We start from the raw sequence: 60948 nt of genomic DNA on the forward strand, positions 1-60948 counted from the left end.
TGAGTAATTTATCAAACACCTTGAGAGCATTCAACCACTCAATATGTAAAAATCAAATATAAGCCTTCCAAATACTATTTACAAACATGAATCACCAAATAGAGATACGCACATTTTTGAGCCTCCGGCCGAGAATTTGGACTGGCGAAGGTTTCACTCAATCGGCTTCTCTAGGTCACTTCGCTTGAGAACTGTCATGAACGAAAGAGGAAGGGAAGAAACACGGTAAGGGCATCGAGTTAAATTAGTTTAATGGGCCAGACGCAAATTATTGGGCTGAAACATTTTTTGGGCTGTCTCATGGGCAGATTCTTATCAAATGCAAAAGGTTTGATTGAATTCTTTCTGCACCAGTACCAGCAAGCCTATATTGCCATCTATACTTCGACCGTCTGTCTGTCTTAACTCAAACCGCCTGTTGTACTCTCTAGGCTCATATTGAGCCTCGTAACGGGCTTCAGCGCAAGCAATTTAATCCGGGCTGAATATATATCAGTTTAATATCCCTTTTCTATAGTAAAATTTTCAATTTTTCTATTATATGCTGGCAGCTGGCTTAAACATAAATTTTACAAATCTATAGGAATACTATTTCTGTAATATACTATAAATTTTCTTCTGCTCTTGTTATATATATATATATATATTAATTTAAGATATGAAATATTTACTTTTGAATTAGGAATCATTCTTGGAATTCAGATGGGTTATATACATCCCAAGTTGCAACGCTGTTCTTCAAAAATTGAATGCCTGATTGAAACATCACTTCTTTGGAAAATGCAAGAAATTTATCAATAGAGATTATTCCCTGATTCAAATAAGTTTTAAGTTATGCCATTTTCTTTTTAAAATCGCTCAATATATAGGTGCAAATATTTTCCAACAATCTTCTAAAACAATCCAATTTTGAAGTTGAAAATTATTAACTGATAAAGTTCATTTGTACCATTCTTTTTCTTCTAGTTTCTAGAAAGAAAAAAAAGTGTGCTGATAATGCATGGTTTCTTAAAAACTGCGATCGTTTCCTTTCGGGGTGCGTTTCTTTTATTTCCAATGGGCGTTTGGTTCCAATGTGCTTCGAAATCCAGTGTGCGATAAGTTCCAATGTGCCTTCTTCGTCGCTATAAATAGAGAAACTCAGTTGAAATGGAAAATTCATTAGTGAGAGAAGCTTTGAAGCCCTACTTTACATAAAAGATGATTTTCATTTTCTAGTGATTTAATTTCCAAGATGATCATATTCTGTGAAGAATGTTTGAGAGCTATTTGGCATGGGCGGTCTAGGAAATATTGGACGTGTTTCGCTGCTAAGGTAATAACTAATAACTTGATCACTGCACATTTAATTTTTTTTTTCTTTTGTATCTAATTAAGGTTTTTTCTATTGATTATTAGTATTGCATTACTTCTTCAGTCACATAAACAATGTGACCACCATCAGTGACTGCAATGCTGACAATTCAATGAAGGCGAGGTGCCAACAGAGGTTGGTGGGGTCGGAGAAATAGCTCATTTTCTGCCATCCTGGAATCACCACCGTCGCTTTGTCGCCCACTTCCTTCCAAAAAGGCTCAAACATGGTTGGATCTCCACTGCATATTTGATAATTTCGCGTAAATTATGCATACTAGAAGTTTGTATAATGTATAGATAGAAAGCATAGCTAATATTTGTTCAAACACCTGTTTAATTAAATATTTAAAATAAGGGGCTAGACGCCTAGACCCCTTGTTTTTGCTAAAAATAATATATTTCCGAATTGATTGCTAATGCTTATAATTGGAAGGATAGAAGTGAAAAGTGGGGAAAAACATGGGAACAAAAGTTATTAGCGATCTGCACAAAAGCTCCTTCCATCACTTTTTTACTCGATCAGAGTTTGTGGTGGCCAGATGATACCACAAAAAAAAAAAAAAAAAAAAAAAAAAGAGGTACGAAAGGAACTTTCAAATATAAGACTAATTAATTAATAAATTTATAATTTGTCAAGTGAAAAAGTTGAAGCTCTACTGCTGCAAGAAATCTCGACGCAAAGCAAGTGCACGCACATCTCCATTAATTTAATAGATAGAATCATGGCCCAGCCCAAGCCCGGTAGTCACAGTCGAAGCTCCATTACCCTGAAATTTTTTAGTTACCACCTCAATATTTCGAAATTCTGACTTTATCATTGATTTCTGAAAAATTAAAATGTTATCACGTACGCAACTTGGTTTCCCTCTGTTTCAATTCAATTTGAGCTGGAAATTTGTGTGCAGCTTGCTACTGCGCGCGCACATGGCAATTTTCTAATTTTACATAAAAGAATGATAACATCGTAATTTCGAAGTATTGAAGTGGTAACTAAAAAAAATATGGACTCCACACTTCTAGAACGATACTTCTGTTGGATTGGAAGTTACAAATTTGAGATGTTTAAGAAAGTCCAATTGAAATCAGGCTATTCTATTACAAGAGCAACTGAGTTTATAGTAAGATTTTTATGGGCCGAGGCTTAATCAGGCAGGAGTGGAGATATATAGTATTATGACCCAATTAAGTTGCTCTAATAGACTGAGCCCGTCATTAAATTCCCAATTTATTTTTTTAGGAATACATGGCTTAGTGTGTATTTGTAGTTTTGTACTACTAATTTTATATTTTTGGAAAAGAAATCAGTGAAAGGTGAAAATTTATATAATTAACAGGGAGCATCCGGGGATTATATTTTTATATGTAACATATTATTGTTCAAAATCAATGCCTACATATAAAATACATAAAATAGAAAATAATATCTTAACGAAATCTGATAAAAAAAAAAATTATAGAGAAGAGACAGAGTCTCAATAACCAGTTGGCTTTTCCAAAGAAAAAAGAATGATATATCAAAATATCAATTATTCATAATATTTTCAAGTGCATACAATTTAATGCGGAAGTAAAACGGCAATAACATAATCAAACGAATAAAAATAAATATTTCTAACTTATAGCTGCTAGTTATATAATCTGCTCTAAGTACACAAAAAAAAAAAGGGCTAAAATGAAGATCCATAAACAACACATGCTAAGAGCAGAATAGCAGAGGACGCCACATCGTCTTCTTCGCTGCAATAAACCCTCTTGAACTTGCATGCTTTCCCTTTATTACACTGCAGTTTCACCAATTGTTGCTTGGTGGAATCTTTTTCTTTTTCTTCATGATTTTTGCCACTCTTCTGCATAGACTCTTGCCTCCTCATATGCACCATTCTGGTAGTGTCTCCTTGAGTATACAAGAATTTCTCTGTTTTGAATCTAGCTTGTATTGTTATCCAAATAACTTGATTGCTTTTAGGGAAACAAGTGCATGTGATGCTCCTTTTATACATGAAGAGATGAATAGCTACTGATTATCATTCTCCAATTATGTTTGTAGAGGAAGTATAATCCTCTCCATTTGGTACCAGCACAGAGCCACCTCTTAATTACATTGCATATTGTAATAATTGTGGCATATACATATGGTTCGTTACCTAAATAAAAAAATAAGAGAATATTGATTTATATATTAAAAGCTTCTAAGAAAGTTGGATGATTTTCATGTAGCGGCCATTTTTATTAATACCCCCCAAAAAAGTTAATTTTAAAAATAACCCCGCATTGGTTTTTTTTTCATAAATGCCCCGACCGCTGGGCCCACGGGCGGCCCAAAAAAGCCACCAGACCGCCCCCTGCAGAGGCGGGCCACACCCGTACCAGACCGCCCCCTGCAGGGGAGGGCCACACCTCTAGCAGGCCGCCCGGGCCAGGGGCTATCCACTAGGGACCAGATCGCCTGTGGTCCGAGCGGTCCTCTTTTTTTTTTTTTTTTTTTAGAGATCTTAATATTTTGAAGTGATTTCGTAACTATTTATAACTTTGATTTGGTTTGTCAGTTGGATATCACAAGTTTAAAGATAACACTAATTAAGGACTTGACATTGATTCAAAAATTTCCAACCTTTGACAGCTTGTTGATCTTCTTTTCTTTATTTATGGTACTAAAACAATAGTTTAGAGCTACTAAAATATATTAAAATATCAAATTAGATATCTGTCCATGCACAATGCACCCTAGACTGACATCTGGTATGGTACCAAGTCCAAACTTAGCAGCCAAGCACTAAAAACATCAAATTTGACCTCTTCTGATAAATCAACAAGTCTGGATTGATACATGAACCAAACTGCAAAAGTGATTACACTAGCATGTAGAGAATTAAAAAATACACAGAATTGATATAAATTTCACTTTATTTGGATTTTTTTACAATTAGTTATGAATTTTGAAAGTTCGACTTTTAAAAAAACTTTAAACAGCCATAACTTTGGCTAGGAAAGTCGGATTTGTGCGTATAACCACTTTTCAGAAAGGGGGGGACGAGATGGATTCGAATATCACTCCGGGGACCACCCCCGGGTATCAGAAGCATCAGAATTTCAAAAAAACGTCGTTTAGTGCCTCAAAAATTCAGTTTAAGTTTTCGGTAGGTATACAACGATCGGTATTTTGTTTATAAATGTCATTTGGATTTTTTTTTTATAAACTCATTTTTTAATAATATATGTATATATAATGTAATATATGTATATGTATATATAATATAATACATGTATATATATGTATATATAATGAAGTTTAAGTTTAAGTTGTAATAATGGTATATATAATACATGTGTGTGTGTGTGTGTATACATGTATGTATATGTATATATAAACTCATTTTTGTTATTTGAAGTTTAAGTTGTAATAATGGTATGCGCTTGTTGGACGGACTGGTACTGCTAAGCGATTAATTGAGAATAATTGGCCATAATCATAAATAATCGGGCGATTAGTCAGGAAAATCCGTGATAATTGCCGCCATTGACTAATTATCAACCGGTTAATCAGTCTAAACAGTCGCTTTTAACAACACTGATTTAAAGTATCATTTTTTGTTCTTCTAAAAAAAGTATCTTTATTCTCAAAAGTTTTTGGAAGTACATTACTATTTATTAAAAATTATTTTTTTCATTACTTGATCAAAATTAAAGTGTAAGGTACCTTACAATATATTTGGGAGTCATTTAATCAAATGTTAGAATACAAGAAGCAATAAGCCCTTTTTTCTATTGTAGAATGATAGCTTTCTTGATATGTTTTATGTCTGGTTCAAATTAACAAATAACACAAGATTATGCATATGTTCGTCAAACAGATCGCATGTTATACTCATGCTATTTGTAAAGATGAGATCAGCTTAATTTGAAAATAAGGTTGGCCAAACCCGATAATTACAACGAGAGAGATCTACCATTGAAAATTTAAATAATCCATTTCTAAGAATTTTTTTTAATTAATACTGGCAGGTCCTGTTTAATTTTTACTCTGATCCATCTAACCCAGTTGCATTCAAGGGCAATATTCATTTTCTTCATAAAATTATTAAGATTCTCTAAAAAAAAAAAAAGGACCACCCGGACCACAGGCGGTCTGGTCCCTAGTGGACCGCCCCTGGCCCGGGCGGTCTGCTAGAGGTGTGGCCCGCCCCTGCAGGGGGCGGTCTGGTAGGGGTGTGGCCCGCCTCTGCAGGAGGCGGTCTGGTGGCTTTTTTGGGCTGCCCGTGGGCCCAGCGTTCGGGACATTTATGAAAAAAATCCAATGCGGGTTATTTTTAAAATTAACTATTTTTTGGTATTAATAAAAATGGCCACGCATGTAGTTGCAATTTTTGGGCATAAAAGGAAAACTACTCATATCAAACTGTTTACTATTATTAAAATCTTTATATTCTATTTTTTTTTTCTGATTTTTACTGGGGAATCCTGTCGTTACTCAATTGAACAGATATTCAATTTGCATATAATACATAATAAAAATCTCATTAGCTCAGTCGCTGGTGGTAAAATTGTTCAATTTGCATATAAACACAATATTATTAAAATTGTAACATGATAAGTAATTTAATATCAGAATTTTTTTTACAATTCTTTTTGTCATGTATTTCTTCCATTCTATTAAAGTCAACATGACCGAAGGCATTTCCTGATGTTATGAAATGGAGACGAAGTGCATGTTGTTAATGGAGAAAACAAACCCAAAGGATAAGAGCTTTAGCAGACAAGCCGCGACAATCATTTTGATTGAAAATTTTGGATTTGGGTAAAGTCTTAGTATGGAGCATTTAATCATTTATATAAGTTCAAAAGCCAGGTTGTTGTGTTCAAGCTAGGAACTACTTAGCTAGCTAGTAGCTTAACTTGTCAACTTTAGTCAATATGATTTTGTAAATCTAAGAGCAGAAATTTCTCATCGTTGACAAATATTTCTAAGTCGAAAAATAATGGAAAATGAATATAATTAAATTAACTTATATCTTTTTATTACTAGACTTTATATTAAATTAAGTAAAAAATTTATAAGCTTGACATGCAAACACATTAATTGCGAAGTAAATTAGTTTCAATGGTTTGAATTTGTTATTTAAAGTCATTTCGGTAGATTTTTAGTTAAATTCATCAAGTTCCTGGTGTTGTCTGAAAAGCGATACATTGATTGAAGAGTCAAGGTAGCTAATATGGTAAATTAGTGAGAGTTTTAGAGACCGTTATATTTAACAAGGAGGGTTCAAAATATCTTCAATTTTTGTACTCTATCGTATCTTTATTTTTTTAATTTTTTAATAATATATATTTTTTAATTTATTATTAAAATAAATATGTTAAATGTGATCTATATTATTTTCTCTACATGCATATCAGATTTATCATTTTTATATGAATCCATAAGTTGAAAAATCAATGTTCAAAATTTATCTATATTGGTATATTTTTGTAAGCAATTGATAATAGAGGAGGGATCCAATTACACATTTTTTTTGTGACACCGAATTACACTCTCGATTTTCAAAGTTCAATTAGTTGATCCAAACGTTCAACATAATGGATATATTAAAATATGCTTGCAGATCAAATTTTACATTATTTAATTTTTTTTGCTATTTATTAAGTATTTAACAAAATCGCTATATTCAGACCATTGAATTTTTGTACCCATCTTAATAAATAGTAAAAAAAATTTCAAAAAATGTAAAATTTGATCTGCAAGCACATTTTAACATATTCATCATGTTGAACGATTTGAATCGACTATTTGAACTTTAAAAATATAGAATGTAATCCGGTGTCACCAAAAAAATAATATAATTAGATCCTCCTCTTGAATAATCAAAACAAAATTCTGCGGTCACCGTCGGTGTATAAAAAGTCCTCCCTTTTATTTTAATAGTTTCATACATATAAATCCGTGCACAAGCTTTAATAGTGGATATTTGTACAGCAGCTATAGTTGTAAAATGCTGGGCCTAAAACATATTTGGAAAATAGACAACAATGTGTGGTTATCACTAATTTCATCTGCTGAAATGAACCCTCTTTCTTTTACAAGTAGATCTCTCTTCTAAAGAAGAAGCAATAAAAGTCATCCCACTTGGTGGATTTCTTCCATTCCAAATCGACCGTATAGTGAATTTATAAGGATTTTGTACACATAAAACAATGTTTTATTACCTTGGCTCTTTGTTTCCTGTCTCTTCCCATACATAGTATTAAAAAATTTCACGAACGGGCTTTTCTTTTTCTCAAATAACCTTTTGATGAGTGGTATGATTGTGTAGCCAAGACTTTTTGCCAATTTAAGAAATTTTATGATCTTTTATGTATGCATAGATAAAATGATATAGATCACATACAACGGTTTTATTGTGATATTTAAGTTTTAAATTTAAGATATTGTAATTCTAAAAATTAATATATAATGGAGACACTAAAAATAAAAAGCACGTGAACTCTTCTCATATTTAGTTAGAGAGAAAATTTAGAATTGAAATTTGATTTCAACTGTTGCTTCCATTTATTGAGATTACCTGGACGGCTGGACCACTAGATTTTAGAGTCTCTCTATAGCGGTATAAATCAAGAGAAAAGGTTTTTGTCCACAGCCTTCTGTCCATCATTTGTCCACAGCGCTATCCACCCCGTGTTTAACTAATTTTAACGGACACCGGTCCCCACTTCTAACCACTTACTCCGCCTATTTAACCTTCCTTCCGTGCCTCTATTCCCTTTTGAATCTCATTTTCAAAATATTTCTTCTCCGATCAACTGAGGCGATTTCTTTCCGATATTACTTTTTTACTTTACAGAGATAAAAATTTCTGAATCTAAAAATCGATATCTGAAAAAGGATTTCTTCTCCGATATCTTAAATTTCTGAGGCGATTTCTTCTCCGTAAAGCTGAGGTGATTTCCTTTCTGAGGCGATTTCAATTATGAGGCGATTTCCTTTCTGAGGCGATTTCAATCGGTAATTTTTTTCTCCGATCTCTTATTCTTTACTCAAAAAAGGATTGGAACTAATATTTGCTCCGATTTTTCAATTTGTCCGCTTTCTTCAATTTGTAACTTTTTTCTTTTTCCTATAATAATCTGTAACTTTTTTATTTATTTTTTCTTATATAATCTGCTTATGACATTTTTCATCTTTGATCGGATCGAATCGGAAAAAAAATCTGGATCGGCCGCGACGGCAACGAAATCGTAATTGTTGTTTTTTTGTATTTACCTTCTCTGATTCATTTTTCCTTTGCAATGTCGATTTTAATTGAGATTACTGACTCGATCTCGTTTTTTATACATGATCGCAATGGAACCTTCAATCGTGGAGCGCGATCGAATAGAAGTTGTTTTTGTTGAAGAGCACGGCAAAATTCAAATCTAGTAAGTTATTTCTGTTGAATTTGTTGTTTTCGTTGTATGCAGTAACAGATCTAGCATTTCAAATGAAATCTGGAGGAAAGAGATGATAGAGAGGCGATATGGAGTATTGATCTGTTAATTTTACTGTATTGCCCCGTTAATTTTACAGTATTCATCTTGTGAAAATCTGGAAGAAATAGATGATAGAGAGGCGATATGGAGTATTAATCTGTTAATTTTACAGTATTTCCTTGTTAATTTTACAGTATTCATCTTGTCATTTTACAGTATTCATCTTGTGGAAATCTGGAAGAAATAGATGATAGAGAGGCGATATGGAGTATTAATCTGTTAATTTTATAGTATTGCCCCGTTAATTTTACAGTATTCATCTTGTCATTTTATAGTATTCATCTTGTGGAAATCTGAAGGAAAGAGATGATAGAAAGGCGATATGGAGTATTGATTTGTTAATTTTACAGTATTTATCTTGTAATTTTACAGTATTCATATTGTAATTTTACAGTATTCATCTTGTGAAAATCTAAAAGAAAAAGATGATAGAAATGCTTCTTACTCATCCGAACAATATTCAATTGAAAATTCTACTGTATACAAGATTCAATTTTACAGTTCTGCTGATTCAATTTTACAGTATACAAGATTCAATTGTAAATTTTACTGTGTAGAAGATTCAATTTTACAGTATACAAGATTCAATTGAAAATTTTACCGTATACAAGATTTAATTTTACAGTATACAAGATTCAATTTTACAGTATACAATATTCAATTTTACAGTATACAATATTCAATTTTACAGTATACAAGATTCAACCCAGTGCTAATAACCGCTAATAACTAACTCTAACTGCCAATAACTTCCTATAACTGTAATTTCCGAAAGTATAGTTTGAAAGTACATTTATTTTGTCCTGTTGTGCAAGTTGCAATCTTTTTCTAACTATCATGGGACCACTTCAAATAGTTGCTGGATGTTTTGTGATTAAGTGATATATTTTATGTGATATATTGTATAATTATACAGCATGTAGAAGTAATTTTACAGTATTCGCGCAAGTCAAAGCTGTGGACAAATGGTGGACAAAAGGCTGTGGACAATTAGACGCCTCCATAAATCAACACAGCGTGCAATTAATGTTTTAACAGGCGGGGTCTACATTTTCTTTCCTATACAAACAAAGTATATTAAATTTTCATTGTATCAGTGGCAGTGCGGCCACACAACAGTTATGTTAGTGGTAGATGCACAGAATCTGGATTCTTAGATTGTTATCAATTATTCCTACTAGCCTGTAGTCCTGTACTAGCGCTCACAAGCAAAATTTGTAGACATATTGACAACGATGGACATGGTTGAGTACACATGATTGAGATATTTGTAGACTTTTGGCAAGCCATGTGTCTTTGTTGCTTAGGGGCTTATTTAATCTCACCTATCTGTTTCCAATTTTTCTGTTTTGATTCTCTTTTGTTAAAGGCAGCTTGTACATGTAATATTTAATATTCACAATAGTTTTCATTTAGATTTTAAATTTACAATTTCTCACGCATAGAATATTGTTTTTTTACTAAATTAAAGACTAATTTTTACATGTATATCTTTTTACATATATTTTGCATTTAGATTTGGAAATGAAAAATATATATATAGAGAGAGAGTTGGGTTACGGTGAGTTGTGAAGTAAAGCGACTATTTTACTTCATGCTTATATTTTGCGATTTTAAAGTTCAAAATGTCGATCCGAACCGCTCAACATGATCTCCATATTGAAATGTGCTTGGAGACCAAATTTTACATTTTTTAAAATTTTTTTACTATTTATTAAGCCACTTTGAAAATCGCTGATCCAGTGGGCCAGAATTTTTTACTGTTTTACTGTTCACCCGAATTTTCAGATTTTTCCTAAAAAATGTAAAATTTAGTTTCCAAGCATATTTTAATATAGACTAAACATCTAACGGTTTGGATCAGCTATTTGAACTTTAAAAATGAAGATATTGCGTGAAGTAAAAACGTGTTTTACTTCGCAACTCACCGTAGCCTTACTATCTATATCTGTCATCCTTATTAAGGAGCTTAATGTCTAGATCCTGCAAGGGTCCTGATTTTTTTTTTTTTTTCGGAATGATGCTCAGCCGTTGAATTTCCAGATCGCACATAGATGAATTTTCCAAATTATGAGCTTCAACACTTAAGTATGCATTGGTCGCGCCGCATATGATTCAAGTGCTGCGCTGCATATAATCCCAGTGCCCGTAGACCGCGCGTCACACCCGTGAACTGCGCCTCTGAACCACGCACGGCACCTGCGGACCGAGCCTGTGCACCGCGCACCATTTTTTTTTTTCTGCTGAAGGTGGGAGTTGGTGCCAAAATTCTTACCACTACACTAGAGTTCACATGTGTTATCTTGTAGATAGATATAGTATTTAACTATTTTTCTCTACAAATTTAATTTAAATTATCTCTCCTTCTTATTAAGGAACTTAATGTTTTCTACTACATAATTTGCTCCCGTTGCTGTGCACGGGCACGATTACTAGTATATATATATATATATATATATATATATATATATATATATATATATATATATATTGGCATATACAAGTGCATGTTAAGACGATATAGACCTTTGACATTATCATCATCCTCTCATTAATCATTTATATAATTATTTTTTAGAGATCTAGCACTTTAAATTTCAATATCCATAAAGATCCCATATCTGATTTTTAAACGCACAATCTCTCACGCAAAGAGCGTAACCTTTTGTCTCTATATATATCAAAGACTGGTTCTTATCATTATATAATTATTGTTCTTGTTATTGTCATCGTTATAATATTACTCATATTTGTAAAACTTATTTTGTTCAAGATATATGGTTAATTTATTGAAAGTTTTTCCATAAACAATTTTTCAGGCATGATAACAAAGGCAAATATCTTTGGTTGCAAGCAGAGGCGACAGGAGTCAACTGTCCTTTTCTGAAGTTTATACAAATTTATAGGTTCGGTTCGACTTTGCTCCTCTCTGGACTTTTGGTTTGTAAAAAATGTTAAATTTAAGATTAAAATTATGATAAATTTCTTGAATCTAATTGGTAATTAGAATTCGAAATTAGAGTATTAAAAATTAGAAGTCAAAGCATTGAAAATTAGAAATTAGAATATTGTTTTTTTTTTATCTAATATCCGATTAGCTAAGAATTTGAACCCGATTAGCTATTCAAATCCAATTCATTATTTTCTTGCCCCTCCCTGACAAAAATCCTGGATCCACTCCTAGTCACAAGTGGCTTTCATCAATTAAACAAAGAAAATTGGCTTAAATAGTACTGCTTGAAAGATTTTTTTTTGCTAAGACGTAGACTCGACTAAGACCAAATTATAAACACACATAACTTGGGCAAATGGTGTGTCACCTCCTAGCAGAACAAAGAGACTGTAAACAAGTCACCAAAATAGTGTTTAGATTACGTTCAATTATTATTAGCATTTAATTCGCTTTCTAATCCAATCCATTTTAACTTGTTTTAAATAATTTGTTAAGAGGCACTGTGCCATCTTATTAAAAAAAGAAGAAGATAAAATAAAACCTCTCCGCCGCTGCTAGAATCTATATTCTATATCCATGTGGCAATGATTTAGTTTGACAGAATATTATGGAATTGTTCTTTTGCTAGACTAATAATGCCTATTATAATCATTGCCACATGCAAAGCTGTTGCCACACATGTTGGGAACATTAAGCTGTGTTAACCACCTTTCGAGATTCTTAATCATATGTATGATAAATTTTAGAAGAGAAATTACTTCATAATAATTTTTTTTGACAACAAAAAGTAAAGTTTTAAAAGAAAGGAGAGGTAGCACAATTGGCCCGATTTTTTTATTTATATCCAAAACAACAATTAAATTTCAAAAAATAACCAAAGTTGGGCATGATTTTGAAATCTTTCCCAACTGGAATTTTTTTTTCCAGTAATTCAGTCTAAAACTGGAAAAAAAATTCCGCTTTTAGAATTCCAAAACCATCGCAAAAAAAAGAAAAAAAAAGAAAAGAGAAACCGTAAAAAAAATTTCCGGTTTCACTATTTTTTTTTCTTTTTTCAGATTTTTTTTATTTAAATAGAAATATTTATAATTTATTTATATTTTGTATTGAAATATTAGAAATATTTAATATATTTCTTTGAAAATAGATGGAATACTATCTAATTTGATTTATTAGAAAGACTGCTACAAATAACTCGGATCAACATTTTTCATGCCGGATTTTTTGCGGCCGTAAAAAAAATTAAAATATTTTTTCGTTATGAGTTATTGGAAAAAAATAAAAATGCTTGGATTCTGAGTTATTGATCCCGGTTTAAAAGTCACTTCTAGGTAATACAAAAAATATTATGATCCTTCTAGTACATTTAATTTATAAAAAGTTGTATCTATTTTGAGAATTTTTTTTAATAACAATCATTAAATAACTTAAATTTTTTTTTTTTCAAAAACAGATACCACTTTTTAGAAATTAAATGTACTAGAAGGATCATAATATTTTCTGTATTACCTAAAAGTGACTTTTGACCGAAATTTTTATAAATACCCAAAAAAAATTGAAATTACGAAATCTACCCAGTTTTTGAATGAATTTCGATTTATGCCCCTTCCGGTTACCAAATAACTAGATTTGGAATAACTTTCCGATTATCTAATTCCCGAGCATGGACAAAAGGTCCGGTTACAGAAATTTTTTAAATTTTTTATTTTTTGTATTGAAATATTAGAAATATTGAATATATTTCTTTGAAAATAGATGGAATACAATATAATTTGATTTATTAGAAATATTGTAACAAATAGTTCGGATCAACATATTTCAGGCCGGATTTGTCGCGGCTGTAAGAAAAATTAATATATTTCTTTATGTGTTATTGGAAAAAAATAAAAATGCTTAGATTCTAAGTTATTGATCCCGGTTCAAAAGTCACTTCTAGGTAAATACATAAAATATTGCCATCTTTCTAGTACATTTAATTTCTAAAAAGTTGTATCTATTTTTGAAAAAAAAACAAAAACTTTAAGTTATTTAATGATTGATATTAAAAAAGAATTCTCAAAATAGATACAACTTTTTAAAAATTAAATGTACTAGAATGATGGCAATATTTTCTGTATTTACTTAGAAGTGATTTTTGAACCGGGATCAATAACTTGGAATCTAAGTATTTTTATTTTTTTTCAATAACACATAAATAAATATATTAATTTTTCTTACAGCCGCGACAAATCCGGCCTGAAAAATATTGATCTGAACTATTTGTTGTAGTATTTCTAATAAATAAAATTATATTGTATTTCATCTATTTTCAAAGAAATATATTCAATATTTCTAATATTTCAATACAAAAATAAAAAATAAAAAAAATTATGTTTTGTAAAAAAAAAAAAAGCAAAATCCGGAAATTCTCTTCTTTCCGCTTAGCAAGTAACCGGACCATTTGTCCATGTCCAGAAATTGAGTAACCGGAAAGTTATTCCAAATCCGGTTATTTGATAACTGGAAGGGGCATAAATCGAAATCCATTCAGAAACTGGGTAGATTTCGTAATTTCAATTTTTTTTTTGGGTATTTATAAAAATTTCGGGACTTTTGAACCGGAATCAATAACTGAGAATTCAAACATTTTTATTTTTTTTCCAATAACACATAAATAAATATATTAATTTTTCTTACAGCCCCAAAAAATCCGGAATGAAAAATGTTGATCCGGATTATTTGTAGCAGTCTTTCTAATAAATTAAATTATATAGTATTCCATCTATTTTTAAAGAAATATATTAAATATTTCTAAATATTTCAATAAAAAAATAAATAAATTATAAATATTTCTATTTAAATAAAATAAAAATCTGAAAAAAGAAAAAATAGTGAAACCGGAAATTTTTTTTACGGTATCTCTCTTTTTTTTTTTTTTTTGGCGATGGTTTTGGAATTCTAAAACCGGAAAAAAAAATTCCGGTTTGGGTATATTTCAAAATCATGCCCAATTTTGGTTATTTTTTGAAATTTAATTATTGTTTTGGATATAAATAACAAAATCGGACAGTTGGCTAAGAAAACAAAGTAAGACTTTAGTTCCTTGATTTAATTCTAGTCCTTTGATCCTAGATCGATGATGATAATTAATCTGAGATCTTGATCTTATTACTCAACAGTGCCACATCCATTTGTCTGAGATGAAACCTATAAAACAAAGTAAGACTTTAGTTTCAACAGTAATTATAAATTGATAAAAATCAAAGGGAAAAAAAGACAGAACAAAAAAGACAATATGATATATTGGTTTACATTTGGGAGCAGAATCTTGGATATGAACCTCCTGTCCTCTTTCCTCTCTTCAATTTCATAAATGCAGAGTAGCCTATCAATATGTACTTAGGAGTTGTGATTATGCTAATAAGGGGGCTAAATAGGTTAAAAAAAGATCACCTTTGTATGTCACAGTTCTTTTGTTTTCTGCTAATCCGTGTCACCAAATGGCACTAAATTAATTAGCATTGAGAAAGCTCCTGCAGCTCCTATAATGAAAATAAAAAAGAAAAAAAGTTAATTACATTGACATGTGTAGATATTGAACTAAATTAAGATGGTATGGTACCAAAGCCATTTGAAGTCATAGGCAATATAAAGAACCAATTGATGTCGTCTATTTTTTTTGTTTCTTATATTTCTCATGAACCATGAAAAACTGATAAACTGAATATAAACCTATACAATGTGTTTGATACTCCAATCAAATAAAATTCGAATTTACCAACATACAATTGGAATAAAAACATTTTTCTTTGAGAAAACCTTTTTCTTCTTTATCCATTGAAGCACCTTTGTACAAGGAGAACCAAAGTGAATCAAACTAGGTGCAATGTTTTCTCCTTCCTTCTGTAACCCTACCTCAAAGATCCCTACAAGAGCAATAAATGCAATTGTCTGAGGTCTAGACAGCTAAAATTTATTGTACTTTACCAATTATTTTTCTTAGCAAATTGTCATGTTGACCAGAAACAGTTTTCGTTCAGACCAAGTATTCAATCGGCATGGAAAAACAGTACAAGTTTTACCTACATTTTGGAGAAGGATTGAGGTTCTTATTTATATTGAGGAAAGTAAAGACCACATAGAGGATTCAAAACAAAATTAAGGGTTAATCAGCAAAATTGTTTGTTGATTGAGTTAATAGTGCGGAACAATTGAATGATTGCGGAAACCAAACCATGATAGTTAAAAGTTTTCATGTAACAGAACAAACTATTAATCCTAAAACAATATGGAACCAGATATCAGATAGCTTACTCCAAGAATGATTCCAATTCTTAGACTTATTTTTAAGCTGCTTTATGAGATTTAAATGGTGAACATATGTATTTTCCATAGCCCTGGGTCATTTAACAGGTACTGTAGGGGGAAAGGAACCAATATGTGGCTACTGATATACATTTAACTTCCAATTAAGAAAAACAAAGGGTATGGAGGCATCTCATTTATTCCGACAAATATGAAGAAATATGAAGTAAAAAAAGAGACACATATCTTACTGGTTTCAAATAAAAAAAAAATCTGGTACCGGGAGAACCGAATTAGTGATAAAACAAGATAACTTTTGTAAAACTGAGAGAGAATTTTAAAATATACCTATGACATATCTCTCTATTATTTGAATCAGTTATGTAAATTTGTGGACTCAGTCTGTAAACCAGTACATTCGGACTACTTTTTGCAAGAAAAAATCATAAAAATAATCAATTGATACTAAATAATATTCAATTCCTCCGATACAAATTAATTTGATTTTGATGTAAATTCAAAAGGATGAATCAACTTCTTATTCAATGGACATCGCAGCTGTTCTTCCCATTTAATAGGATTGTATCTAGTTAATCAAACATTCAATTTAAAATAGATTTTTGGGAGTATTTAGTCAATTCTTTATTTATTTATTTTTGAAAACCTTCGCAGAAGCTGCGAAGTCGGTCAATTCTTTATTTAAGAGACACATCTTCACCTTTTAAAAATCAACCAGGCATACTAATTATCATCTGAGACTATTTTTTTCCTGAAATGGCATAATGATTTACACGATGCTTCGAATGTAATAATTAATGCAAATAACGTTAAGCATATAGTAGGTAGTCTCAATTATAGTGTACACGGGTCCGACGTGATACTGGTAAATTGATGTTGTAATGTTTTAAAGGTGAACTTAAAATCTAATAAAACTCAGGTGTTACCCTTTCGCTATCTACACATCAACGAATAAGCCACTTATTTTGGAGATATAGAACCATCAACCTGACAACTATATGGGGGTTTGTGTTGAGTCTTGTGTGTGTATAGAGCTTCCATATAGGTAGGGGCAGAATTAGAAAATATTGATAAGGAATGCTAAAATTTAAAATTCAGTATGTCATTGGTGGAAATTGAACTCATGTTCTTCACAACCCCAAACTAAGTTCTAACAACTAGGCTACAAGTAGAGATGTGATATTTTATACATGAGACTAAATTATATAAAATGTTCTTAAAAAATAAAATTTAATTAAATTTCAATATATATAACTAAAATTTGAAAATTATAGAGATGGCTTAGCTATCTTTTGAATGATTATAGATCCGCCTCTGCTGATGAGCGAGCTTGGATTTATTTTTAAATAAGCAGTTTATTAGAGTAGAATTATTTTTAAATAAGCAGTTCGCTAACTTTGACATTCATTTCTTAATTCTTATATATCTCTTGTGGTAGCCCAATATATATGTATTTATGAAAAGTTGAGGCCCCTTATAAAAAGTTGAGGCCCATAATTATTCATATTTGTTGACTTGTGATTTATTCCCACGATAGATTTAGAGATCAAATTCTAATAAAAGTTAGATTGAATATTTAATATGAAGTATTACGACTTTACGAGGTTGTATTTGATACTTATTTTGAGCAATAGATGTATGTACGTGATTTATGACCTGTGGTCTAACATCATTAAGATCTAGGTAGTTTGTAATTTGTAATATTTATTTTCTTTTCTTTTGTAAAACTGAGGTTTCTAACAAAAAATGACAGCGGGTGAAGATATCTTCACCTTTTCAAGAAAATAATAAGGGAGAATTGTTGGTATGTTGAAATATTCGAATTTTTTTATTTTTATAAAGATATATTTTTTCATTTTTTTCATTTAAATTAAAATACTTACTGTTATACACTTGTACTTATCAAAAACTTCAAAATATCTAATTTTTCCATCAAAATTTGAAAATTACTTATTCTTCACCAAACAAAATAACATTTCTCATTTTTCCTTTCTTTAATATAATTTATTAAACTTTCAATGAAGCTTATTATTAATCTTTTATATAAGATGAAATGACTAATTCGTCATTCTCTTCAAATGAACACATTCTTATATATTGTCCAACTATGAGCAATATTCTTTTGCATTCTAATTAATTAAATATTGAATGTTAATGTAAAAGTTTAGCTACTGAATTTGTATTCATGAAAAAACTAAGTTATTTTTTTTTAATTTTAAAAGTTTAAAGTTAAATAGAAGTTCAAAGGTTTAAAAGTAAAAAATAGATTATTCTAATCAATCAAATATAAGTTTAAATTTAAATTAAAAAAAAAGGAGATATGATTAATAAAAAAATGAGAATACTTATTTATTTTTAATAAACAATTTTTATATTTTATTGAGAAAGCTAAATATTTACAAATTTTTATTTGGTATAACAATAATGACCCCAAACATAAAATGAGAAAATGAAATGTGGGCCTCGGTCTCTGAAAAAAAAAATTGATGCTCACCATCACCAATGATGTGAAAACACGCGCGTCGGACACTCGGACTCGGGACAGCCTACCGGTTCGATCAGATGAACCCAACCAAAGCCGTACAAATCTTCGCGCCGAACCGGAACCACGATAAACCGCCGAAGGAAAACCCAGAAGCGACAAACGGAGTTCTGTTTATTTTCTCTCTTTTTTTCTCTCCGACGGAGAGAAACAGATCGGAAAGAACAAGATGTATCAGTGGCGCAAGTTCGAGTTCTTCGAGGAGAAGTCCGGTGGGAAGGCCGCGATCCCCGCCGAGATCACGGGAAGGATCCAGTGCTGCTCCAGCGGTAGAGGCAAGATCGCTATTGGTTGCGACGATGGTACTGTCGGTCTCATTGATCGTAGCTTTAAGCTCTCAAGCGCGTTTCAGGCGCACTCCTCCGCCGTCCTCTTTCTCCAGCAGCTGAAGGTCGGTTTTCTATGATAAATCGAATTAGAAAATAAAATTTTGATCAATTGAACCAACGTGAAATTCGAGTGCTGATGACTGTTTTAGTCAAACCACTGGTAATTACTGTAGTTTTACTATTCTGGCTTAATTATGGTGATTGACGATTAGTATTATCGGCTTCCCTGTAACAAAGTTCTACTAGGATTAACTGATGTTATGACTTTGGTTTGATTTGAGATGAGGAACTCAAGGGGTCAATTTCAACTTAAATAGCTTTTTTCTTACCCTCTTTCAATTTCACTCTCCTTTTATAATCAGCAAAAAAATATCCTCGTCACTGTTGGAGACGACAAGCAGCCTTCTTCCCAACAGTCTTCTATTTGTCTTAAGGTCTTCGACCTAGACAAAGTGCAAGAGGAGGGTTCAAGCTCAAGCACTCCATTCTGTGTCCAGATTTTACGCATCTTTACTAGTCAATTTCCTGAAGCAAAGGTACTTACAAAAACAAGGTATTTTAATTTATCAAAGAGGACTAACTACATTTATTAGAATTAAGCAGTTCTTCATTTGTACAGATCACGTCATTTCTAGTTCTCGAAGAGGCACCGCCAATAATACAAATAGCAATCGGCCTTGACTCGGGATCCGTCTACTGCATCAAAGGTGACATTGCACGTGAACGTATAACACGCTTCAAGCTTCAAGTCGAGGCTGACAATGCTGGTCCAGTCACCGGCCTCGGCTTCAAAGCCGAGGGAAGATCACTCCTTCTCTTTGTTGTTACCCCCACTTCTGTCAACTTATTCAACTTAAGTGATCAGCCACCAAGGCGGCAGATCCTTGATCAGATTGGTAGTGAAGCTAATGCTGTTGCGATGAGTGATCGACAGGTAATTATGATATTACATCTTTCTTAGGCTATGGCCTGCGTTTTTGGATTGAAAGTTTACATTATCAGATGTAAACTATAAGGGATTTGCATTGAAAGTTTACATTACCAGATTCCAGTTTTCTAGTCAAGATAGGTGTTGGCAGCTGCCACTTTCTCTTGTTATTATCAATTTGTCTGTCTTTTTTTATTTTTTATTTTACTTGTGGCTTTCTGTTTGAATTAGGATATGTGATTTGAGGTCAGTTCTGGTCAGTTTGCATTTAAAGTCAGGTTCAGTACTGCTATGAGCTGGACAGCTTGTACTGTTTTATAATTCTTGAGCTCTGCATAAGTACTTTTTGTTACAACCACAGAAAGTTGTAAACAAAGTGGAAAATTTGAGAACAGCTCTAGCGATTTTGGCTAATTACCTTATTTACTCAAGAAAGACTTCGGATCACGTGATATTAAGATGGAATGGTAATACATCAAATGCATAATTACACATATTGTGGATCTGTGATTTTTGTTCATAGAAATTTCTTTGTTTCAACTTTCTCAAACAGGATCTGATCTTAGGACGACCAGAAGCAGTCTATTTCTATGAAACTGACGGGAGAGGTCCATGCTGGGCCTTTGACGGAGAGAAAAGGTTCCTTGGCTGGTTTCGTGGCTACTTGCTCTCTGTCATTGGAGATCAGAGAAACAGCAGCAAAAACACGCTCAATATCTATGACCTAAAAAACCGGTTAATTGCCAACAGCATGGCTGTAGGTGAGGTGTCCTACATGCTATGTGAGTGGGGCTATATCCTCCTCATCATGACTGACAAAAAGGTGCTTTGCATAGGGGAGAAAGATATGGAGAGCAAACTTGACATGCTGTTCAAGAAGAACTTGTACACTGTTGCTATAAACCTGGTGCAGAGTCAACAAGCTGATGCTGCAGCTACGGCTGAGGTTTTGCGCAAGTATGGTGACCACTTGTACAGCAAACAAGAGTATGATGAAGCCATGTCACAGTATATCCACACTATTGGTCATCTAGAACCCTCGTATGTCATCCAAAAGTTCCTGGATGCACAGCGCATCTATAATCTCACAAACTACCTAGAAAAACTGCATGATCAGGGGTTAGCCTCTAAAGACCACACAACACTTCTTCTTAACTGTTATACCAAATTGAAGGATGTTGACAAATTGAACCAATTTATCAAGGATGGAGATGGTGGTGCCGAGCACAAGTTTGATGTGGAGACTGCTATTAGGGTTTGCCGTGCAGCCGGTTATCATGAACATGCCATGTTTGTGGCTAAAAAGTCTGGTAGGCATGAGTTGTACCTTAAAATTTTAGTCGAGGATCTTGGCAGGTATGATGAGGCCTTACAGTATATATCAAGTCTTGAACCAAATCAAGCTGGTATGACTGTCAAAGAATATGGAAAGATTCTCGTAGAACATAGAGCAGCACAAACTGTTGATATACTGTTGAAACTGTGCACTAGAGATGCTGTTTTGAATAATGGTGATGCTAATGATGAGTCTATTATTATTCTTCCTTCGCCAATGGACTTTGTTAAGATATTTGTGCATTACCCACAGTACCTCATGGAGTTCCTGGAGAAATACACTGGTAAGGTCAAGGATTCACCGGCTCAAGAAGAGATACACAATACCCTTTTGGAGCTTTATTTTTCAAATGACTTTAGCTTTCCTTCTATGTCACAAGAAAATGGCCTTTCTAATGGGTATAAAGATAGTGTTAGTAAAGAGAGTTTAACTAGTGAGAACAATGGTATGAAAAAAGATCCAAACCGAATTGAGAGGCAGGGGAAAGGGCTTAACCTGCTCAAGTCAGCATGGACCACTGAAATGGAACATCCCATGTATGATGTTGACCTCGCGCTTATTCTGTGTGAGATGAATGGTTTTAAAGATGGCCTTTTGTTTCTCTATGAGAAAATGAAGCTATACAAAGAGGTGATAAGCTGTTACATGCAAACACATGACCATAGAGGGCTGATTGCATGCTGCAAAAAGCTCAGTGACTCGTCTCAAGGCGGGGATCCCTCTCTCTGGGCCGATTTGTTGAAATACTTTGGTGAATTAGGTGAAGACTGCTCAAAAGAAGTGAAGGAGGTTCTGACTTATGTTGAGAAAGATGATATCTTGCCTCCCATTGTTGTCCTTCAGACTCTGTCAAAGAACCCGTGCCTGACGCTTTCAGTCGTAAAGGATTACATAGCTAGAAAGCTTGAACAGGAATCTAAGCTGATCGAAGAGGATAGGAGTGCTATTGACAAGTACAAGGTTAGTTCCACTGTTTCTAATTAAGGCAGTAGGTAGCATTTATAAACCTGCCTAGTATGTTGCCAGGCCAGAATTGTACTGTTCCTCATAAGCTTCTGGTTTACACAATTAGCCTCTCAACTCTCAAGTAACTCCAAATTTATCTTCATTAACTCCAAATCTAACCTAATTTATCCTCATCTACCATCAATTTAACCTAATTTGTTCTCATGTACCATCAATTGTAAACTAACATGAACAAGCCAATAAAGAAAACTCAACCAAAGATACAAGTATTGAGTTAATGTGGGTCAAAGTAGTCAACCCGGGGATATAATACACACCATACAGCCATAGCACTATGCTAAACATTTGCTCTTTCATGTATCCAGGAAGAGACCGACTTGATGAGAAGAGAGATTGATGATCTGAAAACAAATGCGAAGATCTTCCAGCTGAGCAAGTGCACTGCTTGTACATTCACCCTTGACCTCCCCGCAGTGCACTTCATGTGCATGCACTCGTTCCACTTACACTGCCTTGGGGACAATGAGAAGGAGTGCCCTGAATGTGCTCCTGAGTACCGTGCCGTTTTGGATGCCAAGCAGAAATTGGAGCAGAATGCCAGAGACCACGATTTGTTTTTCAGACAGCTCAAGGGGTCCAAAGACGGGTTCTCTGTCATTGCAGAGTACTTCAGTAAAGGTATTGTAAGTAAAACGGCTGTTCCACCGGGTGATAACATATGATTAGGGAGTTTACGTGATTGGGCATTTCTTGCTTTAGTATTTTATGGGAGAAATTTGATGGAATTTTTTGTTGCAGCCTGTATGTTGTTGTTCATCACAATTCTTTTTTCTTTTTTTTTGTGAATATGAACATGTTTGTTTTGTGGGTTTTTTTTATATATTTTTTATTTAATAATTGTTGTGATTACATTTTGTTGCATTTTTGTAATAGGTGCCAAGGTTTTTATAATTTAACAACTAAATAGAGCGTGCAGAAATTTAGCTGATCTGTTCTTAAACACGTGTTAATATTTTTTCTTCAAACATCTTTGGATATTGACGCCATTAGTTACATTTTTTTTGGAACTGGAGGTGAATGCTGTTTGTTGCTGGATTTTGTTGTTGCAGTTGCTTATCTTCTCCGAAAAGGGAAAGAAAATGGAAGTCGTGTTCTGTGCGTTCGGCTTTTGAATCAGGGAAAATTTATTAGTGCCCCATTGTATGTGGATTGTCTTTAGCATTCTTTTTGTAAAGCCCGTGATGGAGATTTGCATTTTATTCACCGATAAATGTTATTGTGAGGGTGTAGCATAATGCAGAGTTAGAGCGAAACTTGAAAACTGCTTTTGAGGAATCAAATCAATTGGGCACATAGTAACACAACTTGTATTTTATTTGCGAATTATTCACATTTTTATTGGGTTTTTTGACGTTTTCGAACCAAACACTTAATAAAACGTAAAAAAACGTATATTTATATGTATGAAAAATGGTTTTAAATTGCACGAGCAATTAATTGAATTTTAAACTGTATAGTACTTGACTTTTGAATTTTGAAGCCATAAACCGAAATTGAAAAATTCGAACAATCATGTTTCAAGCATAAAAATTGAAGGAAAAACAATCTATGTTAGAAAAATAATTTTAAGGTTTCTCATGTCTCTTGTTGAATTTTGGAAATATAATAATGGTTTAATCAAAATTTTAAGCCCTAAGCCCCAAATACGATATAACAAATGTTGAAAAATATATACAAGGCCTGTCTCATGCAAGTAGTAATTTTAACCGATGGGTTACATCCCACTTTCTTCAAAAAAAAAAAAAAAAAAATCGTGCAACTATGACAACTGAATAGGAAAAATTCTAAAAAAAAAATTATTTAGCAACACGATGACTTTTAGTAATTTTAACCGAATCTGACTGAAAAATAACTGTCAAATATAAAAAAAGTTTAATTAGATATATAGTTATTAAAGATTTAAAAAACCATCGTAGGAAAAAAGAAGATAATAAACTATAAATAATTAGACGGAGAGAGAGTTTAATCAGAGCCGTAGATCTTAAGCCATAGCTTAAACCTTTCGAACTAATCCAGCGGAACTTTGAATTCACATCGCCTGAGTAGAGGTGCTATCGGGTCGGGTCGGGTCGGGTCGGGGTACTATTATATTTGGACCCGGACCCTAAAAGTGTTCGGGTCCAAATTTCGATCCATATACTTATTTGTTTCAAATCGGGTCGGGTCCGGATCCGGATACCTATCTACCCGTAGATATTTCGGGTCCAGTCTTTCGGTTCCGAGTAGATAGATACCCGTAACTTGTTTGTGGATTATCGGGTCCGATTCGGATACAGGGCGGTTCCGGATCCAGAGTGGGTATAGGTCACAACTCCAAAGTATTCGAGAAATTATTTACATTTAAATATAATTATAATTTCTTAAACATCTCATATAATAAATCATTACAATATAAATTAAAAACTACTGCAAAATAAAAATTATACTGTTAATCATGTTTATAAATAATAAAATATATCATGCTACATAGCAAAATAAAAATAATAACTCTAAATTATTAGTTGGTTGTTGGTTGTTTGGAGTACTCATGGTGTAACAAAAAATATTGAATTCAGTTTTTTGTTAATAGCTTTTGAGTTCAGGAGGATGGAGGAGATATAATTTGTAGAAAGTAACATATTAGAGATGATGATTTCCTTTTCTATAATTCAAAAAAATCTATGAATTGAATGTAATAGAAGAAAAAAGGTATAAAATAAGCTGGTTATGGAAGAATAAATTTGACAATCATGTGTCATGTGTCACATGTGTATAATATAGAACAAAAATTAAAGGACGTAATTAAAGGGTTAGTTAAGGATGTAATTAAATGGTAGTGTAAAACAGTAGTATAAATTTGGTTAAGTTTTATCAAATTATAGCTCAGCTGAAATATATTATCTAACACAAAAACTTGATGCATAGTTATTAATATATATTTTTTCGGGTATTTATACGGGTATCGGGTCGGGTCCGGTTATGGGTCGGATAATTAAATGATACCCATATCCTACCCATTACAATATCGGTTTCGGTTCGGATCCGGGTCGGATATTAAATTATTAATTTTGTACCCATACCCATAATTTAATCGGTTATATTTTTTAAACCATACCCTATCCAAATTAATCGGATCCGGGTCGGTTCCGGGTCGGATCCGATTCGGTTCCGGATCGGATCCGGGTAATCGGGTAAAAGTAGCACCTCTACGCCTGAGGGAACATTACATAATATTTCTGTTTAGATCCCAACCGTCCGATTATAATCTACATAAAGGGGACCGTGTATTTCATTTCGGAAATAACAAATAAAGCGATCAGATTGAATCGCAGCTAATAATACAATCTATTTCAAATTTTCGACCGTTGTTCTCTCCCCAACCTTCCCAAAAGCATCATCCCATCTCTATCCTGAAATCTCCAAGGAATCTCTTACGAACCAACCCTTGGTAGGGTCCAAAACCATGACCAAGGAAAGCGTGCTGAGCCCGGGGTTCAGATCAGCCGCCGCCATGGCCGGATGGGACGAGGAGGCGCTCCTCCATGCCAGTCTTGTCGTAGACGACACTCCTGTGCGTGAATCTCGCCACAAAAGGCGCATCAACCCCAACTTCAAGACTCCTCCTTCCTCCAATACCAGTAGGTACGAGTTAATTCAATCCTCATCGTTTTACGAATTGTTTTATCTGGGAAATATTTTATGCCCCTTTAGAATGGTAAATATTCAAACCCCCCTGACAATTTTGGTAATTTGCCAACAATTCCCTCATTTTCTCCCCCAGGAATCAGTGAAGAGGAAGTGGTTTGTACGGATTACTAGGCTACTTTATGTGAAAATGGATTTTTTTTTGAAGTTTTTGCAAAGCTCATATGGGATATTTTGGGGTTTGTCAGGTGAGCATCAGAAACCGTGTAAAGTTGGCACTGAATCTTTCTGAGTTCAAGTACCTGGTGTGTTGGCTTTAAATTGGTCAAATTGAAATTGCTGAGTGTCTATTTTGAATTGGGTTTGTTCATTAATCTTGGGCATTGACCGTGAACCTTGCATGATTTGTGAACTTGACTCTATCAAGAAATAACATCTTACAGTGAAACATGATGCGAGTAGAGGGATTTCTTATCCCTGAGGAAACATGATGCAAAAATTCCTATTGTAATTTTGGACAGCAGTTTCTTGACAATTTTATCTCTGTCTGAATCTTGAAATTAAGGAAAAGAAGACCCCGCAAGAGAGCATCTGTTTCAATCCCTGCCCTTGATTTATCTCTTGATGATGATGATAATGAAAAAAGCAATAATAAAGGTCCCCTCTCTCTCTCTCTCTCTCTCTCCCTCTTTCTGAGCATGTGTGCTTATTTTTTACTGTTATAATAATGGTGGTCACTGAGTCCCTAGTTTTGATGCTTAATTAACAGAGAAGAGAAAAGAACTTGAAAAAGAGGCTCCAAATGAAGAAAAGAAAGTACAAGAGAGGAATTCCTTTGAGGAATCTTTGCCAAGTAAATTGCCATGTATGGATCGGCTGCGAGAAGAGCTGTCCTGTGCTGTAAGCACATATTTCAGAATCCTTTTTAGTTTCTGTCTATATGTCTTTCTCGTGACATAATCTTGGTTTGTGTTGCTAGATTTGTTTGGAGATTTGCTATGAACCAAGCACTACCTCTTGTGGACACAGGTAATCCAAAACTCAGAATTGTTGTCATTTATTAATTCTTTATTTCTGAAATTAACAATGAATTGTTGTTTACAACAATCTACTAATCAGTCATAAAAAGCACTTTAAAAATTCACTAGTCCAAAAATATATAATAATCTTTCTTTTTTATATAATAATTCATTTCAGAAGTTACCAATGGAATTTTACTCCCAACTATTTACTAATTTTACCAGAAACTTTTGTAAATCAATAAAATTAGAGATGTTGGGAAAAAATTCTGGGACATTTATTTCATTGAAGAAAGTAATTTGGAAGGGTGAACATTTAATAAATAAAGCCTTATTCCCTTTTTATATCTTATTTGACAGCTTTTGCATAAAATGCATCAAGAACTCCACTGCTAAGTGTGGAAGGCGCTGCCCCAAATGCAGAGAACTAATAAGGTAAAACCAATTATTACCATATCACGCACTACCAGTACAGTGGCTAAACAGAGTTTGTTATTAATTTTACTGATTTTTTTTTTCTTTAGTTGACAACTGAGAAAAACCACTATGCTGTATAACTATACCTGCCCCAAATATAGGCTGCTTTAGCACCAAAAGTTTTACTGAGGAAAGCAACAATGCTGAAAACAAGAGAGTTGACAACTGGTATTCATTTAGAAGTCCCCAGTAAATGTTGGTACACTACCGACATGACAATATATTTAACTTAAGTTCAATATTATTGTTGGGAAAAGTGATGTCTGGGTTTAGCCTTCTTAAACGATGAGTAAATAATAAAGAGGAGGGGGGTTCAAATGCCTCTTTTATGTCTCTTATTCCCATTAAATGATAAAATATATTCAACATTTCAATCTACATGTTACAAAACTTTCAGCAATGGGAGATCATGCACTATCAACACAGTTCTATGGAATACCATTCAACTCCTATTCCCGGAGGAGGTAGAAACAAGAAAACAATCTCATTCTGAGACAACAGCTATCACTAATTCTAGCAGAAACAACAATAATCCCAGAAGCTTTGTCGTGGCCTCTCAATTGGTTGATAATGTGGCCGTGAGAAGAAGAGGTGGCCCGCATAGAATAAGCCAATCAGAGGATGCCACGCTGGCAAATAGGTTGCAGACAGAGGAGTATATGCTGGCATTTGGTGGGCCCGCTGAGCAGCAGAGAAGCACTATTCACACAGCCCGTGCAAATTTGAGAGCCATGGTCTCTAGAGCTTCTAGAGCTGTTCATATCAGATTTAGAAATCGGCCCACATAGCATGCTTGTCCTACTGTGAAAAAACAAATGTATCTATGCTTAATCTATGACAATGTTTTATGTTTAGTTACTTTTTATTTTTCTTTCCTTTTCTTTTTGTTGTGTAAACTCTTTTTGGTTGTAGGGTTTGTTTTCTCTTTCTTCCCTTTTCCTTCTGTTGTGTAAATCCTATATGGCAGTGAGGACAAACTAACGGGAATTTGCTCCACTCCATATCTTATTGTTTGCTTGCTAAAAGTTATCACCATAGTTTATTCTTTTTAATCATGGAGGCCTTACTGATGACTATACAACAGAGAAAAGAGGCCTCAGCTTATGTTCATCTCCTTCATATTGTATACCTCATTACTTTAAAAACTAAACCTAATTTTATTCCTTATAACAAGTCCTAGAATGGCAGTGGCATCAATGTTCTCTATGCCAATTCTAAGAGGCAATTTTCACTAAAAATTGTAAAGGAAGCTTACAGGAGGGCTCTCAAACCACCATGAATGGATAGCAAATTGAAAGATTCAAAAACCTTGTTGACCCTTGAAGTCCTCTTTCTATCTGTAAATACCTTTTTCTTCCCTTTGCGTAGGTATTGATGGATTCTCTGGTCTTAGCAGGAATGTCATACCCGTCTATGTTGCAAGGTGCAGTGGATTCGTAGCAGGTTGCATTCTGTAGGTCCCTTTGATCACTGATTTCATGAAATGGAGTTGCCCCTCCTCTCTTCCCTTGCATCCGATAATTGCTTGCACCTGTTTTTGCGCCTTCGTGAACATCCTGGGAGCCTCGCTTACTCTGTCATTACCCATTCTAATTAATGCAGTTGGATTGGTGTAGGTGACAGCAACAAACTAGTCTTGCATTTAAGTTCAAAAATAATGTAGTAAAGCCAATAAGATATAGAATTACAAGACAAATCATGCACAACTGTGTCGAATCAACTGTCTAATTTTCAATGGAAATTGATACTAAGTGCTTTTTGTAATATGCATCGCAGATTATTGCATAATGAAAGCAACTAAATAAAATAGAAAAAAAAAAACACCCAGAAAAAAATGTTTTATATATATAGGATTTGGCTAATATGCTATGGGTAGCTAAGAGGCCTCCCGTGCTACGGCTCATTATTCGACTTTTCAAAATCCTAATGGTCGATCCGAACCGTTCCCATATTAATATGTGTTTGGAGACCAAATTTTACATTTTTTGGAAATTTTTTACTATTTTTTTAGATTTATTGAATATCGCTGTTTTTTATGGTCCAGATTTGTCTGAAAAACAGCGATTTTCAATAAATCTAAAAAAATAGTAAAAAATTTCCAAAAAATGTAAAATTTGGTCTCCAAGCACATATTAATATGGAGAACAAGATGAACGGTTCGGATCGACCGTTAGAATTTTGAAAAGTTGAATATTGAGCCGTAGCACGGGAGGCCTCTTAGCTACCCATAGCACCGTAGCCAAGTCCTATATATATATATATATATATATATATACATATATATATAGCTATAATATATAAATATTAGTGAGGGAAAATAAATTTAGCTTTCATTTCTGTCTTATTTCTTGTTTGATTAATTAAAATTTAGAAGGTTAATAAGAAATTCAGTGATTGTTTAAGATTGTGACAAAATATTTGTATGAGAATTATATAGGTAAGATATAGGGTTGGACATTTGTATTATTTTTTCTAAAAATGTTTGCAACAAAATTTCTTCCATCCGTTATACTCCAAATTGGAAGGAAAACCAATTCCATCGATTACCATGATACAAGTTTAAACCTTTCAACTCCGACATAATTTCCAATGGTGCATTGCAATGCATAGGCCATGGTGTGCATTGGACCATAAATCACCGACATAATTTCAAACTCCGACATAATATATATATAGAGATGGGCTATGGTGCATTGCAATGCATAGGCCATGGTGTGCATTGGACCATAAATCACCGATTCAAAGTCCAAATGACCGATCCAAACCGTTCATCTTGTTCTCCATATTAATATGTGCTTGGAGACCAAATTTTATATTTTTTGGAATTTTTTTACTATTTATTAAGCCACTTTGAAAATCGCTGATCCAACGGTGACTGTTTGGAACAGTAAAATCAGAAGTCACCGTTGGATCAAATGTATTGAGCTATAATATATAAAACGGTGGCTTCATTAGAGCTATAATAGCTAAAAGAGTGAGGCTATGGTACTATGCATAGCACATGTATTGATCCATACTATGGATTAATAACTCTATTTTCAAAGTCCAAACAATCTATCTGATCCGTTCAACATGATCTCCATATAAAAATGTACTTGTAGAGCAAAATTTACATATTTTACAATTTCTTTTGTTATTCTTTTAGATAGATAGAAAATCACTACTTTTGAATGTTCTAGAATTTTTAAATCAAGTGATTTTCTATCTATGTAAACATAATACTAAATTTAATTAAAAAATATATATTTAATTTGATCTACAAACAAATTTCCTCGCTTCATTTCCATCTTCCAGCGCCAACTTAATTGGGTCTACATCTACTACCTACTGATCAGAGACTAGGCTAAATTTGTTAAATTATAGGCCCAATAACTTGCACAAAAGCCCATTTTAATCCATCTCTCAATCTAACTGCTACATACTCCACTACCTACACTACAGCGGTACAGGCTACCCTCTTCTCCTCCCGTGAAAATAAGCTCAAGAGTCTGACAGAGGAACCTTACCAGACATCGACGCGATTTGTAACAATCGTTACTCTTTGTTCATAACTTAAATGCTGAAAACTAGACTCCCAGTAAGTCTCTGTCACACCTCCCAGAGAAACCCTGGAATCATCACCTCGGTACTTCATATCATCGCACCCCACACACGCCCACGAACTGTTTGTAGAAATGCCTCATTTACAACAGAACAGCAATTCGAACCAACACTGGCAAAACCAAAAGAGCCACCAACCTCGGCCTACATCCACCTCCCCTTCTGCCGCAAGCGGTGTCACTATTGTGACTTTCCCATTGTAGCCCTTGGTTCTACTTCTTCCCAACCAGGTTATGACAATGACCCCAGAATCTCAAATTACATCCAACTCCTCCTTCGAGAAATCAAAGCAACCAAGCCAGTATCTGACAGTCAGACTCCTCTTGAGACTGTCTTTTTTGGTGGGGGCACGCCTTCTCTCGTTCCTCCTCACCTTATTGCATCAGTACTTGATGCATTAAAATCCAAGGTGGGCTTAACAGATGAACCAGAGATTTCAATCGAGATGGACCCAGGAACATTTGACAATGTGAGGTTAAGAGAGATTTTAGAATTGGGGGTGAACAGGGTTTCTTTAGGTGTGCAATCATTTCAAGAAGAGCTTTTACGGGTGTGTGGCAGAGCACACGGGCTGAAGGAAGTGTATGAGGCTATAGAAATGGTGTCATCCTGTGAAGGGCTTAAGAATTGGAGCATGGACCTGATTTCTTCATTGCCACACCAAACTGAAAAAATGTGGGAAGAGAGCTTAAAGTGTACTGTTGATGCAGGGCCCACACACGTCTCAGTGTATGATCTCCAGGTCGAACAAGGAACCAAGTTTGCACAGTTGTGAGTGTTTTGGATGTCTTGGTCAAACATTACCAATCTTAATGAAAAATGGAACATACATTTACCCAATTATATATAAATTGCTCCAATTATAGCCACATTTTTATTGTTGCAATCCAAGTTGGAATCTGCCTTTTTTCAAAAAAAAAAAATCTTAAACAAATTATACAGTATTTCGTTGTAAGATACACCCTGTATATCCCTAGGGATTATTTAAAGACAGTGAAGTTCTGAACATGGAAATTTTACATGTAATCGTTTTGGTACTAAATCAAAATGCTATGTTCTTGGCTTTTCAGATATACACCAGGAGTATTCCCTCTCCCAACTGATGTCCTATCAGCTGACTTCTATAAGATGGCTTCTAAAACCCTAACAGAAGCCGGTTACAACCACTACGAGATCAGTAGCTATGCAAAGGATGCGTACCAATGCAAGCACAATTTGACATATTGGCAGAACAACAAATCCTTTTATGGGTTTGGCCTTGGCTCTGCCAGCTATACCAATGGCATTCGTTTCTCTCGACCCAAGAGGTTGAAGGAATACGCAGAATGGGTCCAAAGGCTTGAAGATGGTACAGTGAGTTATGGTACCAGTGAAGTGGAGGTGAAGGAGGTGGCAATGGATGTGGTCATGTTGTCCCTTAGAACTGCTAGAGGACTGGATTTGAAGGAATTTGGAAGAGAATTCGGATGGCAGCTTGTCGGTACATTGTGTGAGGCGTTTAGGCCATTTGTGGATAGAGGGCTTGTCATTCCTTTGGATCGAGATAGGAGAGTTTTAAGTGGTGATGATTTTAAATTTGGAGAAGGGGAAACAACTTATTTTGTCCGTCTGAGTGATCCTGATGGGTTTTTGCTGTCAAATGAATTGATTTCAGTTGCATTTGGTGTTATAGCACCGTAACTCCGTAAGGCCATGTTTGGTTGTGGAGTAAGAGGTGGAGTAAACCCCTACTCCACACTTAAGGAGTCAAACGAGGAGTAACATAGGCGGTTTAAGATGGAGTAAAATTTGAGCTAAACTGGAGTAACTTACACCATCTAGAGAGGTGGTTTAGCTTACTCCACCAAATATGATTAACTTATTCCGGTTTAGCTTGGAGTAAGAAATTTAATCCGGTTTAACTTTACTCCACAACCAAACATGACCTAAAGGTTTTATCTTTTGATATGTAGTGGAAAAAGAAATTTATACAATAGTTTCCAAATGACTTGGCCAAATTTGTACTAGGTATGTCAGCATAATTAATTACGTATAAAATCACAGGAAATGTAGATGTTTTCCTAGAAAAAGGCAGGCCTCGTGCTTTTGAGCCATTATATGATTGAATCTTCTTTTTTTTTTTTTGTAGCCTATAAGCTTTGACGGGAAAGCAATATTTTTCATTATAATTTATTGAATATAGGGAAATTAGATATTTCTACCCCAAATGAGCATCCGCATTTTTGACCGAGAATTTCAATTACATGACACATCTTGATACGAGTAAAGTTAGGGTGTGTTGTGCTCACCAAGAGGATTTGGTAAGCACAACTCCAAACGTATATCGGATCGATTTAAAACGTCAAATTTAAACTGTTGAAATCCATGTACATGCAAAATTTTGAAAATTTTGAGTTTATTTGTTACAAGGTCAAGCAGTCAAATAAATCATAAAAATTGAATATGGAAAACAACTTATAAATTAACTTATAAAAAGTTCATTTCTTTGACAGTTTGACCTTGTAGCAAATAAACTCGAAACTTTCAAAAAAATTCATATACATGCATCACTCATGAAGTACATTGATTTCAACTGTTTGGATTCGGCTTTTGAAGTCAATCCGATATACTTTGGGAGTAGTGCTCACCAAACTCTTTTGGTGAGCACATCACACCCTAGCTTTGCTCCTATATTTTTATAAGTCATTTTAGTGATTCGAAGTCCAAACAGTCCATCTGAACTGTTCAACATGATCTCAATGATGAAATGTGCTTGAACCAAATTTTATATTTTTTGGAATTTTTTTAGTATTTATTTATAACACCTTGTTTGGTTGGAGAGTAGAGGAAGGGAGGGAATGGAAAGAAGAAAACAAAAATTATGTCGATTCGTGTTTGGTTGACAAAATTATGTCGGAGTTGAAAGGTTTAAATTTGTATCATGGTAATCAATGGAATTGGTTTTCCTTCCATTTTGGAGTATAACGGATGGAAGAAATTTTGTTGCAAACATTTTTAGAAAAAATAATACAAATGTCCAATCCTATATCTTACCTATATAATTCTCATACAAATATTTTGTCACAATCTTAAACAATCACTGAATTTCTTATTAACCTTCTAAATTTTAATTAATCAAACAAGAAATAAGACAGAAATGAAAGCTAAATTTATTTTCCCTCACTAATCATCTAAATATGAAGAGATCAAATATATTACTATTCCTTTCTATTCTATTCCATTTTCTTTTATTTTTCACCTCCCCTTCCTTCCTATATGCTCCATCCAAACATGGTTTTATAATTTTTGAAAATCGTTGTTTTTCAATGGTCTAGAATTATCTAAAAATAACAATTGTGTACAAATCTTAACAAATACTTAAAAAGTTTAAAAAATATAAAATTTGATCTCCAAGCACATTTTAAGATGGAGATCATGTTAAACGGTTCGAGTTATCTGTTTGAATTTATAAATTGTTAAAATAACTTACATACATATAGTGTCAAAATTTCTCACTATAAAATGATGTAATTAGATCCTCCTCTGCCTCTATATAAAATTGGAAGTTTGGAGAACACGAGGTCAATGTTGTTATTCCTTATTAACTGATTGGATAAAATTGCCACGGCAACTTTTGCTTATTTTAAGATGGGTTGCTATAGATAATGATAATCAGAGGTTAACATGCACATATTCTACTGATAATGGTAATTGATTAAATGTACCAGTACAAAATCAAGAAAATAAATAGCATATCTCAACAAGCAGAATTCTTATCAATATATTTGTTGTCGGTACGTAATTTAAAAAAGAAAAGAAAAAACAAGGAGAAAATCCATGAAAATAGAGAAGACATGTCTTTTTTCAAACTCGGAACTGTAGAATAGTACTGTAAAACTAACATCTATGACTACACACTAATATCACAAGATCAAATTTATTTATTTTTATTTTGGAAAAAAAAGGGGGAAACTGAGGAAAAATCAAACGAATGTAGAGCGCTCTCTCTTGTGTAGCTAGGTCATCGCTGTGACGCTGTCCCCACTTTTCTGTGTAACACCAACACACATGGCACAACATGCATTGTGTATAGGGGTGAAACTAGAAAATTTAGATAGGGAGTTAGATGAAAAGATTTTATATAATTTTATTTAATTGAAGGAGACTAACAGCAATATATTTTTTTTTTAAATTAAAAATTTTAAAGAACAAAAATGAATTTTACAGTGTGCTTTCATTTTTAAATCATGTGCACAATTGTGAATTTGTCTCAACATAAACTAGGGCTATTTTCAGATTTTGTTCTAAAAAATTATTTATTGAAAAAAAAGATAAATTTTAAGATAGGACAATTATTAAAAAAAAATTACATGTGATGAATTAAAAAAAATATATTATATATATATTAAAACTATTTATACCGGAAAACAACACAGTTAATTGTGTGCGACTCTCTATATAGTAATACAAAAAAAATATTTTAAAAAAATACATAACACTTTAAATACAAGTATACAACAAACACTTGCGTTTGGATTGGGATAGAATAGCTCTAACTCAAGAATAGCTCTGCTATTCCAGATTAGCTATCATCCAAACGTCAAATGAAAAATAAGAATAGCATGGAAATATCGCTATTCTGCTATTCCTTTGAAAATGTGGATTAGCGAATTTGAGGAAAACGGAGGTTAGCGATATTAATAAAAAACAGATTGAAGGGGGCACGTACAGGCTGGGGAGTGGGGATTGGCCTCTTCCATATCCTGTCACTTCTACGCCTTTTTCACCATCCACTAATTTATTTAATTAATTGTGCAGCTTTCTCCCACCTTTGCTCTTTTCAAATATGTTTTTTCTCTCATATATTCTCCTTGAATAATTTTATTAGAACAATATTTTTTCTTGAGCATAATAAAAGAAAAATAAATAACATGAAACAAAATAAAAATAAAGAGTGAGGTTACGGTACTATGCATAGTATGAATTGATATGTACTACAAATCAATATATTCGTTTTTAAAATTCGAATAGTCAATTTAAACAGTTCAATATAATAATTATTTTGAAATTAAATTTGTGTGATTTGTGTCATATTGTTTAATTAAATTTTAATTGTGATTAGATTGGTATTAAAAGCAATTGAAGTATTATTGATATATATGATGCTTCATATATATTTAACAAGCCATTATAAATATAAAAATTAGTTGAAAAGATAAAAACAAATAAATCATTATTATATTTCTTCCCTCCATTTGCTATTTCTAACATACAATCCAAACAACATTTCTACTAATCGGAATAGCCAAAGTTAGTGCTATTCTTAAATCTCTTGGGTTAGCATTATTCTCAATCACTAACCCAAAAATCGCTATTCTTGAGCTATTCCTTGCACGATCCAAACGTACCATAATTAAAATAAGATACGAGCAGCAAGAATATACTAATCTTTGGATCAAAATGAGCAAGAAAAGAAAAATAGATGAACGATAAATATTCAAACGGCATGGCTAAAACTATTAAATTCAACCAATTCGTGAAGTATAGATTAATTAATAAGATCTAAACTCATAAAATCTCATCAGTTGTGATCTTGTGAATATAAATATATATTTTAATTTATTTTTTAGGATTGCTAACTATTCTCCATAAAAAGTCATCTTTCATCCAGTACACAATTCATCCTTCTTCTTTTTCATTTTAAATACATGCACAATTCACTTCTTCTTTTTATGCATCAACAATCGTGCATCAAACCGGACGAGAAAAAAAATAGAAGATAGATCGAACATTCTCATTTTCTCATTTAAAAAAGTAAAGGCTATGTAACATGCAAAATGTGAAGCACATTTGGAACCGTGCTATTATTTCCTTCTGATTTTTCAAGGTGACCAAATTTATTCGAAAACAGCGTTTGTAATTCTACAGACGCATATAGATAATTTGATTTAATTGAATTACATAGGGGAGCAGAATAATGGTTCTTTTTCTTTTATTTATTACAGATTTTACAGATATTACTGAAACCGTTTAAAAATAGTAAACTTGCTTTTAAATCAGAAGTTTTGGTTTAGGCATAGTTTAATATTCTTATACTAAAGATATTGCTTTTAATGTTTTAGTCAATCCGGAAATATCAGAAAAGTTTAAGACAGTTTAGAAATAGACAAATAGTTGGGTAGTATTCCAGTCAAATGAAGGAAGAACACCAGAGTCCAGACGAATGCGTATCCTCTGAGATATCTCAACTTTTGCGTGACCGACGTGTCCGGTGCCTATTCGGGTGATGTGGGGGAGTTTGTGCTTTGAGATTCGTGGAGAACGTATTTAAACGGTTAGGATTTTCCATAAAGTCACGCTAAGTTTGAGATATCTCAGAGGATACGAATTCAGTCCAGACCGTATTCTATTTTTTGCGTCAAGATTCTCTAGAATGTCGTACACCGGACCGTTTTGCTTTATTTTATGCCCCCTAATTATTAATCCATATCCTCTGAGGTAACAAAATATTCCTGTTTGGATCACGGCTGTCCGATCGTAATCCGGGCCAATCCGGTCTGAGGTAGAATGCACGAGCTGCTTTAATAGACGAGCGGATTCAGATTGGACGGTACAGATCGAAATAGAAATATTGTGTTACCTCAGGTGATACGAATTTCCCTAATTATTAGATTCATTAAATCTTGCTTGAGACCAAAATTGAATCTGGCTTTAGCTGCGGCGATTCTTTAGTCGTCGTCACTCCGCACATTTCTCCACCAGAATTGTAACGTTACAATAGTGGGCCCCACGAAATATTGGTACCAAAAATATTTGTTCTTTCCATTAATACAAAATACAGAAAAGGCTCCTCTCCTCCTGTTCCCAAAGAAAACACCTTTTCAGATCCGAGCAGTTATTGTCTCCTTTCTCCGCATTTGAATTTTAAATCTCTCTTTTCTGTCTCAACCGCTATTGGAGTGGAGGAGGAGCAGCAGAGAGACAGAAAGAGAGAGATGGGAGAATCGTCATGCGTCTTTCAGGATTTCTCTCTCGCTTCGCAGCCTTCGACCAGCGAAAGAATGGTACGCAACTAGCGTTCCATTAGAATCTTGCTGTAGAATCTTTTAGTTTCTTCATCTTACGGTTTTAAATTTCTCTTTTTCTTGCTTCTTTTCTCAAAGAGTACCTCAGATAGTACATATTAAGATCTGTATTGATTTACGTAAATAATTATCTTTCTTCTTAAATTGAACTACAGACTAGTGCACAATCCGCATTAGGCGAATCGGTCTCTTTCGGAAGGTTCTTGTCAGAGTCGTTAGACTGGGGCCGGTGGTCATCTTTTAACCAAAGGAAATACATAGAGGAGGCCCAGCAATACTCTCAACCTGGCTCTGTCGCTCAGAAAAAGGCATTCTTTGAAGCCCGATACAAGAAGGCGGCTCATCTCCGTCAGTCGATTGCTTTGATGGAGCACACTGCTTCAAGTGGGTTCGATGATTTTGATAAAGAATCGGCAGTAGATAGCTGTTATTCTAAAGATGATTCCGTGTCTAGAGGAAGGGAAGAGAATATGGTTGATTCATTTTATTTGGCTAATGGGGATTCATTTAATTTTAATTTGAGAGAAGAAGAGGGTGAGGTGGAAGTACAGAAGGATGAAGAGACGGGTCGGGTTATAGAAGATAGTGGGTTTATGGATTCTTGCTCAGAGAAAATTGTGGCACCCAGTACACCAGAAAAGCAACCACTTCAGGTATTTTAATTTTCTCTATTGACAGCAGAATAGTACTTTGCCAATGAGGAACAAAAGAGTTTTCGCTTTAGTTTGTTGTAATTGCTAGAAATAAGGCCTTTGCGGCTTTGCTACTGCTAATTCATAGGATTTATTTTTTCTTAAGTAATTGTTGAAACTGAGAATTTCAATCCTGTATATATACAACTTCTTTCAGGAGAGCTCTGTGACTAATCAGCCAAGAAATTACTTTACTGAGGAATTTTCAAGAACTCCAAATTTAGAACCTACAAAAATCCCAAAACCATCGTTCAGCCCAACTCCCCGCTCTAATAAGGTTTCATACCTGCACCACACAAAGGAGAATATTTCCAGTCCTAACAGAGTCACAGGTCAGGGAGGCAATTCAGTTGAGAAAAAGAGATCGACCCCAAAATCTGTGCATTCATCGACAAAACAACCTGTTGGTGGGGCCTCAACTCCCTCGAAAGCTGACGTTAAAACAAAAATTGCGAGATTTGAAGCTGTGAGCAAGACACCTCGAAGCTCTATATTATCCAAATCAACTTGCGTTGTGAGTTCTCTACATGGATATTTATTATTTAATTAGAATGAATTAAGGCTTCATACCTAATTCCTATCACAAAGAACAAAAGGAGGAAACCGATTTTAGAAATAAACAATTGGTTCCAGCTAGGATCTGTAAACTAAGGTGTTTTGTGCTGTAGTGGCAATACATTCCAGTACTGAACCAATGTGTCAATTTTGACATTTTTAAGGTTTTTTTGAAACGTAATACTTCTTATTGACCCTCAATTGAGTTATAAATATCCCTTTATTCACAAGTAGGCTTTGAACTCTCCAATATACCAGTACTTACCTTTACTTTACTTCAGGGATTCAAATTTGCTCTTCAAACACCACAATCAGAACCCAGAAAAACATTATGGGATAGATCAAGCTTTTCAGGGAGGAAAACAGCAGCGTCTGGATATGGCAATCCACCAACCGAGTTAGTACTACTTAATTACAGCCACATAGAGAACAACCAGCCACAAAATTTAATTGAAGTATGACTATCTTTTTATTATTCTTTTACCAGGAATTCGGGAGGGGCAAGTAACAAAGTTGACAGATTGCAGGGCGAATCTACAGTTTCTTTTAGCCGTAAAAGTGAGAAAAAAGAGGAAAAGAAGGTGAGCTTTGTCTATTGATAAAATTATATAGCAGGGCTAATATACAATTTCTTAACTGATGATGTCATTTTGCAGACTAATTTGGAACATTTATTTATGCAGGAAATGGCTGAGAATGAATTGAGGGAATTCAGACGGAGTCTTTGCTTCAAAGCCAGACCACTACCTGATTTCTATCACAAAACAGAACCTACTAAGGAATCAAACCGAAAGGTAACACCTAATGTGGTTGAAATTGACAATTTTCAATAATAAATTGAAACTCAAATCAGAAGAAAAGTTACAGAGTCGATTTAATGTGATATTTCTTTCTACAGATGACACCTATCTGGTCCCAGTCACCAGTAACAACAAGAATTAGCAGCTCAAAGGAAAAGCCGAGTCAAAATGATAACTCTTTGCCATCTCAGAAGCCACCTCTGTCAAGGAACTCCAGTTTCAAGAGTAGTACTGGAGCTCCCAATGTTACTTCTTTCTCAAAGGAACATAACAACAAATGGACATTCACTTTCTCAAGGAGGTGATATGAAAGAAAAGAGTGTAGAAATTTAACTAGAGATTACAGCTTATTGGAGGTTTCTTGAGATTAGTGAAGTCTACTAATTTAATAAGTGTTTCTACTTTGTCATTTGGGGGATGAGAAAGGGGAAGAATTTTGATTTTTGTGTGTAGATATCGAGTAGCGGTTGAGAAATTAATCTAAGCTAATAATTATTCTGCGTTAGTTTGGTTGTGAAATTTAGCTGCCTGAACATAGTTGTTAAAAGTAATTAATTTTGATATATGCACGGGTACTGTTGTGTGTGCAGTGACCTATACTTGTGTTCAAAATTCAAATGCAATTGGGTAGATTATAGTTTTTTTTTATACTTGTGTTCAAATGCAATTGTGACCAAGAGTAAAATCTTCTCATTGCCTTCTATGGATTGGGCTATTCGTCATTCTAAGTGGATCCATATCCTCCTAGGTACCTGACTCAAGCAAATTGAAACGGACGGCCCGGATTTACTCTCAGCCGGTGCTTATTCGGGATAGTGCAGGAGGCCATCCTCCCTCCCCCCAACGGTCAAGACTCAAACTCACACGTAAGATTTAAATCACCTAATATCGGCCCATAATGGCTCTCCCTTTTGGGCTTAGCATCCCTACAGACTCATTCATTGCGTCGCCTTTCAACGCTTAACCTAATAGCTTTTATCAGCAAAAGGCAAATGGCACTTTAACCCGTGGATTGAATGTTTTGTTTGTCAGTACTCAGTTACAGTACCAGTTATAAATTCAATTAGCCATAAGCAAGCTCTCGAAAGAAGATAAAAGTTTGTTCTTTTAATAACAAGTCCCATCTTGTGTTCTATGGCTAACTGGATATACATTCAAGTATTAGCAATATTCATATAAAAAATAGCGAACAGAGTTCTGGAAACAAATTGTTTTATACTTTTATGTATCCAGTAATGCATATATCTATTAATAAAAAAGTGTACATTTTTTTGTGTTACTTAATCCATTTAAAAAGAAAATTCATACCGAAATACATGTTAAAATCTTTCGGAAAAAAGATTTGAATGTTTTTTGTCTTTCAAATATAGACAGAACCGCATTAACAGTGCGGTTTCACGAGCTGATGGAAGTACACCAATAGTGTGGTTCCAACATCTTTCGGTAATTGTGATCAAAATGAGATTTGACATCTGAAAAAAACTTAAATTTTTCTCGAAAAATTTAATTTCTAATTTCTAAAAAAGATCCAAGCATTATATGGTTTCTAATATTATTTGCCTGTTAAGTCAGATTTTTGTGCATCTCAACTCTCTCTTCTTATTAGGAAATGCTTTAGTTTACAACCAAAAGAATATTCTTTCAGCTCCTCACACGATGAATGTAAGAAGCGAGATTGTAATTGTAAGAACCGTTTGAGAGTATTTTATATGAAATAAGGAATGAGATATTAATTTGAATTTTGACATATTCAGTATCGAGGAGGCATCCGACCTTTTTGCCTAATCATGGTTACGTTTTTTTAATCAATAATTTGAAATTCAAATAAAAATAAAAATATTGACTGTAGATATTATTTATTTTTAAATTAACGGATTCACATAAAAATTGAAATTCGTTTATAAAGATCAAGAACTCCAAAAATCAATGGTTGACCAGTTGCATCACTGATTTTTTTTTTCAATCATTTGAGCATGCACAAAAATAAATTCTAAATTTTAGAATTCTATAAATGAATACATTAAAATAAAACAAAATCAATCATTCATGTTTATCGTCAGAAATTTAAATAAGTAATTATATAAAAAGGTTGTGCTCGTGATGGTAGATATTGTCATAACTCATAATTAATAAACAAGTAGTTAAGATTAAATAAATATAATGACATCTTAAACAAAATGTAAACTAATCTTGAAACAATAAACGAGCAAAATTGACCATGTGTAGTACTGAAAAAAAAATTATATCTGCATCAATCAATTTTTTTTTTCTTTTTTTGTGTGTGCAGTAAAGATATTACATAATTAATGAACTAAAATTCATAATAAAGCAAAGTTTTATCCATCAAAATAGATATGATTGATGTTAATTTATATACCCCATTTCGATAGGCAATGTTATTATTCTGAAATAAATGTATGTTTACCCCGTTTCGATAGGCAATGTTATTATTCTGAAATAAATGTATGTTTACTCCGTTTCGATAGGCAATGTTTTTTTTTTCTTTTTTTGTGTGTGCAGTAAAGATATTACATAATTAATGAACTAAAATTCATAATAAAGTAAAGTTTTATGCATCAAAGTAGATATGATTGATGTTAATTTATTTACCCCGTTTCGATAGGCAATGTTATTATTCTCAATATATTATGATCTTCTAGGTAAAATTTTGCTCACAACAATCGAATCAACAATCTCTGTTAAAAGTAATTTCTTTTACATAGCTCTCTTTTTAACGCAATGATGCTAAGAATAAAAATAAACCCAAGGACACAACTAGTGGTGATGAAAGGATTAAAATAAGGTAATAAAGATAATATCTGCTCTTTAGGTACAAAGATGCATCTACCGAGGAATTCAAACACATTTTAGCTTTGATTCAGTTCTTTTTAGCAAAGGAAACCCATAATTTAATTATGTTCCCATAAAAAAATGTCCATTTATAGATTCTTTTATGTAAAGATGGACAGATGAACAGCTTTGGGTGGTGCCCCCTGTGCACAAATTCTTTTTCACATGATCCCAATTTTATTTGATTTATTGCATAATTACATAATCCAATACGGATGCGTAACTTGTCCGAAGCTCTTAATGATCTTTGCATTATTCCTTTTTGAAGTTTTCCTTTAATTTAAACCATGATTTAATTGTCATTTAATGATGTAATAATTAATAAAGTCTTTCCATTTTCACAAAACGTGTAAATTCCAACATACAAAATGTTATTTAAAATCTCCATTATTGTAAAAATGGAGGCCTCCGTTATTCTATTTCTGATATGTTATATCCCTCATAGAAGCAATTGTTTTTGCCCATAATTCAAAATAGAAAATAACATAATTTAATATTAAATAAATAACAGTTTAATTCATAAATTAATAAATTTTCTATATGATAATAGAAATTTTCTTCTATTATAGATAAATAATAATACTAATTATTATTAATTACGAAGATTATGAAACAAACTATTATTGATATGATATTGAAAAAAAAGAGCACTTAAATAGGTACAATAGTTTGTATTATCGTATAAAAGAAGAAATTTGTAATGTCGTATATAAAATTTATTAACTCACCAAACTAAATGGTTATTTATTTAATATTAAACTATGTTATTTTCAATTTTATATTTCGGACCAAACCAATTAATTCCATCTTGTTTGCAGAAAAAATAAAACATTTGAGAAGATAATGGAAGCCTCCATTTCGAAAATAATGGAGATCTTAAATGGATTTACAATGCAAAGAAAATATATACTTTATTCCATTGAAGAGCAATTAATCTTTGAACGAAGATGGTAAACGGCTTAGGACAAGTTCCGCACCAATCCAATACATGAAATGATGAAACCAAAATCCATGCATTATGATTCACTTTCCATATAGATCAAAATAGCCAAATCATGAAAATTAATTGAGGATCGTTTCTTTGTATTTGTTTCTAAATTCGGTTCTTTTCTTCACGATCTTCTGTGCCTTCACATTCTTGTAGTTTTGCGGGTCAAGTCTGCAATAATTAAACAATTTTGTGCAGTATTTCGTTTCTTGAGTAACAGTAAACAAAAATGAATAAAAATGCAACAAAATTTAATAATTAGGATCGATCGGTAGGTATAAACCCACTAAAATTCATCATATATATAATATTTGTTAGTATAAGAATCATAAGTTCAACCATAAAGATGCAAGTTCTATCATGAAACAACATAATAAAAATATTTATTTGAAAGAAAAACATTTGCCTTGCTGGCGATACCTTATATTGTTATTATTATTTTCTAAAAGGAGGCGGATTGCCATTTTCATTTCTGAAAAAATTAAATAAAAACATCAAATTGCAACTAAACTATTTGATTCTCTTACCGATCCTATACTCCTCTACAGAGCCTGTATGTAACATCATTGCCTCAGCTAGCCACACACACACACACCCGTACCAACTAAAATGCCTCAAAAAATGGAAATGCCTGAATAACTAATTAAGTTGTTACGAGAGGCGTTTAGCACCTCCATCAGTTGATATAAATAAGCTAGCCAGTAGCCCCAAAGCAAGAAAAAGCAATAGTGAGAGCGCAATAACAAATTAATACAAGAAATAGTAGATGGAGAGATCCGGGCCAAGGAATCGTTTTTCCAAAATCCTTTCCAGAGCCGGTACCACCGTAAACCAGGCTGTTGCGAAGTCTACCGTGGGTAAATACTTCAAATTAGAAGCTAGAAAGAGCACCTTCACCAATGAGCTTCGTGCCGGCATTGCCACCTTTGTAACCATGGCCTACATAATCTCAATCAATGCTTCCATTCTTACTGACTCTGGTGGTCCATGCACTGAGTATGATTGTACACCGGTACACAATGTAACCGGCCCAGCGTGCAAGTTCGGCATGAACCCGGGCTACCAGAGCTGTCTAGCAAGAATTAAGAATGACCTAACCGTTGCAACTTCCTTTTCTGCCATGATTGCATGTTTTGCCATGGGCAGCATTGCGAACCTTCCATTGGCGCTGGCTCCTGGCATGGGAGCGAATTCCTTTTTTGCATATAACATGGTGGGCTTTCACGGCTCTGGGGCCCTGTCATACAGTACCGGTCTTGCTGTCGTGATGCTAGAAGGGTGCTTGTTTTTGCTTTTATCTGCAACCGGTCTACGTTCAAAACTAGCAAGATTGATACCCCGTTCTGTCAGGCTAGCATCAGCGGTAGGTATCGGTCTCTTCCTTGCCTTTACTGGGCTTCAATTTCATCAAGGCATGGGTCTTGTGGGTCCAAGCAAGTCTACATTGGTTACCCTGACAGCATGTTTAAAAACCGACTCTGCCACGGGCGAGTGTCTTGGCGGTTCCTTACAAAGCCCAACTTTCTGGCTCGGTACCGTCGGGTTTCTCATTACTGCCACTTGTTTATCCAGGGAACTAAATGGAAGCATGATTTACGGGATAGCACTGGTCACAGTGGTTTCTTGGATAAGAGGTACAAGTGTCACCATATTTCCAAACACTCCACTTGGCAACTCCAACTATGAGTACTTCAAGAAGGTGGTGAGTTTTCATAGCATTAAAAGCACAGCAGGGAAAATTAGTTTTACAGGTTTGAAGAGTAGTTCTGCTTGGATTTATGTGATAACGATACTATACATAGATATTCTTGACACCACCGGTTCTATGTACTCCATGGCTGAATATGCGGGGTTCACTGACGAAAAGGGTGGATTTGAGGGAGAATATCGTGCGTTCCTTGTAGATGGAGGGACCAGCATCATAGGGGCTGCTCTTGGAACCACTACATTGACCACATATGTGGAATCAACGGCCGGGATTAGAGAAGGCGGCCGGACAGGCCTCACTGCAATCACCGTTGGTTTCTGTTTCTTTATGTCGCTGTTTTTCACACCTTTGCTCACGAATGTGCCGCCATGGGCAGTTGGACCGTCGTTGATTCTGGTAGGAGCAATGATGATGAAAGTAATAAAAGAGATAGAGTGGTCAGACATGAAGGAGGGGGTGCCGGCATTTGTAACTATGATCCTTATGCCACTTAGCTTCTCTATAGCCAATGGCATTATTGCTGGTATCGGAATTTATATCGCACTTCATCTGCCTGATTATGTCATTAGAGTTTGGAGGTGGGGAGCACGACTGAAGAATGCAAAATATGAGTCAAGTAACCAGATAACTGACTTGGTGAGCACCGATGTCCTGGAAACACCAGTTTGAGATTAGGTCCTTAATTTTGTACATTAAAATCTGTCTTATTTTATGAGATAAGTTCCGGGATTAATTTTCAATTGCTGTTTCAGTTCACTGCTTTGCATGTTCAATTTTTCTGATGGAGAACTCTTAGGGATGTGTAATTGGAAAAAGCAGGAGTTTGCAAGTGATATCTGAATTCTGATTTCTGAATTGCTGTGATAAAGCAATAATGAGTATGTTTTAAGAAGAAAAAAAAAGAGGGCCCTGGGCATCTGTATATATGCATTATCTTGCTTTATAATTGCATTTACTTTCAAGCTAATAGGCAAAAGTTAAATTATTCATTTATTCTACATACAACAAATTCATGGAAATTTTAATTATTAGGATTCAAGTAAAAAAAAAACAAATTGGTCCTGTTAAAAAACTAAACTATAATATGAGTTATATAACATCAAATCAACAATACAAATTGCAAGATGACTCAATCTCACCCACCAGACACCAGCCATCAACATTGTCCTCCGCCAATTCCCTTACAAAATCAACAAAACAGAAACCAGTGTCATGCTCCACCTCTTCTTCTATCTCTAATCCCAATGTGTCGGCTCTTTCCTCGTCAAACATAGAGGCATCAGAGTTACCATGAGATATCTCATACCTTTCATAATTATCAAATTCATCGTAATCATAAAAGCTGCTTGTCAATTGATTCAGCAGCCCGCTGGCTGACTGACCATCAAGTCTAACCCACCGTGCCCCACATCCTGGCCCCACAAGCCTGTGCGATACCAATAACTGATTCATGGCCACATCATGCCGGCGATGTTTGTGGGCCTTCTTGACTTTAGTTCTGGCCTTAGAGACAGGACGATCATGACAGCCACCACATCTGGGCGACCCACACTTGCTGGTGAAACGAGAATGGTTTGTTGGCTTCGAGGAAACTTTGGTCATGAAATTTGTTGTGGGCACAGTTTTGAACTCGTTTACCCTTCTAGAACTTGGATTAGAGTCTCCGGGATAGATCTGAAAACAAAGAACCATCCCATGTTGCCTTCCCTCTCTTCTCATTGAAAGAGGTTGTCAAGATCTTCTATTAATTTATTGTGGCTGTTGAGTATTACACTGCCTTAATGCAAAGCTCATATATTGCAAATGGTTTCTTGGATGACAAGGTCATAGCTAAGATATGACTTGGGGTGCAAGGTTCAGAAGGTATGACCTGATATAAGTATTTGACTATATCTTACATGTTTTGTATAATTATCTAGTTATCGACACAGAAAAGGCAGTACGTAGTTGTGTAGAGCATGTCCTACTTACTTTTGGTTCTAGAGTTCAAAAAAGGAATATACATTAAAAAACTACATTCAATATTTTTGAAATAACTCTACTGAACGGGCTTACAAGTTCCAGAAAAATTGGTCTAGAGTTTGCATATACTTGTTCATGTCCTTAATTCAAGTAGCAATTCCCAACCCTCCTTAACAGTGGACTGATAAGCGATAACTGTTATAGGGTTAGGATTTACATTTTCTCTTGGAGAAAGGACGTCTAGATGATGCTTTTGATTTTCCTTTTTTCTCTCACTATTTACTACTGAGAGACACTTGTAACCATGCGACAATGAGCTAGGATTATTTAGGAAACTTTGTACTGGTGAATTGAGTTGTACCAGATTCTATTTGATTAATTAAAACAGGTATCTCCGGCTTGAGGGGTACTATAAGTAAATGAAGAACTGAGCATCCTGAATAAAGGTCGATATTACAAAAGAAAATAAGAAAATCAATCAAATAAGAACAGAAGTGAAAGATCGCTTATAAAAACATTTGATGTTAAGTATATTTATTTACAGATGTAAATAGTAAATACCCTTTACGAAATGTTTGGAAGACAACAACATCAAAATGTTCACATTCCAATATATTGATTACATATCCAGGACTGCTGCTATATTTTGAATTGACTATGAAAAATATCAATAGCATTGATCCATGACACAATTACACTTGTGCAGATTCAGGCTTATCTGAAGGTCCCAATAATGGCTCTGCTTGTTCGGCTGCAGTTACAGCTTTGCCTTTGTCTATCCTTTCAGGGTAGAGCACATAATGTTGCACTATGAAGATCAAGTCGAAGAATACTACTTCCTGCATTCAGTAAACAATTTATCCACTAAGAAAAATAGTTTACAAAACATCCGTTCAACTCTTTGAGTATCTTTCAGTCCAATGAAACAAGGAACAAGAAAAACTTGATAGCTCACAAGGAAAATGTGCTACAAATTTTTACTCCAAAAAGGACCTACTCCGTGTCAGCATTTGCAAGGATATATACAAAATTGTTGTTGCATAACCAAAAGGATTGTAACCAAGTTTGGTGCTTCAAGCACCAAAACAGCAAATCAGTGACTAGACGATACAGAATTTACAGTCATCTCTAAAATCTTAATTTGCTCAACTAGGCTGCAAAACTAGACTAGGCGTTACAACATTGTAGGGACATTTAAAAAATGACCTCCAAAGAGTTATGACTATGACAGATTTTCCAAATCCTTTTCAAGAACGATCACAAAATAGAACCTGAAGTTTTTATCTGTGGATTTTACTGGGACAAAGTTTTATCAAAGAGCAAGTTCAAGAACCCAACAAAAAATAAATTGCCCAATAAAGCCATAACTCAAACTAAGATTTCCTAGCTAAATTAGAACTTCCAAGTTTTGGGTTTATGGTAAACTAGTTAAGCAAATGAACTTAAGTCCATTAAAAAAGATGAAACCCTAGACATGGGCTCATGGCCAATGGTGACCCAGCAAATTGTTCCGGAAAAATATATAGAGAAGGGTCAATTTTAGCTGTCCATTAAAAAGGAGGTCATTCTAAAATTTTTTCCTAGTTAGTGTCAAATTAGAGACTACTTGTTTTTGAGATTCGGAAGCAGCTAATATCAAATAAATGCAGCAAGTAGAATAGCAATAAGAACAAACATGTAAAGTTGCAATGACAGAAAAACACCAATTTGCAAAGATCAGATATATTTTACTTACCAAAGAGAGAAGTGTTTTGCCGATGTTTCCATAGAAGTTCACGAGAGAATCTGCATATGACATTAGTGTAATCAGACAAACACAAAATAACTTAACATACAAAAGTAGGAGTAAAAAAGAAATCACGGAAGAGCCCAATGCAGTAAATGATATCTATACCAGGACATAAATATTACAGTTAGAAACCAACAATCAGACATATTAACAAAACAATCCAAAACATAACAATAAGAAGAGATAAATCAACAGATTACAGCAAAGCCAATCATGCCTAACTGGCACTAACCAGTACCATTACTGGTAAAAGATGGAATATGGCAATCCCATCCTAGATACAAATTGCAAAGCCGTGCAAAAAAAATAAAAAAAGATAAAAAAAAGAAGTGACTTACTTTGGTCAATAGATTGCACTCCCATTTGTCCAAAATTTAACACACCTCCCACTAAGTCAAGTAAGATATTGCCTATGCTCCACCCCACTGTGCTCTTGCGACTGAAGTTCATGATAGCCTGATACGAAAGACATAAAGGGGATGAGAGATATTAAGTTAGAAAGGAAATGATGAGTGAAAACCATCAATGCATCGACTCTCATAAATACGTGAGGTTACCGGGCTAAATTAGAGGGAGATTGTCCTCAAGAAATACAGTTCTTACTATTCAAGTGAAGGGATATGTCATACGTGTGTGAATTTCAACCAACATCACTCCCCATAAAAATAATATTGTTATTTTTGTGAAGCTAAAGATGAAAAATAGTAGAATTAACAACAAAAGGTAGGAATATGAATCTTTCTTACGTCATTGGAAAATAAAAGGGATGTATCAATTTTTTTTATATTCAAGGTTCTGAAGCTACCTGCGGAATATACTTGATTGCTGTCATAACAACTTGTATGGAGCTGAAATAGCAAAATATAGAATATCAATTATATTCTCATGTAGTCATATTTATGTGTGTGCGTGTGGCCTTATGCACACATGCATGTGCTCCAGGGTAAATGTGCTATTTTGTGCTCTCTTCTAGCTGTCAGATACATTGAAAGCCAAGCCCAGTAAACCCCACTAGTAAATAGCAATACCTTGTTATATGTTGATCTGTAAGGTTTTGAGTGATGCATGAAAATGAATAACTTACTTGAAGGCAGATATAAGCCAAAGCCATGAATGGTTTGGCCAGGCCACAATTACACAAACCAAAGCAGCTGTCCAAACAATTGCAGTTATTGCGCTGCCAACTTTAGAGACCTTTTGAGTCCCACGCTGTTTGTATAAAATAAGTATTAGAAAATTGTCCTTCTAATTCACATATCTTTTGGAATATTGAAACTAAATTCATATATCATTTTGGTCTTAAATTTCTTTGACACGAAATGCTATCCGCGTTGTGGATGAGGTACAGAAGTAGTATTCACTAACCCAACTTTTGGTTGGGTTAGTAGAATAGTGAGCTAACCCATATAAGACAAACAAATAATAGTGGGTTAGTGCTATTCTTGCTCCATCCAAACATCAAATAGCTCAAAAGAATAGTTCTATTCTCGGGTTAGTGCTATTCTTGCTCTATCCAAACACACCCTTAAGGCATTTCTTCTACGTTTATTTCATTTGCTTGACCTGCTATTCACTTGGCTTATTTCAGAAAGAACCACAACCATTAGTACCAAACAAAAAGAATGATTTTATCAAAAGTCCGATCAGTAAGACTCCTAGATGAAACAAAAAGTTTTGGAAATAGGAATTCTGGGGACCAAACTGAGGATCCCATTAGAATTTTAGGACAACTTGTTTGTTTTAATACTGCACAAACCCATCCCTCCACCATTAAACCCAAAATGAAGAGAATATGAAAATAGCAGAGCATATAGATACTCACGTCATAAATGATGACTTGAAACAAGGTAAAAGCTGTCAGGGCAACAGCATGAATGGAGAAACAAACATCATTTAACGCCACAGGAATCATCTGTCAAGGGAAAGCACTAATAAGATATGCTCATATAATGAACAAGTAAGAACACAAGGAATATACCTTACTGGCTTACTGTCTGTTGCACAAATTTTTGGACATTTTTAATTTAGTTTTTAATTAAGGTCTCTCCTTAACCAATAAATTTCAACTTAATACAAAGAAAAATTTGTAGGAGTAGCAACCTCATCTCCAAATTTTTCATGGTACTGCCTCTGTATCACGGGACTGAAGTACATAGCAGCGTTGTATATGAGATATGAGGAATGCTTTGTCATATTCAATACCAGAAAGTCAAAGTTTAACCCCACCACACTGTAAAAAGCCATCCAACAGAAAACCATATAAGAAGGAAACATTCATTAACACAAGTAGCATATTTTTAAATAAGAAGAAATTTTCGAATTTTCTTTTAACATCATTTCTAATGTACTAAAACAAAATACAATTTGTTGAGAAGCTTTCTGTAAGTACAACATTGTGTGATAATATATAGAAAGAACGAACTAAATTTGTGAACAATTGGCTGCATTTTTGACTGGTAGCATTTTCACAAAGAGAATTCCCGTTGAGTTGGCAAAGATAAAAGATTTCACTGCTTTCTAATTTTGCCCCTGGAGATTATACACTGGTAAAAGCTGATACAGTGCCTTGTAAAGTCACTATAAGCTCATAATGGCTTTGACCAGCATCCTAACTAAGTAAAGCCAAGACAAATCACAGCACAGTCCAATTGAAACGTAGCAAAATCCCCAATTAGAGAGGAAAACACCAAAATTATCTGATCAATCATCTAAGGTACCTTTTTCTCCGGTAGTTGAGAATAACTTGGGGGTAGAAGCTGAACGACCAAGAGAAGAAGGCGATCCATCCAAGGACGTTGTACGTGATTTCAAAGTAAATAGAATTCCAGGAGGCCATTATCTCTTCTCACTTTCCTTCTTCACTGCTACAAGGAGATTTGTTTGGGGGTGTTAAATTGTTAATCGTCTTTTTATTTGAGGAAGAAAAAGGGACCAAACAGAGGACCAATTACCAGTGGAGACCCCGAGGCTTGCGTTTGCAATAGTCCACCGTTGAAATCGACGGTAATTTGCAAATGTGCTCTGAGTTGATCGTATTTACGAAGATGCCAATGATGGGAGAGAGAGACACCCGGGCTAAAACGGTAAAAGAGTGAGAAAAGAGTTTTAGTGCAAGAAGAAAGCGCGATGCAGAGAGCATCTTCAACAGTGATTACTTATGGATTGCTTATGCTGATGTGTCAATTGTTTTTATAATTGCTAGGTTGTATGGCTATTGCTTATTTAGCAATTGTTGGAAAGAATTGCTTAATAAGAAATTATTTTCTAAAGATAAGTTGGCCAAATGTTTAATTCTTATTGGTCAAATGTTTAATTTTCAATTGTTTGATTGATTGCACCAATGTAAGAGTGGATTGCTTAATTTTAAAATTTTTCATAATTGCTAATTTAACAATTAATTTTAATTGCTGGATTGGAGATGCTTCAGTTACAGAATTCTTCTATTTATTTTCCTTTTCTGAATCTGGAGAGGATCTGGGGAAAGTTCATCGGTGATGAAATGAGAGAGTACAAATTTTCGGGTAAAGATTTTAAGAGAGCAGTTTTTGCTTCATGAAGCGCACAGATTATCGAAACAGTATATGATATGTATTATTTATGCGCTCGTAAAGCCAAAATTGCTCTGTTAAATATCTGTCCAGATTTTCTGTACCATTTCTCCAGATCAGATTCTTCTACTGAGTCACGAAATGCTCCTACGAGTAATATCGGGTCGGATAACTTCTTGACTAGATGAGGCCCATGCACTAAAGGGCTTTCTCGGTCCCTGCAAGGTCCAAAAGACGAGAATAGATTTGGGCCGAGCTTCTGGACTGGAAGAACAACGCTAGAAAAACACTCAAACATTATGCATTTCAAATGTCAAAATGCAACAATAAAATATACTAATTCCTAACATTTATTGTTTTACCGCTCATGAGGTTGTGATCCTTACACTGGAATTTGAGGGACTGAAAAAGAATCAAAGAAGCCAGTGCAGAAGCAGGACATAATAGGAGGTAAACACAGTTGCTATGATGGGAGAAAATGGTGCAAGCCTCGGGCCAGCGTATAACTAAAAATTTAACAGTTCAAGACAGGTCACGGCCGACGTACAACTAAGTAGGCTCCTCTTGCTAATATGAAAGCCTGAAGGTTCTAGCTGTCAGAATTTGCGGGAAAGTGTTATAGCATCACATCGTTAAAATTTTGGTTGATTCGGGTTGTTCGTTCTAAATAGAGAATTTATAGCTGAAAAATCAGTGTCCTGCTACCCAGCAAATCTGAAATAACAGCGGACAACATGGTGGTGTTTGGTTGTGAACTAAAGCTAAGGATGTCTAAGTTGAACTTAGACCGGGCTAAATTATTCGTATTTGGTTGAGACCTAATGTTTTACCGTGATTTAAGCTATTTTTTTGTTTGGTAGGAATTTGTTGCTTAAAGCATGCATAACTTAATTTATATTTGACTAAAGATAACATATAGTAAGGAATATTAATGAATTGATCAAAACTTGTGCATTTTGAGATTGGTGCAACATTCTTTATACCAGTATCTAAGTACCTGACCATGCTGGTATGGTGCATTTTGAGATTGAAGTTAATTCTTTTTTCTTGTTCTACTGGAGCTCCTACGTTTAGTTCAACTGCATCTTATAATTATTAGTTTCAACACTGACTTACCAGAGGAGATAATGTACCAGTTGGCGCACATTGTACCAGAGGAGATGATTCACACTTTTTTCTCAAAAAATATATGTAAATATATTATCTTACATGCATAAATATTTTAACAATGAACAAAATCTGATTGAAATGAGAAAAAAAGGACACAATAACCAGAATAAAAAAAGCCTTACAATAATTAAGCATGATTATGGTCATACATTAGTATCTTACAAAAGTCTTACAATAGTCACGAAAAGTTTAAACTTGAGAGAAGATTGAAACCGCAAAATATATCTTTTACCGTCAGAAAACAGCAACAAAATGGCCATATAAAAAATATAAAAGCTATTATCTTCTGTGTATGGCCTTCAAGTAGCCCCTTGGCATTCATCAATCTTCATTTCCAATACCGCCCCTCATCCTTGGCCTGATGTTTCAGCGACAGCTACAATCATCAGATTATTGGTATCAGTACCAGTATCCTCATCCTTGCTTGTACTCACTTTCATTCCCTCCATTCCTATTGAAAACGAAGAGGTGGGTTGTGAGAAAGGCAAATGCTATAGAACTTTTGCAATAACCTCCCTGAATATAGAATTTAGTACGTCATTCCTAAGTCATCCATAAAGATGCTTAAACCATTATGTTCCAATCCATCTCTTCTCATAAATAAACACGGTACCCAAGATAACCAGTAATCTATCATAAGCAAAAACAACATTGTCGTGCCAGGCTAACCACTCCCAAATTGGTCTAAATGGAGAAGACTTTACTTAAATATAGACATTGTTTGCAGCCTTGCCAACTTTTTTTACCACAATTTGGCATTAAGTAATATACTACAAAAAGAATACTGAACTTTCATAATGGTGTTCACTATTTTTCCCAATCTAGTAAACTATAGAAAGTATTTGACCAAGCCTCATTTTGTTCCCACGTCCAAACAACTCTATCTTTATCAGGATTTAGGAATATTAGAAATATATGTCAAATTCTTCCCAATCTTATTTCAAAACCCCTCCTACAGTCCTTCTAGAAGTAATCATTAACCTATAACTCATAACAACACCACAAACCAGCAAGTCAAGTTCCTCTGACAATTTAAAATAAAGGAGGAATTGTAGCCAAATCTGATTTTCATGTCCAAGGTTTCATTCAAGGCCCTTCTTTTCCTAAAACCTCACGACTTCAACATTAAAATATTCATGTAGCAACTTCTTCTAACTCTCCAAGCCTGAAACCTCCTTGTGATGTTATATTTTGACAATGGAGAAACAACAATGCCATGGATAAATGGAATGTAGTTAAAATCACAGTAAACTTGTACTAGAGTTAGAGCACTAGTGCATTTTCAGCCTTACTTGAAGAACCTATGAAAGGTTCTCTTTCTCCAGGGATAGTTACCACATTGTCCTTGTCCCTCTCCTCCGGGTAGAGCACATAATGCTGGACTATAAATAGTAGATCAAATAATATGACTTCCTGCACTAAACAAATAATTTCTTCATTCAGCTAATTAGCTTGTAAGACTCATTTATGCAGATACACAAGTCCTGAATTTATGTCTCATCAAACTTTGGGATGATCTTAATTTGTTTGCAGTTTTCTGGTTTTATAAATGCATTATTAAGCATCGGCTTTCGCGGATGGTATTGGAGATTAGAAATTTATAATTTTACCTGAAACACACCATAGAGAAATTGAATGTGAATTGCTTCTAAATTAATTGTAACTCTGTAAGGTTCTTACCAAAGAAAGCAGTAGCTTGCCAGTATTTCCGTAAAAGTTTACAGTAGAACCTACAAAATCATAATGTCTAATTAGGGAAAGAAAAGCAATATTACAAAAACAGTAAACATCAAGAACTGTAGAACCACACCAGTTTTAGCTGATATTAAAACATTGCCAACAACCAGACTCGGCCTATACAAGATGGAAATTCAGAACTGCAATCCATTATATAAACAGTGAACCATGTCCAGGTGAATAAATCATACCCTGGTCAATAGATTGTGCACACATTTGTCCAAAACTGAATAGGCCTCCAAAGAAGTCAAAGAAGACGAAGCCTATGCTCCACCCTACTGTGCTTTTGCGCTTGAAGTTCATGACAACCTTAAATAAATTAATAGGAAAATGAAGTCAAGAAATGAACTAAGATATCGTGCAGCGTTAAAATATAACAGTCACAACAGATGCATTAGAACTATTGAAGTGAAAAGGAGGTATCAATTTGATCGACCAAAAGTATACATCTTACTTGGCAGCAAAGAAGATGACAATAAATAGAAAAGAATGTCAAACTAGCAATTTCTATATTACTGAAACATAGAAACAGGATTTACATATCAGATTCTCTTTAAAGGTACAACCTCTGGTACTGATTGCTATATTATCAAAAAGTGAACCAAAAATAGCAATACAAACTCGTACAAGATGTATAATACCTGTGGGATATACTTGATTAACGTAATGATGACTTGTATGGTGCTGAAACAATGAAGTTACCAGCATACAAAAAAATTAGATTTTCAAGTGAACATAAATGTAGAGAGAAATAGAGCATTTTGTCTCTACAGGTTGTCAGATTGTTTGCATTAGCTCCATAACCTAGAAGAATCCGGTAAACTTACTTGAAGATGGTGATAAGCCACAGCCATGAGTGTTTAGGCCAAGCTACAATAACAGAAAACAATGCCGATCCCCAAATAATTGCAGTAATTGCAGTACAAGTCTTAGAGATCTTCTGATTTCCTCGCTGTTCAAATCATAAACAGGACAGGGGAATAAAAAAGTGTGCTAGTAACAAAAGAGTATCTTGAATGGAGGGTCCTTTCAGGAAAATCTCTACTTTGGTCCTAATAAGTGTCGGAGCCACATTGAACTAGGCGAGGCAACTGCCTATCTCTGGATTTTGAAAACAGGGTATGAGTCTACGTATAATCAGGTTGTTGCCTACCTTTGACAACCTACAGTCTAAATTGGTTAATTTCATAATCTTCAACCTGTTAGTCCTACCAGTAATTTTTTTTTTTGGCCTATTCCAGAAAAAAAATCCTAGCTACGCCACTGGTCCTAATTATCTCCATGGTACCCTTACCATATGCACTGCCTCCTAATATCTCTTCTACCAAATCAATTCCCTTCTGGTAATCATTTTCATCTTTGGAATTCATAACTCAGGAGTTTAGCTAATTTCATTATTTGTTTTGGTACTTCTGCACTTGGTCATTCTTTGGATACAACAGTAACTGAGTTTAAAACCTACAACCCCCCACTGAGGGGACAATACCATAGCCAATTGTGCTAAAGAAGAATACCAGAAACTCAGAATTGCATGTCCTATAATGCCTTTTTTCATAATATTTTTTTATTTTTTGTGGGCGTCAATTTTAGTTTATTCAAATAAAGCAAGAATACTAAATCGCTAGTAATAATTTTACGAGATTTGAACGCTATCAATTCAAAAGGATGTCACATTAAAATGATATTTGAGACCAGTTGTGATACCTCCTCCCTCTCAATTAATTCATGAACAAATCAAACTATATAAAATATAAATAGAGCTCAGATTTACTAACTTCATATATGAAGATTTGAAACAAGGTAAAAGCTGTCAAGGAAAGAGCATGAATGGAGAAAAAAACATCATTTAGACCTACAGGAATCATCTGTTAAGAAATCAGTTGTCAGGCATCCTGACATGCTAATAAACAAGTACCCACAACGATTTTTTCACAGATTAACAAAAATAATAAACAATACCAACCTGATCAGGTCCGTACTTATCATGGTACTGACTTTGTACCTCTGGACTGAAGAACAGAGCCGCATTGTATATAAGATATGAAGTGTGCTTTGTCAGGTTCAGCGTTGGGAAATCAAAATTGTACCCCACCACGCTATAAACATCCGTTGTCAAATCATGTCAATTAAGGAAACATAAATGCAAAACATCAGCCTCCCGGCCTCCCCTTCACCCTTGCCGAGTGTTGCAAATAGAAAAAAGAAAAATAATTGAAGTACCTTTTTCTTCGGTAGTTGAGGAGAACTTGAGGGTAGAAGCATAACGACCAAGAGAAAAAGGAAATCCATCCAAGTACACTGTACGCGACTTCCAGGTAGATTGAATTCCAGGAAACCATGAACTCTTTAACAGTTTCCCTTTCCACTGCTTGGGATTTTTGGGAGGCTCAGTACAAAAGCTGAGTTTTTCCTTTCAATTTGTCCATTGGGCTAGAATTTGCCTAATCAGTGAAAAAATGGTCTGGTTTTGTTTTTTAGCGGGAGGTAACTTGGACTGGAGAGTGAGAGCTAAGGCAAAATTTCCAGTTGTAGGTTACTAGGTTGTAAGCTGAAACCACAAAGCGAATAAGCGACAGTAAAGGATTTTAGTTCCTGTAAATATCAGTATGCGGTTATCGGACAGAGCACTGTTAAGTAATTAATTAAAAATAGTTAGAAATAATTAGTTATAATTGAAAATAATTGATCAATTAATCGGAAAAATCTATAACGGTTTGATTACCGTTAACGATTAATCGGCCAATTAATTGATTTGAACGGACGTCTTTTACAACACTCAATTTTGAATTCATATCACCCGAGTAACATAGTATTTCTGTTTAGATTCTTACAATCCAATCAAAATCTGCACTAATATTAAAGGAATCATATAAGATTGAATTGCTGTATTTTGATTAGACGGTTCGAATCTAAACAGAATATTTATGTTATCTGGTATGTTTGGATCGTGCAAGGATCAGTGCAATAATAGTGATTTTTGAGTTAGTGATCGAGAATAGTGCTAACCCGAGTGGTTTGAGAGTAGTACTAACTTTGAACTGTTCGGATTAGTAAAAATATCGGTTGGATTGTATGTTTGAAATAGCAATGGAGGGAATGAATAAAATAGTGATTAAACTAATATTATATTACATTTAATATTTAAACTAATATTATATTCCATTTAAATTAATATTGTCTAATACTAATGTAATATTTTATTTAATACTAATCAAATTTAATCTGACATTCTATTTATTTAATGCAAATTTAGTATTTTATTTAATACTAATTTAATATTTAATACTAATTTAATATTTAAACCAATATTATATTACATTTAACATTTAAACTAATATTATGTTATATTTAATCTAATATTTATTTAATACTAATCTAATATTTAAAGTAATATTATATTACATTTAGCATTTAAATTAATATTTTATTATATTTAATATATAATTTGATTATAATCTAATATTTAAAATAATATTACATTTAATATTTAAATTAATATTATTTTATATTTTATTTAATATTTTATTTGATTATAATCTAATATTTAAAGTAATATTACATTTAATATTTAAATTAATATTATATTATATTTAATATTTAAATAACTACAATGTGATATTTAATTTAACATTTAATTTAATATTAATCTAGTTTGATATTATATTTATTTAATACTAATCTATATTTTAAATTAATATTATATTACATTTAATATTTAAACTAATATTTTATTTAATACTAATCTAATCTAATATTATATTGCATTTAATACTAATTAAATATTTTATTAAATATTAATTTAAAAGTTAAACTAACTATAATTGAAAAGAATCAAATATTTTATTAATATCACTAACCCCACTCTCTCTATTCTTACTAACACACCATTTCTATGGGTTAGTAGAATAGAGCTATTATTGAGGTAACCCAATTTGATAATTTATGTTTGGATCACCAAGATTTGAGAATAGTGGAGCTAACTCAAGAATAGCTCTATTCTTACGTTTGGATCGTGCAAGAATAGCAATTTTTGAGTTAGTGGTTAAGAATAGTGCAAACCCGAGTGGTTTGAGAATAGCACTAACATTGAACTATTCGAGTTAGTAAAAATGTCGTTTGGATTGTATGTTTGGAATAGCAATGGATGGAATGAATAAAATAGTAATTAAACTAATCTAATATTTTAAACTAATATTATATTACATTTAATATTTAAACTAATATTGTCTAATACTAATATAATTTAATCTGACATTCTATTTATTTAATACTAATTTAGTATTTTATTTAATACTAATTTAACTATTATATTATATTTAATGTAATATTTATTTAATAGTAATCTAATATTTAAAGTAACATTGTATTGCATTTAGAATTTAAATTAATATTATATTATATTTAATATTTAAATAACTACAATGTGATACTTAATTTAATATTTTATTTAATATTAATCTAGTTTGATATTATATTTATTTAATACTAATCTATATTTTAAATTAATATTATATTACATTTAATATTTAAACTAATATTTTATTTAATATTAATCTAATTTAATATTATATTATATTTAATACTAATTAAATATTTTATTTAATATTAATTTAAAAGTTAAACTTGTTGCACTTAGGGGCACCTCTAATTGCTCAAAAACTGAAATTAAATTGCAATTGAAAGTAAAGAGATGAGTTTAGAGAAATTTGACACGCGGGGTGATAACGGAGTTCGGCAAAACAAAGGCCTACGTCTCCGGGGCTTCGCAACCTTGTGAGGTGCGCCTTCCTATTACCCAATACGAAAGGATTATAACTTGTGAACCGTTGAGCCCTTACACACCAAGCGGGAGGTCAAACGGCCAACTCAAAGAGATGAGAACAAGGTCTCGATTGTCTAGGAACACAAGAGAAACACTCAATAGATCACTCTAACCTAATCTATAACAAGATTAGTGAAGTAGATTTGAGGTTGCTTGAGGGATTTTGAAGTTTTAAGCTCTCACAACAATGGAGTAGGCTAAGCTCTCAGAAAATCACTTTTGAATTAATTAGGGTCGGCTGAGGTGATTT

The 60948-nt window shown here is 33.7% G+C and overlaps 8 protein-coding genes across 18 annotated transcripts in view; 5 read left to right on the forward strand and 3 right to left on the reverse strand.

Annotated features, from left to right (window-relative positions):
- Positions 1 to 245, reverse strand: part of LOC144553408 (Restriction endonuclease, type II-like superfamily protein) — a 2206-nt gene extending 1961 nt beyond the window's left edge. For 2 of the 3 annotated variants that reach the window (XM_078301572.1, XM_078301556.1), the window contains exon 1: positions 113 to 245. The gene's annotated coding sequence lies outside the window, so the exon portion shown is untranslated. The remainder of the gene's footprint in view (positions 1 to 112) is intronic. The other variant, XM_078301565.1, reaches the window with a different exon arrangement.
- Positions 246 to 18739: 18494 nt separating this feature from the next.
- VPS11 (vacuolar protein sorting 11) lies at positions 18740 to 23230 on the forward strand. The gene is made up of 5 exons (XM_078301624.1): positions 18740 to 19065; positions 19366 to 19539; positions 19623 to 19937; positions 20485 to 22227; positions 22599 to 23230. Exons 1-5 carry the CDS (start codon positions 18844 to 18846, stop codon positions 22953 to 22955), a joined length of 2811 nt encoding a protein of 936 aa, XP_078157750.1. The 5' UTR covers positions 18740 to 18843; the 3' UTR covers positions 22956 to 23230.
- Positions 23231 to 25620: 2390 nt separating this feature from the next.
- LOC144565217 (uncharacterized) lies at positions 25621 to 28342 on the forward strand. Its single transcript, XM_078314910.1, has 6 exons — positions 25621 to 25914; positions 26483 to 26574; positions 26687 to 26817; positions 26897 to 26946; positions 27297 to 27371; positions 27811 to 28342. The coding sequence occupies exons 1-6, from the start codon at positions 25736 to 25738 to the stop codon at positions 28199 to 28201; spliced, it is 918 nt and encodes a 305-aa protein (XP_078171036.1). The 5' UTR covers positions 25621 to 25735; the 3' UTR covers positions 28202 to 28342.
- Positions 28343 to 30872: 2530 nt separating this feature from the next.
- LOC144553458 (Radical SAM superfamily protein) lies at positions 30873 to 32701 on the forward strand. The gene is made up of 2 exons (XM_078301636.1): positions 30873 to 31784; positions 32084 to 32701. The coding sequence occupies exons 1-2, from the start codon at positions 30970 to 30972 to the stop codon at positions 32691 to 32693; spliced, it is 1425 nt and encodes a 474-aa protein (XP_078157762.1). The 5' UTR covers positions 30873 to 30969; the 3' UTR covers positions 32694 to 32701.
- A 5234-nt stretch (positions 32702 to 37935) lies between these two features.
- On the forward strand, positions 37936 to 40633 carry LOC144565226 (protein WVD2-like 7). Its single transcript, XM_078314924.1, has 7 exons — positions 37936 to 38056; positions 38233 to 38730; positions 38927 to 39283; positions 39606 to 39721; positions 39812 to 39905; positions 40008 to 40118; positions 40223 to 40633. The coding sequence occupies exons 1-7, from the start codon at positions 37988 to 37990 to the stop codon at positions 40427 to 40429; spliced, it is 1452 nt and encodes a 483-aa protein (XP_078171050.1). The 5' UTR covers positions 37936 to 37987; the 3' UTR covers positions 40430 to 40633.
- A 3985-nt stretch (positions 40634 to 44618) lies between these two features.
- AZG2 (Xanthine/uracil permease family protein) lies at positions 44619 to 46480 on the forward strand. The gene has a single exon (XM_078314937.1). The coding sequence runs from the start codon at positions 44729 to 44731 to the stop codon at positions 46337 to 46339; it is 1611 nt and encodes a 536-aa protein (XP_078171063.1). The 5' UTR covers positions 44619 to 44728; the 3' UTR covers positions 46340 to 46480.
- A 1639-nt stretch (positions 46481 to 48119) lies between these two features.
- LOC144553469 (cystinosin homolog) lies at positions 48120 to 52515 on the reverse strand. Of its 2 annotated transcripts, none has more exons than XM_078301655.1 (9): positions 52373 to 52515; positions 52139 to 52282; positions 51522 to 51651; positions 51244 to 51333; positions 50506 to 50630; positions 50227 to 50269; positions 49760 to 49877; positions 49368 to 49417; positions 48120 to 48471 (listed from the first exon to the last, which is right to left on the reverse strand). In XM_078301655.1, the coding sequence occupies exons 2-9, from the start codon at positions 52255 to 52257 to the stop codon at positions 48325 to 48327; spliced, it is 822 nt and encodes a 273-aa protein (XP_078157781.1). In that variant the 5' UTR covers positions 52258 to 52282; positions 52373 to 52515; the 3' UTR covers positions 48120 to 48324. The 2 variants fall into 2 exon arrangements, with proteins under 2 accessions (XP_078157781.1, XP_078157773.1); XM_078301647.1 differs by having other exon boundaries at positions 52139 to 52285.
- Positions 52516 to 54229: 1714 nt separating this feature from the next.
- LOC144553485 (cystinosin homolog) lies at positions 54230 to 58329 on the reverse strand. Of its 8 annotated transcripts, none has more exons than XR_013511385.1 (9): positions 58097 to 58329; positions 57840 to 57972; positions 57652 to 57741; positions 56704 to 56828; positions 56518 to 56560; positions 56068 to 56185; positions 55820 to 55869; positions 55398 to 55521; positions 54230 to 54590 (listed from the first exon to the last, which is right to left on the reverse strand). XR_013511385.1 is itself a non-coding variant. In XM_078301705.1 (9 exons), the coding sequence occupies exons 1-8, from the start codon at positions 58213 to 58215 to the stop codon at positions 55471 to 55473; spliced, it is 729 nt and encodes a 242-aa protein (XP_078157831.1). In that variant the 5' UTR covers positions 58216 to 58327; the 3' UTR covers positions 54230 to 54590; positions 55432 to 55470. The 8 variants fall into 8 exon arrangements, 7 of the variants coding, with proteins under 7 accessions (XP_078157831.1, XP_078157807.1, XP_078157799.1 ...); XM_078301705.1 differs by having other exon boundaries at positions 55432 to 55521; positions 58097 to 58327; XM_078301681.1 differs by having other exon boundaries at positions 55398 to 55552; positions 58097 to 58325.
- Positions 58330 to 60948: the final 2619 nt, after the last annotated feature.

The sequence above is a fragment of the Carex rostrata genome, chromosome 1, assembly GCF_964058835.1.
Source record: "Carex rostrata chromosome 1, lpCarRost1.2, whole genome shotgun sequence".
In the NCBI taxonomy this organism is placed as follows: Eukaryota; Viridiplantae; Streptophyta; class Magnoliopsida; order Poales; family Cyperaceae; genus Carex; species Carex rostrata.

Bases quoted from the DNA above. Each gene is read 5' to 3' on its own strand.
- VPS11 (XM_078301624.1), top strand. From the start codon at position 18,844: ATGTATCAGTGGCGCAAGTTCGAGTTCTTCGAGGAGAAGTCCGGTGGG. The intron at 19,540-19,622 runs GTACTTACAAAA...TCATTTGTACAG, and splicing joins GTCAATTTCCTGAAGCAAAG to ATCACGTCATTTCTAGTTCT. The intron at 22,228-22,598 runs GTTAGTTCCACT...TCATGTATCCAG, and splicing joins GTGCTATTGACAAGTACAAG to GAAGAGACCGACTTGATGAG.
- LOC144565217 (XM_078314910.1), top strand. From the start codon at position 25,736: ATGACCAAGGAAAGCGTGCTGAGCCCGGGGTTCAGATCAGCCGCCGCC. The intron at 26,818-26,896 runs GTAAGCACATAT...TTGTGTTGCTAG, and splicing joins GAGAAGAGCTGTCCTGTGCT to ATTTGTTTGGAGATTTGCTA. The intron at 27,372-27,810 runs GTAAAACCAATT...CAAAACTTTCAG, and splicing joins AAATGCAGAGAACTAATAAG to CAATGGGAGATCATGCACTA.
- LOC144553458 (XM_078301636.1), top strand. From the start codon at position 30,970: ATGCTGAAAACTAGACTCCCAGTAAGTCTCTGTCACACCTCCCAGAGA. The intron at 31,785-32,083 runs GTGAGTGTTTTG...TTGGCTTTTCAG, and splicing joins GGAACCAAGTTTGCACAGTT to ATATACACCAGGAGTATTCC.
- LOC144565226 (XM_078314924.1), top strand. From the start codon at position 37,988: ATGGGAGAATCGTCATGCGTCTTTCAGGATTTCTCTCTCGCTTCGCAG. The intron at 38,731-38,926 runs GTATTTTAATTT...AACTTCTTTCAG, and splicing joins CAGAAAAGCAACCACTTCAG to GAGAGCTCTGTGACTAATCA. The intron at 40,119-40,222 runs GTAACACCTAAT...TTCTTTCTACAG, and splicing joins CTAAGGAATCAAACCGAAAG to ATGACACCTATCTGGTCCCA.
- AZG2 (XM_078314937.1), top strand. From the start codon at position 44,729: ATGGAGAGATCCGGGCCAAGGAATCGTTTTTCCAAAATCCTTTCCAGA.
- LOC144553469 (XM_078301655.1), bottom strand. From the start codon at position 52,257: ATGGCCTCCTGGAATTCTATTTACTTTGAAATCACGTACAACGTCCTT. The intron at 51,334-51,521 runs GTTGCTACTCCT...TTCCCTTGACAG, and splicing joins ATGAAAAATTTGGAGATGAG to ATGATTCCTGTGGCGTTAAA. The intron at 50,631-51,243 runs GTGAGTATCTAT...TTATACAAACAG, and splicing joins TTCAAGTCATCATTTATGAC to CGTGGGACTCAAAAGGTCTC.
- LOC144553485 (XM_078301665.1), bottom strand. From the start codon at position 58,215: ATGGTTTCCTGGAATTCAATCTACCTGGAAGTCGCGTACAGTGTACTT. The intron at 56,561-56,703 runs GTAAGTTTACCG...TCATTGTTTCAG, and splicing joins TGGCTTATCACCATCTTCAA to CACCATACAAGTCATCATTA. The intron at 55,870-56,067 runs GTATGATTTATT...ATGATTTTGTAG, and splicing joins TGCACAATCTATTGACCAGG to GTTCTACTGTAAACTTTTAC.